The sequence below is a fragment of the Zonotrichia leucophrys genome, unplaced genomic scaffold (assembly GCF_028769735.1).
Source record: "Zonotrichia leucophrys gambelii isolate GWCS_2022_RI unplaced genomic scaffold, RI_Zleu_2.0 Scaffold_274_69131, whole genome shotgun sequence".
Classification (NCBI taxonomy): domain Eukaryota; kingdom Metazoa; phylum Chordata; class Aves; order Passeriformes; family Passerellidae; genus Zonotrichia; species Zonotrichia leucophrys.
Window position 1 is genome coordinate 1 of NW_026992479.1, and position 69,131 is coordinate 69,131.

Below are 69,131 nucleotides of genomic sequence, written 5' to 3' on the forward strand. Positions count from 1 at the left end.
TCCCAAAATTGGGAATTTTAAGATCCAAGCTCCCAATTTAGGACGGGAAGCGGGCCCGGCAGGGAGGAGCCGGGCGGGACTTAATAATGAATAATTAATTACTAATTAATTATTAATTACCTAATTAACCAGCGCTGCCTTCGGGGACCCCAATCGAAGGTTTTAGCCCCAAAATGGGGGGGTTTTGGTGAGATTTTTCCCTCACATTCCCGGTTTTTTTGAGGACAATGGGATCGGAGCCGCCTTTGTTCTCCGGCCGCGGCTCCGGGGTTTTCTTTTCCCGCCTTTTTTTTTTTTTAAGGTGAAATCCGGAATTTTTGGGACAAAACCCGCGAGGTTCTGAGGGAAAAATTCCAAAGATTTGAGGGGAAATCCCGGGATTTGGGGCGGGGCTGATGGGGAGGCCGGACTGGGGAGGTTGGCACGGCGGGAAAATCGAGATTTGCTGGGAAAATGAGAGAAAAGTGGATTTTTAAATGGGTTTTCTGAGGGGGAAAAGGACTCAAAAGCACCAAAAAAAAGGGATTTTGAGGGGGTTTCCACAGAGGATTTTTCCCGGTGGAATTTCGGCCCAAAGTCTGGAAAACAGGGGAATTTTGGGAATATATATTTTTTAAAATCCATTGAATATCAGCTATAAATAGATTTTTCTGAGGGGAAAAAGGGCTCAAAAGCAGCAAAAAAAAGAGATTTTGAGGTGGGTTTTGCATCCAGTGGATTTCCCCCATTTTTGGTTTTTTTTTTGGTTTTTTTTTTGGTGGAATTTATCCCCAAAATTCTGGAAAACTGGGAATTTTCCTTCCATAAAAATGAGATTAAACCCCAAAAAAACCCCCAAATTCCCATTTTTTTCCAGGATTTTTCAATTTTTTCCAAGATTTTCCTCACTCACCTGCTCTTCCCATGACGTGACCCCAATTTGGGTTTTTTTCCATGGATTTTGGGGCTGATTTTCTCATGTTTTTTGCAGGAAGCACGCCCTGAACTGCCACAGAATGAAGCCGGCCCTGTTCAGCGTCCTCTGTGAAATCAAGGAAAAAACAGGTCTGGATTTCTCCTTTTTATTCCCATTTTTGCCTCAAATCCCACTTTTTCTCCTCAATTTTCCCCCTATTCTACTTCAACCCGATTTTCCTTCACAGATTCTCCATTAAAAGTTTTATTAAAACATTTTTTATGTTGAAATTTGAGGTTTTGGAGGTGTTTTTAAGAGGAGAAAAATGAAATTCGGGGGTTGGTTTATGGGAAAATTCCAGGATTTGGGAGTTTTTTTTAGGAAATTCCCTTTTTTTTCTCTACCAATCCAGAAATTTCCAGATTTTTCCCAGAAAATGAGAAAAAAATCAGGAAACCCCATATTTTTCTTTCATTTCTCCACATTTCTTTCATTATTTCTCCCTCTCTCTCCACTTTAACTGAACAGTGACACCTGCACGAAATGAGAAAATCTCAAATTTTCTTGCTGAAATGACAAATGCCGTTAATGACAAATCCTCTTCCCCCCCGTTTCTTCCTCATTTTTCCTCCTTTTTCTTAATTTTTCCCAATTTTCCCTCATTTTTTGCCCTGTTTTCCCTCACTTTTCCCCTCACTTTTCCCCTCCATTTCCACTCATTTTCTTCCCCATTTTCTCCTCATTTTTTCCCCAATTTTCCCCCCCTTTCCCATCATTTTTCCCCAATTCCCCCTCATTTCCCCCCACTTTCCCCTTTCCCTCCCATTTCCCAATTTCCCCTCATTTTTGCCAATTTTCCCCTAATTTTCTTCCCCAATTTCCCCTCATTTTCTTCCCCATTTGCCCCTCATTTTTCTCCTTATTTTTCCCCATTCTTCCCTCATTTTTCCCCTCATTTTCCCCCATTTCCGCCTCACTTTTCCCCAATTTTCCCCTCATTTTTCCTCCTTTTTTCCCCTCATTTCCCCCCCTTTTCTTACCCATTTCCCCTCATTTTCCCCCTCATTTTCCCCAATTTTTCCCCTCATTTCCCCCATTTTCTTACCCATTTTCCCCTCGTTTTCCCCCTCATTTTTCCCCTCATTTTCTTCCCTGTTTTTCCCCTCGTTTTTCCCCATTTTTTCCCCATTTTCCCCTCATTTCCCCCCAATTTTCCCCCTCACGTTTCCCATTTTCCCCCCAATTTTTCCCCTCACATTTCCCATTTTCCCCAATTTCCCCTCACATTTTTCCCGCCCTTTTCCCCTCATTTTTTCCCCATTTTCCCCCTCATTTTCCCCCCAATTTTCCCCCTCACATTTCTCATTTTCCCCTCTTTTTTCCCCATTTTCCCCTCACGTTTCCCATTTCCCCCTCATTTTTTCCCCATTTCCGCCTCACTTTTCCCCAATTTTCCCCTCATTTTTCCCCATTTTCCCCTCACATTTCCCATTTTCCCCTCATTTTTCCCCATTTCCCCCTCACATTTCCCATTTCCCCTCATTTTGTCCCCAATTTTCCCCCTCATGTTTCTCATTTTTCCTCATTGTCCCCTCATTTTTTCCCCATTTTCCCCCTCACGTTTCCCATTTTCCCCTCATTTTTTCCCCATTTTCCCCTCATTTTTTCCCCATTTTCCCCCTCACGTTTCCCATTTCCCCTCATTTTTCCCCCAATTTTCCCCCTCACGTTTTTCCCGCTCTTTCCCCCTCATTTTGTCCCCAATTCCCCCTCACGTTTTTTCCCGCCCTTTCCCCCTCACGTTTCCCATTTTCCCCCCAATTTCCCCCTCACGTTTTTCCCGCCCTTTTCCCCTCACGTTCCCCATTTTCCCCTCACGTTTCCCCCAATTTTCCCCCTCACGTTTTTTCCTGCCCTTTCCCCCTCACGTTTCCCATTTCCCCTCATTTCCCCCCCAATTTTCCCCTCACGTTTCCCATTTTCCCCTCATGTTTCCCCCCAATTTCCCCCTCACGTTTTTTCCTGCCCTTTTCCCCTCATTTTCCCCCCAATTTTCCCCCTCACGTTTCCCATTTTCCCCCTCATTTTTTCCCCAATTTTCCCCCTCACGTTTTCCCATTTTCCCCTCACTTTTCCCCCAAATTTTCCCCTCATTTCCCCCCCTTTTCTTACCCATTTCCCCTCGTTTTCCCCCTCATTTTTCCTCATTTCCCCCTCGTTTTCCCCAATCTTCCCCTCCACATTTCCCATTTCCCCCTCATTTTCCCCCCAATTTTCCCCTCACGTTTTTCCCGCCCTTTTCCCCTCATTTTGTCCCCAATTTCCCCTCACGTTTTTCCCGCCCTTTTCCCCTCATGTTTCCCATTTCCCCTCACGTTTCCCCCAATTCCCCCCTCATGTTTTTCCCGCCCTTTTCCCCTCACGTTCCCCATTTCCCCTCATTTTCCCCCACATTTCCCCTCAGTTTTTCCCACCCTTTTCCCCTCACATTTCCCATTTTCCCCTCATTTTGTCCCCAATTTCCCCTCACGTTTTTCCCGCCCTTTTCCCCTCACGTTTCCCATTTTCCCCTCATTTTGTCCCCAATTTCCCCCTCATGTTTTTCCCCTCACGTTCCCCAATTTCCCCTCACGTTTCCCCCAATTTCCCCTCACGTTTTTCGCGCCCTTTCCCCTCAGCGCTGGCGGCGCGGGGCCCCCCGGAGGAGGAGCCGCCGGACGCGCAGCTGCTGCGCTTGGACAACATGCTGAGGGCTGAGGGCGTGGCCGCCGCTCCCCGCCACAAACCCCCCAAAACGGGACAGGAACCCCCCAAAACCGGACCAGAACCCCCCAAAATGGGACAAGAACCCCCCGAAATCCCCGAGGAGCCCGCAAAAATGGCAGAGGAGCACGGAAAATTGGGAGAAGGAGGCGGAAATGGGGGTGTGGAGCCCGGGGCGGAGCACTCGGATTACCGAGCCAAGCTGGCCCAGATCCGGCACATCTTCCACGCCGAGCTGGACAAGTACGAGCAGGTGATCCCAGAGGGGAAATTTGGGGTTTTTTGGGGGGATTTGGGGGAATTTTGGGTTTTTTAAAATTGGTTTTTGGTGGGGGGTTTGGGGAAGGGGAGGAGGGGGAGTGCGGGTTTTGGTGGGGTTTGGTGGAGGAGGATTAAGGCGGAAATTAAAGGGAAAATTAAATGGGATTATGAGGAAAATTAAAGGGAAAATCCACAGAAATTAAAGGAAAAGTCCAAAATAATTTAAGGAAAAAATGAAAGTGACTTTTGGGGGTTTTTTAGTTGGGTTTTGGCGGGGGGTTTGGGAAAGGGGAGGAGGGGGAGTGCGGAGTTTGGTGGTGGGGAGTTAAGGGAGATTAAAGGGGAAATTAAAGGGGAAATTAAATGGGATTAAGAGGGAAATTAAAGGGAAAAATGAATAAGGATTAAGGAAAAACCAAAGGGAATTTAAAAAAGTAAAGGGGATTAAGGGAAAAATTAAAGGGGATTAGAGGAAAAATTAAATGGGATTAAGAGGAAAAGCAAAGGGAACTGAAGGAAAAATTCAAGGTAATTAAAGAAAAAATTAAATGGGATTAAGGGAAAATCCCCCATTTTCTTCCCCATTTTCCCCCCAATCTCCCATTTTTTCCCCATTTCCCCCCCCTAAATTCCCCATTTTTTCCCTCTCATTTTCCCATTTTTTTCCTCCCAAATCCCCATTTCCCCCCTTTTTTCCCACTTTTCCCCATTTCCCCCATTTTTCCCCATTTCCCCCCATTTTTCCCACTCTTCCCTCCAAACCCCCATTTCCCACAAAATCCCCCATAAATTCCCTATATTTTTCCCATGTTCCCCCCCCAAATCCCCCATTTTTTCCTCATTTTTCCCCCTAAATCCCCCATTTCCCTCCTAAAATTCCCCATCTTCCCCTTAAATCCCCAAATTTTTCCCCATTTCCCACCCTTTTTTCCCACTTTTCCCTCCTTTTTTCCCCCTTTTTTCCCCATTTCCCCCCTTTTCCCCATTTCCCCCATTTTTTCCCCATTTTTGCCCCATTTTACCCCCTTTTTCCCATTTTGCCCCATTTCCCCCCTTTTTTCCCCCTTTTTCCCCCCCTTTTTTTGCCCTAAATCCCCATTTTCCCCATTTTCTTCCCCCATTTTTGCCCTAAATCTCATTTTTTCCCCATTTCCCCCCTTTTTCCCCATTTTTCCCCCATTTTTCCCTCCTTTTTTCCCCATTTTTTGCCCTAAATCCCCATTTTTCCCCATTTTCCCCCATTTTTGCCCTAAATCCCAATTTTTCCCCATTTTCCCCCCCTTTTCCCCATTTTCCCCCATTTTCCCCCTTTTTCCCCATTTTTGCCCCATTTCCCCCATTTTTCCCTCCTCTTTTCCCCATTTTTTCCCCATTTTTTGCCCTAAATCCCCATTTTCTTCCCCCATTTTTGCCCTAAATCTCAATTTTTTTCCCCATTTCCCCCCTTTTTTCCCCATTTTCCCCCTTTTTTCCCCATTTTTCCCTCCTTTTTTCCCCATTTTTTGCCCTAAATCCCCATTTCTCCCCATTTCCCCCCATTTTCCCCCATTTCTCCATTCTTCCCCATTTTTTGCCCTAAATCCCCATTTTCCCCCATTTTCTTCCCCCATTTTTGCCCAAAATCCCAATTTTTTCCCCATTTTCTTCCCCCATTTTTTCCCCATTTTTTGCCCTAAATCCCAATTTTTTCCCCATTTTCTTCCCCCATTTTCTTCCCCATTTTTGCCCAAAATCCCCATTTTTCCCCCCTTTTTCCCCCATTTTTTGCCCTAAATCCCATTTTCTTCCCCCATTTTTTGCCCTAAATCCCCATTTTTTCCCCTTTTTTCCCCATTTTTCCCCCCATTTCCCCAATTTTTTCCCATTTTTCCCCCCATTTTTCCCCATTTTTGCCCTAAATCCCCATTTTTGCCCCATTTCTCCCCATTTTTTGCCCTAAATCCCCATTTTTTCCCCCCATTTTCCCCCATTTTTTGCCCTAAATCCCATTTTCTTCCCCCATTTTTTGCCCTAAATCCCCATTTTTTTCCCCTTTTTTCCCCATTTTTCCCCCCAATTCCCCCAATTTTTTTCCCATTTTCCCCCCCATTTTTCCCCATTTTTTGCCCTAAATCCCCATTTTTTCCCCATTTTCCCCCCTTTTTCCCCATTTTTTGCCCTAAATCCCCATTTTTTCCCCATTTCCCCCCCTTTTTTCCCCATTTTTTGCCCTAAATCCCCATTTTTCCCCATTTTCTTCCCCCATTTTTCCCCATTTTTTGCCCTAAATCCCCATTTTTTCCCCATTTTTCCCCCCCTTTTTCCCCATTTTCCCCCCTAAATCCCCATTTTCCCCCCGTTTTGCACCCAAATCCCCATTTTCCCCCCATTTTTCCCCCCCCAAATCCCCATTTTTCACCATTTTCCCCCCCATTTTTCCCCCATAAATCCCCATTTCCCCCATTTTCCCCCCCATTTTGCATGCCAAATCCCCATTTTTCCCATTTTTTCCCCATTTTCCCCCCGTTTTGCTCCCCAAATCCCCATTTTTTCCACCATTTTGCTCCCCAAATCCCCATTTTTTCCCTAAATCCCCATTTTTTCCCCCATTTTCTTCCCCATTTTTTGCCCCAAATCCCATTTCCCCCCCATTTTTTGCCCTAAATCCCCATTTTTTCCCCTTTTTTCCCCATTTTTCCCCCCATTTCCCCCATTTTTTTCCCCCATTTTTTCCCCATTTTTGCCCTAACTCCCCGTTTTTTCCCCGTTCCCCGCAGGCGTGCAGCGAGTTCCGGGCGCACGTGCTGACGCTGCTGCGGGAGCAGAGCCGCACGCGGCCGATCGGGCCCCGCGAGATCGAGCGCATGCTGGGGGTGATCCAGGGCAAGTTCAGCTCCATCCAGCTGCAGCTCAAGCAGAGCACCTGCGAGGCCCTCATGGTGCTCAGGGCCAGGTTCCTCGATGCCAGGTGAGGGTTTGGGGGAAAAATGGGGAGTTTTGGTGAAAAAATGTGGATTTTTGGTGGGAAAACATTGATTTTTTGGGTGGATGTGAACCACGGCAAGCTTGGCTCAAGCAGAGCTCCTTCAAGGCCATGGTGATCCTCAGGGCCAGGTTCCTCGATGCCAGGTGAGGGTTTGGGGGAAAAAATGGGCAGTTTTGGTGAAAAAATGTGGATTTTTGGTGGAAAAACATTGATTTTTTGGGTGGATGTCATCCATGGCAAGCTCAGCTCAAGCAGAGCTCCTGCAAGGCCGTGGTGACATCCACGCAAAAACATTCAGATTTTTGACACCACATCTTTCCACCAATTGGGACAATTTTGGGGGAAAAATGTGGATTTTTTAGGTGGAAAAAATGTGGATTTTTGGTGAAAAATCTGGGTGGTTTTGTGTTGGTGTCAACCACGGCAAGCTCGGCTCAAGCAGAGCTGCTGCAAGGCCAAGGTGATCCTCAGGTCCAGGTTCCTCCATGCCAGGTGAGGGAATTTGGGGAAAAATTCCTCCAATTTTGGGGTTTTGGTGGAAAAATTTCAATGTTTGATGGGAAAATTTGGATATTTTTGGGTGGGTGTCATCCACGGCAAGTTCAGCTCCATCCAGCTGCAGCTCAAGCAGAGCTCCTGCGAGGCCCTCATGGTGCTCAGGGCCAGGTTCCTCCATGCCAGGTGGGACAATTTTGGGGCAAAAATGTGGATTTTTGGTGAAAAATCTGGTTGGTTTTGTGTTGGTGTCAACCATGGCAAGCTCAGCTCAAGCAGAGCTCCTGCAAGGCCAAGGTGATCCTCAGGGCCAGGTTCCTCCATGCCAGGTGAGGGAATTTGGGGGAAAATGGAGAGTTTTGGTGAAAAAATGGGGATTTTTGGTGGAAAAACATTGAATTTTTGGGTGGATGTCATCCATGGTAAGCTCGGCTCAAGCAGAGCTGCTGTGACACCACCGTGATCCTCAGGTCCAGGTTCCTCCAAACCAAATGAGCGATTTTTGGTGGAAAAATGTGGATTTTTTTGGTGAAAAAATGTGGATTTTTTTGTGGAAAAGATGTGGATTGTTGGTTAAAAAAATGTGGATTTTTGGTGGAAAATCTGGGTGGTTTTGTGTTGGTGTCAACCACGGCAAGCTCGGCTCAAGCAGAGCTGCTGCAAGGCCAAGGTGATCCTCAGGTTCCTCCATGCCAGGTGAGCAAATTTGGGAAAAATTCCTCCACTTTTGGGGTTTTGGGGGAAAAATTTCAATGTTTGATGGGAAAATGTGGAGATTTGATGGGAACATTTGGTTATTTTTGAGTGGGAGTGATCCAGGGCAAGTTCAGCTCCATCCAGCTGCAGCTCAAGCAGAGCACCTGCGAGGCCCTCATGGTGCTCAGGGCCAGGTTCCTCGATGCCAGGTGAGGGAAAAATGGGCAGTTTTGGTGAAAAAAATGTGGATTTTTGGTGAAAAATCTGGGTGGTTTTGTGTTGGTGTCATCCATGGCAAGCTCGGCTCAAGCAGAGCTCCTGTGACACCACCATGGTCCTCAGGTCCAGGTTCCTCCATGCCAGGTGAGGGAATTTGGGGAAAAAATGTGGATTTTTGGTGAAAAAAATGTGGAGTTTTGGTGAAAATCTGGGTGGTTTTGTGTTGGTGTCAACCACAGTAAGCTCAGCTCAAGCAGAGCTGCTGTGAGGCCCTCATGGTGCTCAGGGCCAGGTTCCTCGATGCCAGGTGAGGGAATCTGGGGAAAAATGGGCAGTTTTGGTGGAAAAATGGGGAGTTTTGGTGGAAAAATGTAGATATTTGGTGGGAAAATATTGATTTTTTGGGTGGATGTCATCCATGGCAAGCTCAGCTCAAGCAGAGCACCTGCGAGGCCCTCATGGTGCTCAGGGCCAGGTTCCTCGATGCCAGGTGAGGGTTTGGGGGGAAAAATGGGCAGTTTTGGTGGAAAAATGGGGAGTTTTGGTGAAAAAACATTGATTTTTTGGGTGGATGTCATCCATGGCAAGCTCGGCTCAAGCAGAGCTGCTGTGACACCACCGTGATCCTCAGGGCCAGGTTCCTCCAAACCAGGTGAGGGAATCTGGGGGAAAAAGGGGGAGTTTTGGTGAAAAAAATGTGGATTTTTGGTCGAAAAAAATGTGGATTTTTGGTGGAAAAACATTGATTTCTAGGGTGGATGTCAACCATGGCAAGCTCAGCTCAAGCAGAGCTCTTGCGAGGCCCTCATGGTGCTCAGGTCCAGGTTCCTGGATGCCAAGTGGGACAATTTTGGTGGAAAAATGTGGATTTTTGGTGAAAAAAATGTGGAGATTTGGTGGAAAAATGGGGAGTTTTGGTCAAAAATCTGAATGTTTTATGGTGGGCATCATCCACAGTAAGCTCAGCCCAAGCAGAGCTGCTGTGACACCACCGTGATCCTCAGGTCCAGGTTCCTCCATGCCAGGTGAGGGAATTTGGGGAAAAATTCCTCCAATTTTGGGGTTTTGGTGGAAAAATGTGGAGATTTGGTCAAAAATCTGAATGTTTTTGGGTGGATGTCATCCATGGCAAGTTCAGCTCCATCCAGCTGCAGCTCAAGCAGAGCTCCTGCAAGGCCAAGGTGATCCTCAGGTCCAGGTTCCTCCATGCCAGGTGAGGGAATTTGGGGAAAAAAATGTGGATTTTTGGTGAAAAAATATGTGGATTGTTGGTGGATTTTTGGTGAAAAAAATGTGGATTGTTGGTGGAAAAAATGTGGATTTTTGATGGAAAAAAAGTGGATTTTTGGTGGGAAAATTATGGATTTTTTTGTGGAAAAAATGTGGATTTTTGGTGAAAAAAATCTGGATTTTTGGGGAAAAAAATGTGGAGTTTTGGTGGAAAAAATGTGGAGTTTTGGTGAAAAAATCTATTTTGGTTAAAAATGTGGATTTTTGTGAAAATCTGGTGTTTGTGTTGGTGTCAACCACAGCAAGCTCGGCTCAAGCAGAGCTGCTGCAAGACCAAGGTGATCCTCAGGTTCCTCCATGCCAGGTGAGGAATCTGGGGAAAAATTCCTCCAATTTTGGGGTTTTAGTGAAGAATTTTGCAGATTTGGTGGAAAAATGTGGAGTTTTGGTGAAAAATGTGGAGATTTTTTGGTGGGCATCATCCATGGCAAGCTCAGCTCAAGCAGAGCTCCTGTGACACCACCGTGACCTCAGGTCCAGGTTCCTGCATGCCAGGTGGGACAATTTTGGGGAAAAATGTGGATTTTTTTGTGGAAAAAATCTGGAGTTTTGGGAAAAAATGTGGAGTTTTGGTGGAAAATCTGGGTGGTTTTGTGTTGTGTCATCCATGGCAAGCTCAGCTCAAGCAGAGCTGCTGCAGACCAAGTGATCCTCAGGCCAGGTTCCTGCATGCCAGTGGGACAATTTTGGTGGAAAAAATTTGGGGATTGTTGGTGAAAAAATGTTGAATTTTGGTGGAAAATCTGGTTGTGTTTTGTGTTGGTGTCATCCATGGCAAGCTCGGCTCAAGCAGAGCTGCTGTGAGGCCAAGGTGATCCTCAGGGCCAGGTTCCTCCATGCCAGGTGAGGGAATTTGGGGAAAAATTCCTTCAATGGTGGGGTTTTGGTGGGAAAATTTCAATGTTTGATGGGAAAATGTGGAGATTTGATGGGAACATTTGGATATTTTTGGGTGGGTGTCATCCAGGGCAAGTTCAGCTCCATCCAGCTGCAGCTCAAGCAGAGCACCTGCGAGGCCCTCATGGTGCTCAGGGCCAGGTTCCTCGATGCCAGGTGAGGGTTTTGGGGAAAAATGTGGATTTTTGGTGGAAAAATGTGGATTTTTGGTGAAAAATCTGGGTGGTTTTGTGTTGGTGTCATCCACGGCAAGCTCAGCTCAAGCAGAGCTGCTGCGAGCCCAAGGTGATCCTCAGGTTCCTCCATGCCAGGTGAGGGAATTTGGGGGGAAAATGGAGAGTTTTGGTGGAAAAAATGTGGATTTTTGGTGAAAAAACATTGATTTTTTGGGTGGATGTCATCCATGGCAAGCTCGGCTCAAGCAGAATCCTGCAAGGCCGTGGTGATCCTCAGGTCCAGGTTCCTCCATGCCAGGTGGGACAATTTTGGTGAAAAAATGTGGATTTTTTTGTGGAAAAGATGTGGATTTTTGGTGGAAAAGATGTGGATTGTTGGTTAAAAAAATGTGGATTTTTGGTGGAAAATCTGGTTGGTTTTGTGTTGGTGTCAACCACGGTAAGCTCAGCTCAAGCAGAGCTCCTGCGGGGCCCTCATGGTGCTCAGGGCCAGGTTCCTCGATGCCAGGTGAGCGTTTGGGGGGAAAAATGGGCAGTTTTGGTGAAAAAAACCTGGATTTTTGGTGAGAAAAAGTGGATTTTTTTGGTGGAAAAAATGTGGATTTTTGGTCGAAAAAATGTGGATTTTTGGTGAAAAAAATGTGGAGTTCTGATGGAAAAAATGTGGATTTTTGGTAAAAAAAAGTGGATTTTTTTGGTGAAAAATATGTGGACTTTTGGTGAAAAAAAAGTGGATTTTTGGTGAAAAAATATGTGGATTGTTGGTGGAGTTTTGGTGGAAAAAATGTGGAGTTTTGGTGAAAAAAGGTGGATTTTTGGTGGAAAAAATGTGGATTTTTGGTGAAAAAAAAGTGGATTTTTGGTGGAGTTTTGGTGGAAAAAATGTGGAGTTTTGGTGGAAAAACATTGATTTTTTGGGTGGATGTCATCCACGGCAAGCTCGGCTCAAGCAGAGCTGCTGTGACACCACCATGGTCCTCAGGTCCAGGTTCCTCCAAACCAAATGAGCGAATTTTGGGGGAAAAATGGGGAGTTTTGGTGAAAAAAATGTGGATTTTTGGTGAAAAAATGTGGATTTTTGGTGAAAATAATCTGGATTTTTGATGAAAACGCATTGAATTTTTGGGTGGATGTCATCCATGGTAAGCTCAGCTCAAGCAGAGCTCCTCCAAGAAGGCCATTGTGATCCTCAGGTCCAGGTTCCTCCATGCCAGGTGAGCAAATTTGGGGAAAAATTCCTCCAATTTTGGGGTTTTGGTGGGAAAATTTCAATATTTGATGGGAAAATGTGGAGATTTGATGGGAAAATTTGGATATTTTTGGGTGGGTGTCATCCAGGGCAAGTTCAGCTCCATCCAGCTGCAGCTCCAGCAGAGCTCTTGCGAGGCCCTCGTGGTGCTCAGGGCCAGGTTCCTCCATGCCAGGTGAGCGTTTTGGGGCAAAAATGTGGAGTTTTGGTGGAAAAAATGTGGAGTTTTGGTGGAAAAACATTGATTTTTTGGGTGGATGTCATCCATGGCAAGCTCGGCTCAAGCAGAGCTGCTGTGACACCACCGTGATCCTCAGGTCCAGGTTCCTCCATGCCAGGTGGGACAATTTTGGGGAAAAATGTGGAGTTTTTTGTGGGAAAAATGTGGATTGTTTGTGGGAAAAATGTGGATTTTTAGTGAAAAATCTGGTTGGTTTTGTGTTGGTGTCATCCATGGCAAGCTCGGCTCCAGCAGAGCTGCTGCAAGGCCGTGGTGATCCTCAGGTTCCTCCATGCCAGGTGAGGGAATCTGGGGGAAAAATGGGGAGTTTTGGTGAAAAAATGTAGATATTTGGTGGAAAAACATTGATTTTTTGGGTGGATGTGAACCACGGCAAGCTCGGCTCAAGCAGAGCTCCTGCAAGGCCATGGTGATCCTCAGGTCCAGGTTCCTGGATGCCAAGTGGGACAATTTTGGTGGAAAAATGTGGAGTTTTTTGTGGAAAAAATGTGGATTTTTGGTAAAAATAAGTAGCTTTTTGGTGGGAAAATAGTGGATTTTTGGTGGAAAAAATGTGGAGTTTTGGTGGGAAAATTATGGATTTTTTTGTGGAAAAAAGTGGATTTTTGGTGAAAAAAATGTGGATTTTTGGTGGAAAAAATGTGGAGTTTTGGTGGGGAAAAATGTGGATTTTTGGTGGAAAAAATGTGGATTTTTGATGGAGGAAAATGTGGATTTTTGGTGGAAAAAGTGGATTTTTGATGGGGAAAAAAGTGGATTTTTGGTGGAAAAAATGTGGATATTTGATGGAAAATGTGGATTTTTGATGGAAAAAATGTGGATATTTGATGGAAAATGTGGATTTTTGATGGGAAAATGTGGATTTTTGATGGGGGAAAATGTGGATTTTTGATGGAAAAAAAATGGATTTTTGATGGAAAAAAATGGATTTTTGGTGAAAATAATCTGGATTTTTGGTGGGAAAATGTGGATTTTTGATGGAAAAAATGTGGATTTTTGGTGGAAAAAATGTGGAGTTTTGGTGGGGAAAAATGTGGATTTTTGGTGGAAAAAATGTGGATTTTTGATGGGGGAAAATGTGGATTTTTGATGGAACAAAAATGGATTTTTGATGGGGAAAAATGTGGATATTTGATGGAAAAAATGTGGATATTTGATGGAAAATGTGGATTTTTGATGGAAAAATGTGGATTTTTGATGGAAAAAAATGGATTTTTGATGGAAAATGTGGATTTTTGGTGGAAAAAAATGTCGATTTTTGATGGGAAAATGTGGATTTTTGATGGGGGAAAATGTGGATTGTTGGTGGAAAAAATGTGGATTTTTGATGGAAAAAAAGTGGATTTTTGATGGGGAAAACTGTGGATTTTTGGTGAAAAAATATGAATATAAATGGATTTATTTCCCCAAGAAATGGATTTATTTCCCATTTTAACCCAGAATAATTTGATTTTTCCCCATTTTCAGGAGGAAACGGCGCAATTTCAGCAAGCAGCCACCGAGGTGCTGAATGAATATTTCTGAATGGATTTATTAATCAATTAACCCCCAATAAATGGATTTATTTCCCATTTAAACCCCCAATAAATGGATTTCTTTCCCAGAATAAATGCATTTATTCCCCATTTTTAGCCTCCAAAGCCCCATTTAATCCCAAAATAAATCGGGTTTTTTTCCCTTTTTAGCCTCCAAACCCCCATTTAACCCAGAATATTTTGATTTAACCCAGAATATTTTGATTTATTTTTAATTTTCAGGAGGAAACGGCGCAATTTCAGCCAGCAGGCCACCGAGGTGCTGAATGAATATTTCTGAATGGATTTATTAATCAATTAACCCCCAATAAATGGATTTATTTCCCCCAATAAATGGATTTATTTCCCATTTTAACCCAGAATAATTTGATTTTTAGGAGGAAACGGCGCAATTTCAGCAAGCAGGCCACCGAGGTGCTGAATGAATATTTCTGAATTGATTTATTAATCAATTAACCCCCAATAAATGGATTTATTTCCCACAATAAATGGATTTATTCCCCATTTTTAGCCTCCAAATCCCCATTTAATCCTAAAATAAATCGTTTTTTTTTTCCATTTTTAGCCTCCAAATCCCCATTTAACCCAGAATATTTTGATTTAACCCAGAATATTTTGATTTATTTTTAATTTTCAGGAGGAAACGGCGCAATTTCAGCAAGCAGCCACCGAGGTGCTGAATGAATATTTCTGAATTATTTCCCATTAAACACTCAATAAATGGATTTATTTCCCCAATAAATGGATTTATTTCCCATTTTAACCCAGAATAATTTGATTTTTCCCCATTTTCAGGAGGAAACGGCGCAATTTCAGCAAGCAGGCCACTGAGGTGCTGAATGAATATTTCTGAATTATTTCCCATTTTAACCCCCAATAAATGGATTTATTTCCCATTAAACACTCAATAAATGGATGTATTTCCCCCAATAAATGGATTTATTTCCCATTTTAACCCCCAATAAATGGATTTATTTCCCATTTTAACCCCCAATAAATGGATTTATTTCCCATTAAACACTCAATAAATGGATTTATTTCCCATTTTACCCCAGAATAATTTGATTTTCAGGAGGAAACGGCGCAATTTCAGCAAGCAGGCCACCGAGGTGCTGAATGAATATTTTTACTCTCACCTGAGCAATCCCTACCCCAGCGAGGAGGCCAAGGAGGAGCTGGCGCGCAGGGGCGGCATCAGCGTCTCCCAGGTGGGGGAAATTCCAGTTTAATCCAGAAAATCCCATTTTAACCCCAAAAATCCCATTGTAACCCTGAAAATCCTATTTATAACCCCGAAAAATCCCAAATATTGTTGGGAAAATCCTGTTTTAACCCCAAAAAAATCCCAGTTTAACCCGGAAAATCCCATTTTAAGCCCCAAAAATCCAATTTTAACCCAGAAAAATCCTATTTATAACCCTGAAAAATCCCAAATATTGCTGGGAAAATCCCATTTTAACCCCGAAAAACTCCCAAATATTGTAGGAAAAAATCCCATTTTAGCCCCGAAAAATCCCATTTTAACCCCGAAAAATCCCATAAATTGTTGGAAAAATCCCATTTTAACCCCCAAAACCCCAATCCTGTGGATCTCCCCCCATTTTTTGGTTTCTCCCCTGTTCCCAGGTGTCCAACTGGTTTGGGAACAAGCTCATCCCAAATATTGTAACAAAAATCCCATTTTACCCAGAAAAATCCCAAATATTGCCAGACAAACCCCATTTTAACCCAGAAAAATCTTATTTATAACCCCAAAAAATCCCAAATATTGTAGAAAAAAATCCCATTTTAACCCCCAAAAAAATCCCATTTTAACCCCAAAAAATCCCAAATATTGTAGAAAAATCCCATTTTAACCTAGAAAAATCCCATAAATTGTTGGGAAAATCCCATTTTAACCCCAGAAAAATCCTATTTAGAACCCCCAAAAATCCCAAATATTGTAGAAAAAAATCCCATTTTAACCCCGGAAAATCCCATAAATTGTTGGGAAAATCCCATTTTAACCCTGAAAAATCCCATTTTAACCCTGAAAAATCCTATTTAGAGCCCCAAAAAATCCCAAATATTGTAGAAAAAATCCCATTTTAACTCTGAAAAATCCCAAATATTGCCAGAAAAATCCCATTTTAACCCAGAAAATCCCATTTATAACCCCGGAAAATCCCAAATATTGCCAGAAAAATCCCATTTTAACCCCAAAAAACTCCCAAATATTGTAGAAAAAAACCCATTTTAACCCCAGAAAATCCCAAATATTGTTGGGAAAATCCCATTTTAACCCTGAAAAATCCCATTTTAACCCTGAAAAATCCCATTTTAACCCCCAAAAGTCCCATTTTAACCCCGAAAAATCCCATTTTAACCCCCAAAAATCCCATTTTAACCCCAAAAACCCCAGTATATTGGATCTCAGCCCATTTTCTGATTTTTCCCCATCCCAGGTGTCCAACTGGTTCGGGAACAAGCGCATCCCAAATATTGTAACAAAACTCTCATTTTAACCCTGAAAAATCCCAAATATTGTAGAAAAAAATCCCATTTTAACCCCCAAAAATCCCATTTGAACCCCAAAAAATCCCATTGTTAACCCCAAAAACCCCATTTTAACCCCAAAAAATCCCAAATTTTGAGGAAAAAATCCCATTTTAACCCCCAAACCCCAATCCTGTGGATCTCCCCCCATTTCCTGCATTTTTCCCCCCCAGGTGTCCAACTGGTTCGGGAACAAGCGCATCCCAAATATTGTAACAAAAATCCCATTTTAACCCTGAAAAATCCTATCTATAACCCCGAAAAATCCCATTTTAACCCCCAAAAATCCCAAATATTCTAGAAAAAAAAAACCCTTTTAACCTGGAAAAATCCCAAATATTGTAGAAAAAAAAATCCCATTTTAACCCCAAAAGCCACCATTTTAACTCTGAAAAAATCCCAAATATTGTAGAAAAAATCCCATTTTAACCCTGAAAAATCCCATAAATTGTTGGGAAAATCCCATTTTAACCCTGAAAAATCCCATTTTAACTCTGAAAAATCCCAAATATTGCCAGAAAAATCCCATTTTAACTGAGAAAAATCCCAAATATTGTAGAAAAAAATGCCATTTTAAGCCGGAAAAATCCCATTTTAACCCCCAAAATCCCCAAATATCGTTGGAAAAATCCCATAAATTGTTGGGAAAATCCCATGTTAACCCCAAAACCCCAATCCTGTTGATCTCCCCCCATTTCCTGCATTTCCCCACCCCAGGTGTCCAACTGGTTCGGGAACAAGCTCATCCCAAATATTGTAACAAAAATCCCATTTTAACCCTGAAAAATCCTATTTAGAACCCCAAAAAATCCCAAATATTGTTGGGAAAATCCCATTTTAACCCCGAAAAATCCCAAATTTTGCCAGAAAAATTCCCCATTTTAACTCAGAAAAATCCCAAATATTGTAGAAAAAATCCCAAATATTGTTGGGAAAATCCCCATTTTAACCCCGAAAAATCCCAAATATTCTAGAAAAAAAATCCCTTTTAACCTGGAAAAATCCCAAATATTGTAGAAAAAAATCCCATTTTAACCCCCAAAAATCCCATTTTAACCCCAAAAAATCCCAAATATTCTTGAAAATAAAAACCTTTTAACCTGGAAAAATCCCAAATATTGCCAGAAAAATCCCATTTTAAACCCAAAAAATCCCATATATTGTTGGGAAAATCCCATTTTAACCCCCAAAAATCCCGTTTTAACCCTGAAAAATCCCATTTTAACCCCCAATCCTGTGGCTCTCCCCCCATTTCCTGCATTTCCCGTTCCCAGGTGTCCAACTGGTTCGGGAACAAGCGCATCCGCTACAAGAAGAACATGGGCCGGTTCCAGGAGGAGGCCGAGGCCTACAGGGGCCGCCAGCGCCCCTCCCCCCCCCCGGCCTCAGGTGGGCGGGGCCACATCTTAATTAACACCCGGCTAATTAACGAGGGGCTGGGAGTGATGGGGGAGTTGTTATTCCTCTTTATTTTGGGTTACTTTGGTTAAGTTTTGATTTAATTTGCTTTATTTTTGGTTCATTTTGGCTCCCGGGGCTCCTCCCCCTGCTCAGGTGGGCGGGGCTAAATCTTAATTAATGCCAGGCTAATTAATGAGGGGCTGGGAGCGATGGGGGAGTTGTTATACCTCTTTAGTTTGGTTAATTTTTGATTTATTTTGATTTATTTTGGTTCATTTTGGCTCCCAGGGCTCCTCCCCCGGCTCAGGTGGGCGGGGCTAAATCTTAATTAACACCGGGCTAATTAATGAGGGGCTGGGAGCAATGGGGGAGTTGTTATTCCTCTTTAGTTTGGTTTTTTTTGATTTAATTTGGTTTATTTTTGGTTTATTTTGGCTCCCAGGGCTCCTCCCCTGCCTCAGGTGGGCGGGGCCAAACCCCAATTAACACCGGGCTAATTAATGAGGGGCTGGGAGCAATGTTGGACTTGTTATACCTCTTTAGTTTGGGTTATTTTGGTTTATTTTTGATTTATTTTGGTTCATTTTGGCTACTGGGACCCCTCCCCCTGCTCAGGTGGGCGGGGCCAAACCCCAATTAACACCGGGCTAATTAATGAGGGGCTGGGAGCAATGTTGGACTTGTTATACCTCTTTAGTTTGGTTTATTTTTGATTTATTTTGGTTTATTTTTGGTTCATTTTGGCTCCCAGGGCTCCTCCCCCTGCTCAGGTGGGCGGGGCCAAATCTTAATTAACACCAGGCTAATTAATGAGGGGCTGGGAGCAATGTTGGACTTGTTATACCTCTTTAGTTTGGTTCATTTTTGATTTATTTTGGTTCATTTTGGCTCCCAGGGCTCCTCCCCCGGCTCAGGTGGGCGGGGCTAATTCTTAATTAACACCGGGCTAATTAATGAGGGGCTGGGAGCATTGTGGGACTTGTTATACCTCTTTAGTTTGGGTTATTTTGGTTAATTTTTGATTTAATTTGCTTTATTTTTGGTTCATTTTGGCTACTGGGACTCCTGCCCTGGCTCAGGTGGGCGGGGCCAAACCCCAATTAACACCGGGCTAATTAATGAGGGGCTGGGAGTGATGGGGGCGTTGCTGTTCCTCTTTAGTTTGGGTTATTTTGCTTTAATTTGGATTTAATTTGGATTTAATTTGCTTTATTTTTGGTTCATTTTGGCTCCCGGGACCCCTCCCCCTGCTCAGGTGGGCGGGGCCAAATCTTAATTAACACCGGGCTAATTAATGAGGGGCTGGGAGCATTCTGGGATTTGGTTTTCCTTTTTATTTTGGATTAATTTGCTCTAATTCCATTTAATTCCATTGAATTCCTGTATTTTATTTCAGTTGATTTCCATTTTATTTCCTTTATCTCCTTTTAATGTGATTTTATTTCTATTTATTTCCTTTTTATTTCATTTCTTGTGCTTTTATTTCTGTTTATTTCCCTTTATTTGCAATTTTAGTTTCAGTTAATTCCATTTATTTCCCTTTATTTTCATTATATTTAATTTTATTTCCTTTAATTTAATTTCCATTTATTTCTATTTATTTTCTTTCATTTTCTTCCATTTTATTTCCTTTTATTCACTTTTTAGTTCCACTTATTTTTTCCTTTTCTATTGCCTTTTATCTACTTTTATGTCCATTATTTAATTTTATTTCAATTTATTTCCTTTCATCTACTTTTCTATCCATTTATTAATTTTCATTTCTATTTATTTCCTTTCGTTTATTTTCATTCCATTTTATTGAATTGATTTCTTATTTATATTTTTATTTTATTATTTCGTTTTTATTTTCATTTTTTCTTCCATTTTTAAATCCCTTTTATTTCCTTTTAATTCAATTTATTCCATTTTTTATCTCCCTTTTAATTCCATTTATTTCTTTTTTTTTATTCCCCTTTTAACTCCATTTATTCCCCTTTTAATCCCACCATTCTGGGCATTTATTCCATATGAAAATTCTTGATTTTAATTTCATTTCTTTTCTATTTTTTGTTGTTTTTTCAGCCTCCTCTGGGTCCTTTAAAATGACAAATTCTGGGGATTCTTTCCTGAACCTGAGTTCCTACCAGAGCCCTCCCAGCGTGCAGAACCAGGTGAGGAAATGGGGAAAAATTCAAATTTCTCACCTGAAAATGGGGGAAAAAAATCCGAATTTCTGCCCTGAAAATGGGGAAAAAATTGAAATTTCTGTCCTGGAAAATGGGGAAAAAATTCAAATTTCTGTCCTGGAAAATGGGGGAAAAAATCTGAATTTCTGTCCTGAAAATGGGAAAAAATTTACAAATTTCTGTCCTGGAAATGGGAAGAAAATCCAGATTTCTGTCCTGGATCCCAGGGGGAAAAATCCAAATTTCTGTCCTGAAAATGGGGAAGAAATCTGAATTTCTGCCCTAGAAATGGGAAAAAAATTGAAATTTCTGTCCTGGAAAATGGGGAAAAATTTACAAATTTCTGTCCTGAAAATGGGAAAAAAAAATCGAAATTTCTGTCCTGAAAATGGGGAACAAATCTGAATTTCTGCCCTGGAAATGGGAAAAAAATTGAAATTTCTGTCCTGAAAATGGGGAAAAATCAAAGTTTCTGTCCTGGAAAATGGGAAAATGTACGAATTTCTGCCCTGGAAAATGGGGGGAAAAATCCGAATTTCTGCCTGGGAAAATGGGGGGAAAAATCTGAATTTCTGCCCTGGAAAATGGGGGAAAAAAATTGAAATTTCTGTCCTGGAAAATGGGGAAAAATTTACAAATTTCTGTCCTGAAAATGGGGAACAAATCTGAATTTCTGCCCTGGAAATGGGAAAAAAATTGAAATTTCTGTCCTGGATCCCAGGGGGAAAATCCCAATTTCTGCCCTGAAAATGGGGAAAAAATTGAAATTTCTGTCCTGGAAAATGGGGGAAAAAATCCGAATTTCTGTCCTGGAAAATGGGGGGAAAAATCTGAATTTCTGCCCTGAAAATGGGGGAAAAAATCTGAATTTCTGCCCTGGAAAATGGGGGAAAAAATCCGAATTTCTGCCCTGAAAATGGGGAAAAAAAATTTAAATTTCTGTCCTGAACATAGGAAAAAAATTGAAATTTCTGCCTGGAAAATGGGGAAAAATTTACAAATTTCTGCCCTGAAAAATGGGGAAAAATAATGAAATTTCTGCCTGGAAAATGGGGGAAAATCCATATTTCTGTCCTGGATCCCAGGGGGAAAAATCCGAATTTCTGCCCGGGAAAATGGGGGGAAAATCTGAATTTCTGCCCTGAAAATGGGAAAAAAAATTGAAATTTCTGTCCTGGAAAATGGGGAAAAATTTACAAATTTCTGTCCTGGAAAATGGGGGAAAAATCCGAATTTCTGTCCTGGATCCCAGGGGGAAGAATCCGAATTTCTGCCCTGAAAATGGGGGAAAAAATCTGAATTTCTGCCCTGAAAATGGGGAAAAATTTACAAATTTCTGTCCTGAAAATGGGAAAAAAATTTGAAATTTCTGTCCTGGAAAATGGGGAAAAATTTACAAATTTCTGTCCTGAAAATGGGGGAAAAAATCTGAATTTCTGTCCTGGAAATGGGAAGAAAATCCAGATTTCTGTCCTGGATCCCAGGGAGAAGAATCCGAATTTCTGCCCTGAAAATGGGGGAAAAAATCTGAATTTCTGCCCTGAAAATGGGGAGAAATTTACAAATTTCTGTCCTGAAAATGGGAAAAAAGATTGAAATTTCTGTCCTGGAAAATGGGGGAAAATTTACAAATTTCTGCCCTGAAAAATGGGGAAAAATAATGAAATTTCTGCCTGGAAAATGGGGGAGAAAATCCAGATTTCTGTCCTGGATCCCAGGGGGAAAAATCCGAATTTCTGTCCTGAAAATGGGGGAAAAAATCAAAGTTTCTGCCCTGAAAATAGGAAAAAAATTGAAATTTCTGCCTGGAAAATGGGGAAAAATTTACAAATTTCTGTCCTGAAAATGGGGGAAAAAATCTGAATTTCTGTCCTGGAAATGGGAAGAAAATCCAGATTTCTGTCCTGGATCCCAGGGGGAAAAATCTGAATTTCTGTCCTGAAAATGGGAAAAAAAATTGAAATTTCTGCCCTGGAAAATGGGGAAAAAATCCGAATTTCTGTCCTGGAAAATGGGGGGAAAAAATCTGAATTTCTGTTCTGAAAATGGGAAGATAATCCAGATTTCTGTCCTGGATCCCAGGAGGAAAAAATCGGAATTTCTGCCCTGAAAATGGGAAAAAAAATCCAAATTTCTTCCTGGAAAATGGGGGAAAAATCTGAATTTCTGCCCTGGAAAATGGGGAAAAAATCTGAATTTCTGCCCGGGAAAATGGGGGGAAAATCTGAATTTCTGCCCTGAAAATGGGGAAAAAATTGAAATTTCTGTCCTGGAAAATGGGGGAAAAAATCCGAATTTCTGTCCTGGAAAATGGGGGGAAAAATCTGAATTTCTGCCCTGAAAATGGGGGAAAATCCGAATTTCTGTCCTGGATCCCAGGGGAAGAATCCGAATTTCTGTCCTGAAAATGGGGAAAAATCAAAGTTTCTGTCCTGGAAAATGGGGAAAATGTACGAATTTCTGTCCTGGAAAATGGGGGGAAAAAATCTGAATTTCTGCCCGGAAAATGGGAAAAAAATTGGCATTTCTGCCCGGAAAATTCCCATTAAAATTCCCATTATTAAACCCATAAATCCCCTATTCATATTTGAAAGTGCCACTAAAATTCTCAATATTAAACACACAAATTCCCACTAAAATTCTCATTATTAACTCCATATTTCCCCTATTTTCACTTGAAATTCCCACTAAAATTCTTATTTAAATTCCCATTAAAATTCGCATTATTAACTCCATATTTCCCCTATTTTCACTTGGTATTCCCACTAAAATTCTCATTAAAATTCCCTTAATTTTTTTCCAAAATTTTAATTCATTTTTTTAAACTTTTTTCCTCATTTTCAGCTGGATTTCAGGAATTTTTAATTCATTTTTTCCCTTTTTTTTCCATTTTCAGTTGGATTTCCTGCAGCAGCCAGGGAGGTTTGGGAGCCCTTTGTTCTCCTCCCAGCGCCTCGAGGTGAGATTGGATTTAATTCCCAAATATTCTCAATAAATTCCATTTTTAAATTTATTTTCATTTTTATTTTGGAATGCATTTTAATTTTTTTACTATTTTTATTTTTATTTTTTTATTTCCTCCAACATGGCCAGTGTTGGGATGGGGGAAAAAACTGGAAAATTGAATTTAATTATCAATTTAAAAATGTTTAAAGCTTTTAGCATATGGAATATTATTTTCTATTTATTGTATATTATAAGTGTAATATAGATAAACAATAAAATATATTTATATAAAAATTATTGTAGAAATTTTATGCGATATACATAAATTTATATATATTATAAAATATATAATTATGTAAATAAATATTGTATTATTTATTAACTTACACATTTATATATGTTATATATTTTAATTTACATTATAAATAATTATTATTGTTACTATTATTACACGTTAAAGGACACAAAATTAGATTTAAATGCATAAATTAAAAACATATTTGCTATTTTAAAATATATTTGACATAAATTAATATTCAACATGAAATAAAAGTATAAACGTATCTCATATATTTACATTTCTATGTAAAAATGATATATAAATTTACATTATTTATTAAATATATTAATGCATTAATTACTATAATATGGTGTATTATAATATATATTATATTACAATATAGAATATTAAAGGTACATTACATTTACATTAAATTACATAATTATTTACATAAATATAAAAATAAATATGTCTATAACTATATTATATAATTATATATACCATAAACTATAATTTGCAATTTGTTGTATTATGAATAATACTTTTCATATTTCTTATAAAATATTTTATATTTTATAAGGATTATTATATTATATTTACATTAAATTATAAACATACAAATAAAGGAAAAAATAAGATTTTTGGGGGGATATTTATTTCCTTTTTAAATCACCTTCACCTCCAAGCACACAATGCCCTATAATGTCATTTACAGGTGATTTCTTGATGATTTAATGGTAATTAATCTGAATTTATTACTTAATTAAATTAATTAATGACTTAAAATTATTTTATTTTATTGTGTATTTATCAACTTTATTTTTATTTATTTATTAATAACATTTTATTATTCCCATATAATATATTATTAACAATGTATTACACTTTATTTGTATTAATTGTTGTTATATAATATATATTTTATATTACATATTAGACATATTATATTATACCTAATATATATCATTATATATGTTATAATAAATATATATATTTTTATATTTTATTATATACATATATAGTGTATATAATATAATAATAAATAATATAATATAATATAATATAATATCATATCATATCATATCATATCATATCATATCATATAATATATTATATATTATATGTTATTATATTATATTATTTATTATTACATTATATTACATTATATTACATTATATTACATTATATTACATTACATTACATTACATTACATTATATTATATTATATTATATTATATTATATTATATTATGTTATGTTATGTTATATTATATTATATTATATTATATTATATTATATTATATTGATTCTATATTACAATATATAATATTGTATTATTGTCTATATATATTATATAAATATATAATATAATATATATATTATATTATATATATAATATATAGTTCATCTTCTACAGTAGATATTTTGCATTATAATTTAACATGACATGACTATAATACTATAAAATATGATATATTTTATTTATTTAATATTTATTTATATTTTTATTATTTCTAATTAGTCAATTAAATTATTAATTAATTAATGAATTAAATTTGCTGTCCCCTCAGGCCAATGGCTGCTGGCCGGACGCCGCCACCCCCTCGTCCCTCACCGACCCGGGCAGCGACGCCTCCAATTAAAGAATTTGGAATTCCAAGGACCTTTTTGAGAGGAGAGAGGTCAATTAACGCTAATTAATCACGGGCCGATAAAATGATTGACTTCTAATTAATGAATTAATTACCTCAGACCACGCCAATAGATTGTGATGGCAGCGACGCCTCTACCTCTCAGTTATTTATATAACTTCATTTCGCCTCAGAAAATGCCATTTTTTTAAGGAAAAACTTTGGATTTTACACAAAGGACCTGAAGAAGAAGGGAAAAAGAAAGTCTTGGCTTTTTTTTCTCCAGTTTTACAGCGGAAAAAATGGATTTATTTTCGTTTTTGTCTGGTTTTTTACACTGGGATTTCTGCTCTAGGTGAGTTAAACCCCTCCTGTTGTAATTGGATGTTCTCTGTATTGGAATTTTCTACAGGGAATTTCTGTAGGAAATTCTATAGAGAATTCTGCAGGAAGTTTTTATTGATTAATTGAGCGAATTAATGGAAAAGTTGCTTTACCAAACGTCTCGCCGAACGTCCATTGGTGTCATTCCAAGGGATTTCATATCGGGAAATTCCACGGCTTCACTTTTCCTGCTGAAAAAGTCCAAAAAATAAAATGAAAAACCCCAAATTTACCACAAAACAGCCGATCCACGGGATTTCCCCATGGGAATTCAAGGGGGTTTGTGCCACTCTGGTGCTGTTCTCAGAGTCCAACCCTTTCAGTTGAGATTTTATCAAAGAAAATAAAATTTCAAAGCCTTTTTTTTCCCTTTTTTTTCCCATTTTCTCATGTTTTTTTTCTTCTCTCAGGTTTGGGCTCTGTGGGCGCGATGTTTGTGAGGGGTGGGAAAATGGCGGGAAGATCATGAGGGGTGGGAAAGGTGTGAGGGGTGGGAAAATGGCGGGAAAGGTGTGAGGGGTGGGAAAATGGCGGAAAGAACGTGAGGGGTGGGAAAATAGTGGAAAGAGTGTGAGGGGTGGGAAAGCAGTGAGGGGTGGGAAAATGGTGGGAAGATCGTGAGGGGTGGGAAAAGGATGGAAAGATAATGAAGGGAGGGAAAATGGTGGGAAGGGTGTGAGGGGTGGGAAAATGGCGGGAAGATCGTGAAGGGAGGGAAAATGGCGGGAAGAACGTGAGGGGTGGGAAAAGGGCGGAAAGATCGCAAGGGATGGGAAAATGGCGGGAAGATCGTGAGGGGTGGGAAAATGGCGGAAAGAATGTGAGGGGTGGGAAAATAGTGGAAAGAGTGTGAGGGGTGGGAAAGGAGTGAGGGGTGGGAAAATGGTGGGAAGATCGTGAGAGGTGAGGAAAGGGTGGAAAGATCATGAAGGGAGGGAAAATGGCGGGAAGATCGTGAGGGGTGGGAAAATGGTGGAAAGATTGTGAAGGGAGGGAAAATGGCGGGAAGATCGTGAAGGGAGGGAAAATGGTGGAAAGGGTGTGAGTGGTGGGAAAATGGCGGGAAGATTGTGAGGGGTGGGAAAATGGTGGAAAGATTGTGAAGGGAGGGAAAATGGCGGGAAGGGCGTGAGGGGTGGGAAAATGGCAGGAAGAACGTGAGGGGTGGGAAAATAGTGGAAAGAGTGTGAGGGGTGGGAAAGGAGTGAGGGGGGGAAAATGGTGGGAAGATCGTGAGGGGTGGGAAAAGGGTGGAAAGATCATGAAGGGAGGGAAAATGGTGGGAAGGGTGTGAGGGGTGGGAAAATGGTGGAAAGATTGTGAAGGGAGGGAAAATGGCGGGAAGAACATGAGGAGTGGGAAAAGGGCGGAAAGATCGCAAGGGATGGGAAAATGGCGGGAAGATCGTGAGGGGTGGGAAAATGGCGGAAAGAATGTGAGGGGTGGGAAAATAGTGGAAAGAGTGTGAGGGGTGGGAAAGGAGTAAGGGGTGGGAAAATGGTGGGAAGATCGTGAGAGGTGAGGAAAGGGTGGAAAGATCGTGAAGGGAGGGAAAATGGGGGAAAGATCGTGAAGGAAGGGAAAATGGTGGGAAGGGTGTGAGGGGAGGGAAAATGGCGGGAACACCGTAAAGGGGTGGGAAAATGGTGGAAAGATTGTGAAGGGAGGGAAAATGGCAGGAAGGGCGTGAGGGGTGGGAAAAGGGTGGGAAGGGAGTGAGGGGTGGGAAAATGGCGGAAAGAACGTGAGGGGTGGGAAAATAGTGGAAAGAGTGTGAGGGGTGGGAAAGGAGTGAGGGGTGGGAAAATGGTGGGAAGAGCGTGAGGGGTGGGAAAATGGTGGAAAGATTGTGAAGGGAGGGAAAATGGCGGGAAGATCGTGAGGGGTGGGAAAATGGCGGAAAGAACGTGAGGGATGGGAAAATGGCGGGAAAGGTGTGAGGGGTGGGAAAATGGCGGAAAGAACGTGAGGGATGGGAAAATGGCAGAAAGAACGTGAGGGGTGGGAAAATGGTGGAAAGATTGTGAAGGGAGGGAAAATGGCGGGAAGGGCGTGAGGGGTGGGAAAATGGTGGAAAGATTGTGAAGGGAGGGAAAATGGCAGAAAGAGTGTGAGGAGTGGGAAAAGGGTGGGAAGGGAGTGAGGGGTGGGAAAATGGCGGGAAGAACGTGAGGGATGGGAAAAGGGTGGAAAGGGAGTGAGGGGTGGGAAAATGGCAGGAACACTGTGAGGGGGAGGAAAAGGGCAGGAAGGGAGTGAGGGGTGGGAAAAGGGTGGAAAGATCGTGAAGGGAGGGAAAAGGGTGGGAAGATCGTGAGGGGTGGGAAAATGGTGGGAAGGGTGTGAGGGGAGGGAAAATGGCGGGAACACCGTAAAGGGGTGGGAAAATGGTGGAAAGATTGTGAAGGGAGGGAAAATGGTGGGAAGGGTGTGAGGGGTGGGAAAATGGCAGAAAGAACGTGAGGGGTGGGAAAATGGCGGGAAGAACATGAGGAGTGGGAAAAGGGCAGAAAGAGCATGAGGGGTGGGAAAAGGGCAGGAAGATTGTGAGGGGTGGGAAATGGCAGGAACACTGTGAGGGGGAGGAAAAGGGCAGGAAGGGTGTGAGGGGTGGGAAAAGTGTAGGAATGCCATGATGGGAGGGAAGAGGGCAGGATGATCATGAGGGGCTGCAAAAGGGCAAGAATGGTGTGGGGGCAAAGTACAGGGTGATAGTTGAGACATGGTAGGAAGGGCATGAGGAGCGCAGAAGGCAGGAAGAAGATGAGGGGTGGAAGAAGGGAACAACGTGAAGGGCAGCTAAGGGCGAGAACATCATGAGGGAAAGAAGAAGGGGTAGGAAGGGGTGGTATGGAAACCCAGGGCACAGGGAATATTTCTCTGTCTGCTCTGGGGTGCCTTGACCCCCAAGGGGAGCACTGACTTTGACCCTCATTCATGGAAAGTTTCCTAGACTTCAAGATAGACTGGAATCCACAAAAGTGCGAAATAGATTATAGAGTAGTGTAGGTGGATCACTTGGTGAGAAATTTAGGTTCTGGGATTTTTAGTGTGTTGTGGATGGAAGCAAGATGGAGGGCACAGGGTGTCATCCTGGGTTTCTTCTTCATGCTTCTTCCTCCTTCTTCATGGGTTTGGGTGGCATTTTGTAATTGGGCGGAAAAGTCCCAGAAAAGCATTGCAGCTCTTTGGGATCAGTTATTGGGTTAAAAAGGAATTTAATCTAGGTGTCAGTTCTTAGTTGGATAGTTTAGTCTTAAAATACCTTGTAACAAGAGATTGTTGGCCATTGTGGTGGTTTGACCAGGAAGAAGTTTTGCCAGGCTCAAACCATGACAGCCATGGTGTGCCTTCTAATGAAAAGCTGCCCAACTCACAGTTGTGAGACTGTTTCACTGATAAGAAATAATAAACACTTGAGTTCCGACATGAATTACTGTCTCAAGTGCCTTCAATCCAGACCCAGAGAAACCGAGCAGGTGGGAACGCCGTGAGGAGCGAGAAAAGGACGGGAGACCGTGAGCGGTGGAAAAAGGGCGGGAATACCATGAGGGGTGGGAAAAGGGCGGGAAGATCGTGAGGGGCGGGAAGGGTGGAGCGGCCTCGGCGCCCGCTGTGAGGGCAGGCACCGCCCCGCGCCTGCGCCGTGATGGCGGCGAAGCCGGAGCGGGCTCCGCGCATGCGCAAGCGCTGAGGGCAAGCGAGCGGCGGGAAACCGCCATGGCGGAACCAGCGGCGGGAGCCGGCGGCTCCCCCGGCCCGGCCGCTGCCCCGTCCCCGCGGAGCTCGGCCGGGCCACGGGAGGATGAGGTGAGCACCGGAGGGGCCCGGCCCGGCCGGGGGAGCCGCGGGGTGGCCGCGGTTCCAGGCTGGTAACGGTTTTTCCCCTCAGCGATGCCCCGGCGGAGCCAACCCTGAGAGCGGAGGAGCCGCGGCAGGTAAGGGCAGGGAAAGAAATTTCTGTTCTGTCTGTATGAAGGGAGGAGCTGGTTTGGGTGATTTTGGGGCTTGGGAGTTGGATTTGGTGGAATTTTGGGCTTTCTCCAGCCTCGAAAATTCCAGGATTTTGGGGCAACTTTGGGATTTTAAGGCTCTGTTAGTCTCCCATAAAATCCCATAAGTGTTGGGTAAATTCCAGGATGTTCAGGAGCTGCTTCATCCCGAGAAATCCCAAAACCTTCAGGATTTGACTAAACTCTCGCTTAAAAATAACACCACAAAAGCCACTTTCAGCTCTCTAAAATCCTTGATAAAACCTTATTCTCTTATGGATCAAGAAATCCCGAGCGGGCAGCGCAGTCCGGGCATCACCAAGTCTCTTTTTTTCCCTTTTTTTTGTGCTAATTTCTGCTCTTTTCCCCTCAGACTCAGACTCGGCGGCGGACTCTGAGGGGATTTTAAAATCATTTCATTACTATAAAACTTTTAAAATTTTAAAAGCAAGTTTTTCACAATCATTTCTCCTCATGGTACCAAGAAACCCTGAGGGGACAGCACAGCCCGGGCATCACCGAGTCTCTTTTTGCTTTTATTTTTGCTGATTTCTCCTCTTTTCCCCTCAGACCCGGGCTCGGCAGCGGACTCTGAGGGGAGTTTAAAATCATTTCATTACTATAAAACTTTTAAAATTTCAAAAACGAGTGATTGACGTTTTTCACCCCCTCATGGATCAAGAAACCCTGAGGGGACAGCACAGCCCGGGCATCACCGAATCTCTTTTTCCCTCTTTTTTTGTGCTGATTTTTCCTCTTTTCCCCTCAGACCCGGGCTCGACAGCGGACTCTGAGGGGATTTTAAAATCATTTCATTACTTTGAAAAATTAAAAAATTTAAAAACGAGCGATTGACGTTTTTCACCCCCTCATGGTACCAAGAAACCCCCGAGCGGGCAGCGCAGCCCGGGCATCACCGAGTCTCTTTTTCCCTTTTTTTTTGCTGATTTCTCCTCTTTTTCCCTCATACTAGGTCCGGCTCGACAGCGACTCTGAGGGGATTTTAAAATCATTTCATTACTTTAAAAAATTTAAAAAGGAGCGATTGACGTTTTTCACCCCCTCATGGATCAAGAAACCCCCGAGCAGCCCGGGCATCACCGAATCTCTTTTTCCCCTTTTTTTGCTGATTTCTCCTCTTTTCCCCCTCAGACCCAGGCTCGACAGCGGACTCTGAGGGGATTTTAAAATCATTTCATTACTTTTAAAAATTTAAAAACGAGTGATTGACGTTTTTCACCCCCTCATGGATCAAGAAACCCTGAGGGGACAGCACAGCCGGGGCATCACCGAATCTCTTTTTCCTTTTTTTTGCTGATTTCTCCTCTTTTCCCCTCAGACCCGGGCTCGACAGCGGACTCTGAGGGGATTTTAAAATCATTTCATTACTTTTAAAAATTTAAAATTTCAAAAACGAGTGATTGACGTTTTTCACCCCCTCATGGATCAAGAAACCCTGAGGGGACAGCACAGCCCGGGCATCACCGAGTCTCTTTTTCCCTCTTTTTTTTCTGATTTCTCCTCTTTTTCCCCTCAGACCCGGGCTCGACAGCGGACTCTGAGGGGATTTTAAAATCATTTTATTACTATAAAACTTTTAAAATTTCAAAAACGAGTGATTGACGTTTTTCACCCCCTCGTGGATCAAGAAACCCCGAGCGGGCAGCGCAGCGCGGGCATCACCGAGTCTCTTTTTCCTTTTTTTTTTGCTGATTTCTCCTCTTTTCCCCTCAGACCTGGCCTCGGCAGCGGACTCTGAGGGATTTTAAAATCATTTTATTACTTTAAAATTTAAAATTTAAAAGCAAGTTTTTCACATCTTTCTCCTCATTGTAAAGAAACCCTCGAGGGGCAGCCAGCCCGGGCATCACCGAGTCTCTTTTTCCCTTTTTTTTCTGATTTCTCCTCTTTTCCCCTCAGACCTGGCTCGGCAGCGGACTCTGAGGGGATTTTAAAATCATTTCATTACTTTTAAAAATTTAAAAGTTTAAAAACAAGTGATTGACGTTTTTCACCCCCTCATGGATCAAGAAACCCTGAGGGGACAGCGCAGCCCGGGCATCACCGAGTCTCTTTTTCCTTTTTTTTTGCTGATTTCTCCTCTTTTCCCTGCATACCTGGTCTCGGCATCGGTCTCTGAGGGGATTTTAAAATCATTTTATTACTATAAAACTTTTAAAATTTCAAAAACGAGTGATTGACGTTTTTCACCCCCTCATGGATCAAGAAACCCTGAGGGGACAGCACAGCCCGGGCATCACCGAATCTCTTTTTCCCCTTTTTTTTTGCTGATTTCTCCTTTTTTCCCCTCAGACCCGGCTTCGGCATCGAACTCTGAGGGGATTTTAAAATCATTTCATTACTTTTAAAAATTTAAAAACGAGTGATTGACGTTTTTCACCCCCTCATGGATCAAGAAACCCTGAGGGGACAGCGCAGCCCGGGCATCACCGAGTCTCTTTTTCCCTTTTTTTTTTGCTGATTTCCGCTCTTTCCCCCCAGCCGCGGAGCCTGAGGGGATCTCAGGGCCTCCCAGCACCGAGGGCACGCCGGGCCCGTCCGGCAGGAAGCGAAGAGCCGCGTTCAGCCCCGGGCCCGAGCCGGGCCCGCTCCGCGCCTCCCCGGCCGCGGCCTCCCCTCAGCGCCGCCGCCGCTCCTGGCGCCGCTCCAGCCTCCAAGGGCGCCGCTCCCGCCGCCGCTCGCTGCCCCCCGTGCACCGCGAGGTCACCGGTGAGCCCTCATTAACCCCTCATTAACCCCTCATTAACCCCTCATTAATTACAACCCCCTCATGGCGGTGGGTGGTGTGTTCTGGCCGTGAGGGTTTTGCGGGTTCTGCCCTTTTTTCCCCCCCTCACTTTGGGCTCTTTTCTCGCGTTTTTCTCCACCAATGGGATTTTTTTTATTTTTTTTTTCCCCTCGCTTTCTTTTCCAATTTTTCTCCCTCAATTGGACTTTTCCTCTTCATTTTTCCCTAAATGGGAATTTTCCTCTTTATTTTCCCTTTGTTCCCCCTAAATGGGATTTCCCCCCTCTTTCTTTTCCTATATCCTCCCAATGTGACTTTTTTCCTTTTTCCATTTCTTAATGTCATTTTTTATTTCTCCCTAATGGGTTTTTCTTTTTCATTTCCCATTCCCTAAATGTATTTTTTTCATTTCTCATTTTCCCCTAAATGGGATTTTTCCTCTTTCATTTCCCATTTTCGCCCCTAAATGTGTTTTTTTTTCCTCTTTCTTTTCCCATTTCCCCCCTAAATGTCATTTTTTCATTTCTCATTTCTCCCCTAAATGGGATTTTTTTCCTTTTTCTTTCCCCATTTCCCCCCTAAATGGAATTTTCCCCCTCTTTCCTTTCCCAATTTTCCCCTTAAATGGATTTTTCCTCTTTCATTTTTCCTTTTTCATTCCCTAAATTGATTTTTTCCTCTTTTTTTCCTCTGTTTTCCCTAAATGTGATTTTTTTCCTCTTCTTCCATTTTCCCCTAAATGGATTTTTTTCCTTCTTTCTTTCCCCATTTCCCCTCAAATGGACTTTTCTTTCCCCTTATACTTTCCTCTTATATTTCCCTTTTCCCCCAAATGGGATTTTTCCTTTTTTTCCCTTTTTCCCTAAATGGATTTTCTCTTTTTCCCAATTTTCCCTAAATGTGATTTTTCTTTCTCTATTGTTCCCATTTTCCCTCTAAATGTGATTTTTTTTTCCTTCTTTCTTTTCCATTTTCCCTCAAAATTGGACTTTTCTTCATTTTCCCCTAAATGGGACTTTTCCTCTTATTTTCCTTTTCTTTCCCCCCTAAATGGATTTCTCCCCTCTTTCTTTCCCAATTTTCCCCTAAATGTATTTTTCCTCTTTATTTTCCCTTTTTTTCCCCTAAATGTGATTTTTTCCTCTTTCTTTTCCCATTTTCCCTCTAAATTGGAGTTTTTCCTCTTCATTTTCCCCCTAAATGGGACTTTTCCTTTTTCTTTCCCCATTTTCCCCCCTAAATGGGATTTCTCCCTCTTTTCTTTCCCAATTTTCCCCTAAATGTCATTTTTCCTCTTTATTTTCCCTTTTGTTTTCCCTAAATGTGATTTTTCCTCTTTATTTTCCCTTTTGTTTTCCCTAAATGTCATTTTTCCTCTTTATTTTCCCTAAATGTGATTTTTTTTCCTCTTTCTTTCCCCATTTTCCCTCTAAATGTGATTTTTTTTTTCCTTCTTTCTTTTTCCATTTTCCCTCAAAATTGGACTTTTCATTTTCCCCCTAAATGGGACTTTTCCTCTTTATTTTCCCTTTTTTTTCCCCCTAAATGGGATTTTTTTTCTTTTTTCTTTCCCCATTTCCCCCCCTAAATGGAATTTTCCCCCTCTTTCCTTTCCCAATTTTCCCCTTAAATGGGATTTTTCCTCTTTCATTTCCCTTTTTTCCCCCTAAATGTGTTTTTTTTCCTCTTTCTTTTCCCATTTTCCCTCTAAATTGGAGTTTTCCTCTTCATTTTCCCCCTAAATGGGACTTTTCCTTTTTCTTTCCCCATTTCCCCCCCTAAATGGGATTTCTTCCCTCTTTCTTTCCCAATTTTCCTTTTCCCTAAATGTGATTTTTTTTCCTCTTTCTTTCCCCATTTTCCCTCTAAATGTGATTTTTTTTTTCCTTCTTTCTTTTTCCATTTTCCCTCAAAATTGGACTTTTCATTTGCTCCCTGAATGGGACTTTTCCTTTTTATTTTCCCTTTTTTTTCCCCCCTAAATGTGATTTTTTTTCTTTTTCTTTCCCCATTTCCCCCCTAAATGGGATTTTCCCCCTCTTTCCTTTCCCAATTTTCCCCTTAAATGGGATTTTTCCTCTTTCATTTCCCATTTTTGCCCCTAAATGTGATTTTTTTTCCTCTTTCTTTTCCCATTTTCCCTCTAAATTGGAGTTTTCCTCTTCATTTTCCCCCTAAATGGGATTTTTCCTTTTTCTTTCCCCATTTCCCCCCCTAAATGGGATTTCTCCCCTCTTTCTTTCCCAATTTTCCCCCTAAATGGGATTTTTCCTCTTTATTTTCCCTTTTGTTTTCCCTAAATGTGATTTTTCCTCTTTATTTTCCCTTTTGTTTTCCCTAAATGTGATTTTTTCTCTTTATTTTTCCTTTTGTTTTCCCTAAATGTGATTTTTCCTCTTTATTTTCCCTTTTGTTTTCCCTAAATGTGATTTTTTTTCCTCTTTCTTTCCCCATTTTCCCTCTAAATGTGATTTTTTTTCCTTCTTTCTTTTTCCATTTTCCCTCAAAATTGGACTTTTCATTTTCTCCCTGAATGGGACTTTTCCTCTTTATTTTCCCTTTTTTCCCCCCTAAATGGGATTTTTTTCCTTTTTCTTTCCCCATTTTCCCCCCTAAATGGAATTTTCCCCCTTTCCTTTCCCAATTTTCCCCTTAAATTGGACTTTTCCTCTTTATTTTCCCTTTTTTCCCCCCCCTAAATGGGATTTTTTTCGTTTTTCTTTCCCCATTTCCCCCCTAAATGGGATTTTCCCCCTCTTTCCTTTCCCAATTTTCCCCTTAAATGTCATTTTTCCTCTTTATTTTCCCTTTTGTTTTCCCTAAATGTGATTTTTTTTCCTTCTTTCTTTTTCCATTTTCACCCCTAAATGTGATTTTTTTCCTCTTTCTTTTCCCATTTTCCCTCAAAATTGGACTTTTCCTCTTTCTTTTCCCTTTATTTCTCCCTAAATGGGATTTTTCCTCTTTATTTTCCAATTTTTCCCCCTAAATTTGATTTTTTCCCTCTTTCTTTCCCCATTTTCCCCCAAATGTGATTTTTTCCTATCTTTCCCCATTTTCCTCACTAAATCTGATTTTTTCCTTATTTTTTCCCCTAAATGTGATTTTTTTTCCTTTTTATTTTCCCATTTTCCCCCTAAAAACAACTTTTCCTTTTTCTTATTTTCCCCTTTCTTGATCCTTTAATGAAACTTTCCCCTCTCTTTTTCCCATTTCCCCTTTTTTCAATCTTTACATTTTAATTTATTATCTCAACTTAATTTCCCCATTTAAATGTGACTTTTTCCCTTTAATTTTTTCCCATTTTTAACCCTTAAATGGGATTTTTTTCCCTCTCCCCCCATTTTTTCTTTTCCTTTTTTCTTTCCATTTTCCCCCCTTCAATTTGATTTTTTCCTCATTTCCCCCCTCTCTATCCTTAAATGTGACTTTTCCTCTTCCTTTTCCCAATTTTCTCCATTCTTATCCCTTAAATTGGATTTTTTTCCTATTTTCCCCCCGTTCTTTACCATAAATTTGATTTTTTTTTCCCATTTTTGTGCCTTTTTCTCTCTATTTTTTCCCAATTTTCCTCCTTAAATTCAATTTTTCTTTTTCCTTTTCCCCATTTGTTGGGAATTTCACCATTTTTAACCCTTTTTATGCCAGAATTGAGCCAATCCATCAGCCTGGAGCTTCCTGAGGTTCAACGTCTCTCCCTCCTCCTCCTCTCCAGCTTCCAGGTAAATTCACCCAAAATCCTGAAATTCACCCAAAATCCTGAAATTTATCCAAAATTCTGAAATTTTGGGGCATTTCCAGGGATGGAGCAGCTCCTGAAAATCCCAAAATTCACAAAAATCCTGGAATTTACCCAAAAAAGTCCCCAAATTCACCCCAAATTCTCGAATTTTTTTGCTCATTCCAGGGATGGAACAGCTCCTCAACATCTTAAAATTCACAAAAATCCTGGAATTTTCCCAAAATTCTGGAATTTTTGGGCATTTCCAGGGATGGAGCAGCTCCTCAAAATCTTAAATTTGCCTAAAATCTTGAAATTTACCCAAAATTCTGGAATTTCCCCCTTTTTTTGTTGAATTTTTCCTTTTTTTTGTTGAATTTTTCCCATTTTCCCCCTTTGTTTTCCCATTTCTTGTTGAATAATTCCCATTTTTTCCTGAATAATTAATTCCCATTTCTTCCCATTTTTACTGGATATTTCCCATTTCCTGTTGAATAATTTCATTTTTCCCACTTTCCTATTTCTTGTTGAATATTTCCCTTTTTTCCCATTTTTTTTTTGCCTAATTCCCATTTTCATTGAATAATTCCCATTTTCCCCATTTTTTACTGCCCAATTCCCATTTTCCCCATTTTTTATTGGATTTTCCCCATTTTTTCTTGGATATTTCAAATTTCTCAGTGTCTAATTCCCATTTTTGGTTGGATTTTCCCCCTTTTTTTGTTGCCTAATTCCCATTTTTTCCTTGGATTTTTCCAATTTTTTGTTGGATTTTCCCCATTTTTAGTTTGATATTCCCCATTTTTGTGTTGAATATTTCCCTTTTTTCCCATTTTTTACTGCCCAATTCCCATTTTCCCATTTTTATTGGATTTTTCCCCATTTTTTCTCGGATATTTCAAATTTCTCAGTGTCTAATTCCCATTTTTTGTTGGATTTTTCCCCTTTTTTGTTGTCTAATTCCTATTTTTGGTTGGATTTTTCCCATTTCTTCTCCCTTTCCCCCCCATTTCTTGTTGAATAATTCCCATTTTTTCCTGAATATATTCCCATTTTTCCCCATTTTTCTGGATATTTCCATTTCCTGTTGAATAATTTCTTTTTCCCACTTTCCTATTTCTTGTTGAATATTTCCCTTTTTTCCCATTTTTTTTTTCCCTAATTCCCATTTTCATTGAATAATTCCCATTTTCCCCATTTTTTACTGCCCAATTCCCATTTTCCCCATTTTTTCTTGGATTTTCCTCATTTTTTCTTGGATATTTCAAATTTCTCAGTGTCTAATTCCCATTTTTGGTTGGATTTTCCCCTTTTTTTGTTGCCTAATTCCCATTTTTTCCTTGGATTTTTCCAATTTTTTGTTGGATTTTCCCCATTTTTAGTTTGATATTCCCCATTTTTTGTTGAATAATTCCCTTTTTCCCATTTTTTTTTGCCTAATTCCCATTTTTCATTGGATAATTCCCATTTTTCCCATTTTTTACTGCCCAATTCCCATTTTCATTGGATAATTCCCATTTTCCCCATTTTTTCTTGAATATTTCAAATTTCTCAGTGTCTAATTCCCATTTTTTGTTGCATTTTTCCCCTTTTTTGTTGCCTAATTCCCATTTTTGGTTGGATTTTTCCCATTTCTTCTCCCTTTTCCCCCCCTTTTTTTGTTGAATAATTTCCATTTTTCCCATTTTGGTTTGGATTTTCCCCATTTTTTCCCATTTTTGGTTTGATATTTCCCATTTTTTCTTGGATTTCCCCTGGTTTTGGTTGAATTTTTCTCCTTTTTTCCCATTTTTTCCCATTTCCCTCCATTTTTGGGTGAATAATTCCCATTTTTTCCCATTTTTTGGTTGGATTTTCCCCAGTTTTTTTCCCATTTTTTTGTTGCCTAATTCCCTTTTTTTCCTTGGATTTTTCCAATTTTTTGTTGGATTTTCCCCATTTTTAGTTTGATATTTCCCATTTTTTGTTGAATAATTCCCTTTTTTTGCCATTTTTTCCCATTTTCCCCATTTTTGTGGTGAATAATTCCCATTTTTCCTTGGATTTTTCCCATTTTTTCCCCATTTTTTCTTGGATTTTTCCCCATTTTTGTTGCCTAATTCCCATTTTTGGTTGCATTTTTCCCATTTTTGGTTGGATAATTCCCAATTTTTTTGTTGGATAATTCCCTTTTATTTTTTTTTATTTTCCCCATTTTTATTTGGATATTTCCCTTTTTTGGTTGAATATTTCCCATTTTCCCCCCATTTTTCCCATTTTTCATTACCTCATTCCCATTTTTCCCTTTTTCCCCATTTTTCCTTTTTTTTCCATTGTTTTGTTGAATAATTCCTATTTTTCCCCATTTTTGGTTGGATTTCCCCCATTTTTTCCCTTTTTTTCCTTGGATTTTTCGCATTTTTTGTTGGATTTTCCCCATTTTTCGTTGGAGAATTCCAATTTTTGTTGGATTTTCCCCTTTTTTGGTTGGATTTTCCCCATTTATCCCCATTTTTGGGTGAATAATTTCCATTTTTCCCCATTTTTTTCCCATTTTTGGGTGAATAATTTCCATTTTTTCCCATTTTTGGTTGGATTTTTCCCATTTTTCCCATTTATTTGTTGGATTTTCCCCATTTTTCCCCATTTTTGGGTGAATAATTTCCATTTTTTCCCATTTATTTGTTGGATTTTCCCATTTTTCCCCATTTTTGGGTGAATAATTTCCATTTTTTTTCCCATTTTTGGCTGGAATTTTCCCATTTTTTCCCATTTTTGGTTGGATTTTTCCCATTTTTGGTTGGAATTTTCCCATTTTTGGTTGGATTTTTCCCATTTTTGGGTGGATTTTTCCCATTTTTTCCCATTTTTGGTTGGATTTTCCCCATTTTTGGTTGGAATTTTCCCATTTTTTCCCATTTTTGGGTGAATAATTCCCATTTTTTTCCCATTTTTGGTTGGAATTTTCCCATTTTTCCCCTTTTCCCCTTTTTTGGCTGGAATTTTCCCATTTTTTCCCATTTTTGGCTGGATTTTTCCCATTTTTTCCCATTTTTCCCCATTTTTGGGTGAATAATTTCCATTTTTTCCCATTTTTCCCCATTTTTGGCTGGAATTTTCCCATTTTTTCCCATTTTTGGTTGGGATTTTCCCATTTTTCCCCATTTTTGGCTGGAATTTTCCCATTTTTCCCCATTTTTGGGTGAATAATTTCCATTTTTCCCATTTTTTTCCCATTTTTTCCCCATTTTTGGGTGAATAATTTCCATTTTTCCCATTTTTCCCATTTTCCCCAGTTCTGTGCCCGGAAGCTGCAGCAGGACCTGGAGGGATCCGAAGGATTCGACCCCGAACTTTTCTCTGCCCAAGGTTGGGATTGACCCCAAAACCCCCAAATTTTGGGGTTTTTTTTGGAAAAACCATCAAAATTAATCAATAAATAATTAATAATTAATTAACAAATACTTGATAATTCATTAATAATTAATTGGAGGAGGTCCGAGGCTCCTGAGGGGTTCCTGGGTCTTCCAAATTCCCAGAAAAATTTGAATTTTTAGCTCCAAAAAAATTGAATATGAGAAAAGAATGGAAGTAATTACAATTCATTTAAATTAATTTATAATTAATAATTAATTTTTTTGAGGTGATCAAAATTCCTGAGGGATTTCTGGGATTTTTCCCCCAAAAAATTTGGGAATTTGGGGGGAAAAAAATGCAAGAAAATGATGAGGAATGGCTGAAATACATTAAAAATAGGGAATTAATGGTAATTAATGATTAATTAATGATTAATAATTAATTTGGGAGTGATCTAAAAGGGTCCTGAGGGATTCCTGGGAGTTCCTGATTCCCCAAAAATTCCGGAATTTGGGTTAAAAAAAAGCCAGAAATGTGGGAAAAAATAAAATTAATTAATAATTAATTAATGATTAATTAATAATTAATCAATAATTAATTGGGGGAAGATCCAAAAAAGCTCCTGAGGGGTTTCTGGAGGTTCCTGATCCCCAAAAATTCAGGAATTTGGATTAAAAAAAGCCAGAAATGTGGGAAAAAATAAAATTATTTAATAATTAATTAATGATTAATTAATAATTAATTAGGGGAGAATTAAAAAAAGCTCCTGAGGGATTTCTGATTCCCCAAAAATTCAGGAATTTGGGTTAAAAAACAGCCAGAAATGTGGGGGAAAAATTAAAATTATTTAATAATTAATTAATGATTAATTAATAATTAATTAGGGGAGGATTAAAAAAAGCTCCTGAGGGATTTCTGATTCCCCAAAAATTCAGGAATTTGGGTTTAAAAAAAGCCAGAAATGTGGGGGGAAAAATCAAATTAATTAATAATTATTTAATAATGAATGGTGAATGAATTAATAATTAATCAATAATTAATCAATAATTAATTGGAGGGGATCAAAAAGTGTCCTGAGGGATTCCTGGGGGTTCCTGATTCCCAAAAAATTCAGGAATTTGGGTTAAAAAAAGCCAGAAATGTGGGAAAAAATAAAATTATTTAATAATTAATTAATGATTAATTAATAATTAATCAATAATTAATTGGGGGAAGATCCAAAAAAGCTCCTGAGGGGTTTCTGGAGGTTCCTGATTCCCCAAAAATTCAGGAATTTGGATTAAAAAAAGCCAGAAATGTGGGAAAAAATAAAATTATTTAATAATTAATTAATGATTGATTAATAATTAATTAGGGGAGGATTAAAAAAAGCTCCTGAGGGATTTCTGGAGATTCCTCATTCCCCAAAAATTCAGGAATTTGCATAAAAATAATCAGAAAAACGCCCCTAAATCCCTAAATTTGATTCAAATAATCAGCAATGAACGGGTAATTATTAATTAATTAATTGCAGGCTGGTTTTTAATGAATTTTTCCCATTTTCCCCAGTCCAGAAGGGCTCTGAGGAATTGCAGAGGCTCCTGCAGAGGCTGCTCCAGGATGGGACCCTCGGGAATTGCCTGGAACCAAACCCAGGGTGAGGATTTGGGGCAAAAAACCCCAAAATTGGGAAATTTCAGGATGAAAAAAAGGAAAAAAAAATTTAAAAAATTGGGAATTTTCAGGATGAGAAAGGGGAAAATCCATGGAAATCCCAAAGAAATTCAAAAATCGATGGAAATCCCAAAAAATCCCCAGAAATGGGGAAATTTCAGCATCAAAATTTAGGGGTTTTTACTGGATTTGCATCAAAAATTTGGAATTCTTTTTAATTTTCTCTGGGTTTGGCCCAAAATTGGGGAATTTTTGGGAATTTTCTCTGGGTTTGGCCCAAAATTTGGGAATTTTGTCTTGATTTACATCAAAAATTTGGAATTATTTTTAATTTTTAGTGGATTTGGCCCAAAATTGGGGAATTTTGTCTTGATTTACATCAAAAATTTGGAATTATTTTTAATTTTTAGTGGATTTGGCCCAAAATTGGGGAATTTTGGGGAATTTTCTCTGGATTTGGCCCAAAATTTGGGAATTTTGTCTTGATTTGCATCAAAAATTTGGAATTATTTTTAATTTTTACGGGATTTGGCCCAAAATTTGGGAATTTTTCTCAGAATTTACCCTGAAAATTTGGGATTTTTTTTCTGGATTTGCCTCCAAAATTTTGGAATTTTAATAAAAAAATTCCCATTATTTCCCCCAAAATTTGGGAATTTTTCTCAGAATTTACCCTGAAAATTTGGGAATTTTTTTCTGGATTTGCCTCTAAAATTTTGGAATTTTAATAAAAGAATTCTCATTATTTCCCCCAAAATTTGGGAATTTTCTTTGGATTTCCCTGAAATTTTGGGATTTTTTTTTTTCTGGATTTTCCTTGAAATTTTTGGGAATTTCCACTGGATTTGACCCAAAATTTGGGGATTTGGGGAATTTTGTCTTGATTTACATCAAAAATTTGGAATTATTTTAGATTTTCTCTGGATTTTCCCCAAACTTTTGGGAATTTTTGGGGAATTTTTGGGGAATTTTGGCTCCTTTCCCTCAGGGATTGCCTGGATCCGGCCCTGGAGGGATCGGTGGCGCAGGTGAAGCTGCTCATGGCCAGGTGGGGACACCTGGGGACACCTGGGGACATTTGGGGACATTCAGAGACACCTTGGGGACCTTTTGGGACACCTGGGGATACCTGGAAATCCTTTAGGGACATCTGGGGACATCTGGGGGACATTTGGGGACATTCAGAGACACCTTGGGGACATCTGGGGACATTTTGGGGACATTTGGGGACATTTGGGGACATTCAGAGACACCTTGGGGACATTTTGGGACTCCTGGGGACACCTGGGGACATTTGGGGACACCTGGGGATACCTGGGACACACCTGGGGACATTTGGGGACATTTTGGGGACATTCAGAGACACCTTGGGGACATCTGGGGACTCCTGGGGACACCTGGAAACCCTTTAGGGACACCTTGGGGACATCTGGAAATCCTTTAGGGACATCTGGGGACACCTGGAGTGGGTTGGGGACACCTTTGGGACATTTGGGACACACCTTGGGGACACTTTGAGGACATCTGGGGACACTTGGGGACAATTGGGGACACCTGAGACAGACCTGGGACACACCTGAGACATCTGGGGACACCTTGGTGACACCTGGGACATGCCTGGAGTGGGGAGGGGACACCTGGGACACACCTGGGGACATCTGGGACAAACTTGGGGACATCTGGGACACACCTGGGCACACCTTAGGGACACCTTGGGGACACCTGGTAGGACCTGGGGACACCTGGTGGGACCTTTGGGACACTTTGAGGACACCTGGGGACACTGGGGACACCCTGGGGACATTTGGGACACACCTGGAGCAGGGAGGGGACACCTGGGGACACCTTAGGGACAGTTGGAGACACCTGGTGGGACATTTGGGACACTTTGAGGACATCTGGGGACACCTGAGAGAGACCTGGGACACACCTGGGGACACTTTGGGGACACCTGGTGGGACTTGGGGACATCCTGGGGACACTTTGGGGACACCTGGGGACACTTGGGGACAATTGGGACACATCTGGGGATATCTGAGACAGACCTGGGACAAACTTGGGGACACTTTGGGGACACCTGGTAGGACCTGGGGACACCTGGAGTTGGGAGGGGACACACCTGGGGACACCTTGGGGACAGCTGGGGACATTTGGGACAAACCTGGGCACACCTTGGGGACACCTGGTAGGACCTGGGGACAAACCTGAGACACCTTGGGCAAACTTGGGGACACTTTGGGGACACCTGGTGGGACATTTGGGACACTTTGGGGACATCTGGGGACACTTGGGGACAAATCTGGGGACACCTGGGGACATTTGGGGACACCTGGTGGGACTTGGGGACATTGGGGACACCTCGGGGACATCTGGAAACCCTTTAGGGACATCTGGGGACAGTTGAGGACACACCTTGGGGACACCTGGAAACCCTTTAGGGACACCTGGGACACCTTAGGGATATCTTGGGGACATTTGGGACAAACCGGGGACACTTTGGGGACACCTGGTGGGACATTTGGGACACTTTGAGGACACCTGGGGACACTTGGGGGCAATTGGGGACATTCAGAGACACCTTGGGGACATTTTGGGACTCCTGGGGATACCTGGAAACCCTTTAGGGACACCTTGGGGACATTTGGGGACACCTTGGGGACATCTGGAAACCCTTTAGGGACATCTGGGGACACCTGGGACACCTTGGGGACACCTGGGGACATTTGGGACAAACCTGGGCACACCTTAGGGACATCTTGGGGACACCTGGTAGGACCTGGGGACAAACCTGAGACACCTGGGGCAAACTTGGGGACACTTTGGGGACACCTGGTGGGACATTTGGGACACTTTGGGGACACCTGGGGACACTTGGGGACAATTGGGGCACATGTGGGGACACCTGAGACAGACCTGGGACACACCTGGGGACACTGGGGACACCTGGGGACATTGGGGACACCTGGGACAAACTTAGGGACACTTTGGGGACACCTGGTAGGACCTGGGGACACCTGGAGTTGGGAGGGGACACACCTGGGGACACCTTGGGGACAGCTGGGGACACTTTGGGGACACCTGGTAGGACCTGGGGACACCTGGAGTGGGTTGGGGACACCTTTGGGACATTTGGGACACACCTTGGGGACACCTGGGACACCTTGGGGACATTGACACCTGGACTCCTTGGGACACCTGGGGGACATTGGGACAAACTGGGGACACTTTTGGGACACCTGTGGGGACATGTGGGACACTTGGGACATTGGGACACCTGGGGACACTTGGGACATTGGGACACATCTGGGGACACCTGGAGACCTGGGACACACCTTGGGGACATTGGGGACACCTGGGTTGGGACTTGGGGACACTTGGGGACACTTGGGGACTATCTGGAAACCTTTAGGGAACACCTGGGGACACTGGGGACACATTTGGGGACACCTGGGAAACTCTTGGGACATTGGGGACACCTTGGGGACATTGGTGTGGACACACCTGGGACACTTGGGGACACCTGGGACACCTTGAGGACACTGGGGACCTTGGGGACACTCTGGGGACACCTGGGGACACACCTGGGGACATTGGGGACACCTTGGGACACCTGGGACATGGGACACCTGGGGGATGGGGACACTGGGGACACCTGGGACACTTGGGGACACCTGGGATGGACATTTGGGACACCTGAGGACCTGGGGAACTGGGGGACACTTTGGGGACACTTGAGGACACCTGGGGACATTGGGGACACCCTGGGACAATGGACACACTGGGGACACTTGGGGACACCTGGGGACCTTAGGGACATTGGGACACCTGTGGGACACTTGGGACACTTGGGACACCTTGGGGACACCTGGGACACGACCTGGGACACACTGGGGACACTTTGGGGACACTGTGGGACCTGGGGACACTTGGGGACATCATGGGAATTGGGACACCTTGGGACACCATGGGACATATTGGGACACTTGGGGACAATGGGGACACTTGGGGACACTTGGGGACATTTGGGACACCTGGGCACACCTGGGAGGGACACCTGGGGACATTGGGGACAACACTTGGGGACACTTGGGACATCTGGGACACTTGGGGACATTGGGGACAACTGGGATCCTGGGAAACCTGGGACACACCTGGGGACATTGGGGACATTGGGGACACCTGGGGACATTAGGACATTTGGGACACTTTAGGGGACACCTTGGGGACACTATTGGGGGACACACTTGGGGACACCTTGGGGACACTTGGAAACCTAGGGACACCTTGGGGACATTTTGGGACACACCTGGGGACATCCCGGGGACACTTGGGGACACCTGGGGACAGTTGGGGACTTGGGCACACCTGGGCATGGAACACTTGGGACACCTGGGGAACACTTGGGACACCTGGGACATTTGGGACACACTTGAGGACACCTGGAACTGGGCACTGGGACACACTTGGGGACACTGTGGGACCTGGGGACACTTGGGAACCCTGGGACATTGGGAGACACACCTGGGGACACACCTGGGACATGACTATTGGGGACATCTGGGACAACACTGGGGACACCTTGGGACATGGACACACCTGGGACACTTGGGACACTTGGGGGACATTTAGGACACTGGGACACCTTGGGAACACTGGGGACACTGGGACAATTTGGACATTGGGACAACTTGGGCACACTGGGGCACACTTGGGGACATTGGGGACACACCTGGGGACATTTGGACACCGTGGAGACACTTGGGGACACTTGGGAACACTGGGACAAACTTGGGGACATTGGGACACACTGGAGACACTTGGGACACCTTGGGGAACTGGGCACACCTGGGACATTTGGGAATACCTGGGACACACCTGGGGACACACATTTGGGGACACCTGGGGGACATTGGACATTAGGGACACCTTGGGGACATTTGGGGACACTGGGGACATTTGGGACAACTTGGGACACCTGGGGATACTTGGGACACCTGGGGACAACTTGGGGACATTTGGGACACACCTGGGGACATTTGGGACACTTGGGGATACCTGGGGACATTTGGGATACTTGGGAACACCTGGGACACATTGGGGACGCTTGGGGATACCTGGGGACACCTGGGGACATTTGGGACAAACTTGGGGACATTTGGGAATACCTGGGACACACCTGGGGACACGCTTGGGGACATTTGGGACACTTGGGGACACCTTGGGGATACCGGCACCTTGGGGACATTTGGGAACCTGAACACTTGGGGACATTTTGGGACACACCTGGGGACATTTAGGGACACCTGGGGACATTGGGGACACCAGGGGACATCTGGACACTTAATTTGGGAATCTGGGACACACTGGGACATTTAGGATCCCTTTGGGACACCTGGGCACACTTGGGACACACTGGGACACATTGGGGACACCCGGGGGACATTTAGGACAGTTGGGGACATTTGGGAATACCTGGGACACACCTGGGGACACACTTGGGGACATTTGGGACACACCTGGGGACATTTAGGACACCTTGGGGACACCTGGGCACACCTGGGGACATTTGGGAATACTTGGGACACACCTGGGGACACACTTGGGGACATTTGGGGACACCCGGGGGACATTTAGGACACTTGGGGACACCTGGGAATACCTGGGCACACTTGGGGACATTTGGGGACATTTAGGATACCTGGGCACACCTGGAGACATTTGGGACAAACTTGGGACACACCTGGGGACACACTTGGGGACACCCGGGGGACATTTAGGACACCTTGGGGACACCTTGGGGATACCTGGGCACACTTGAGGACACCTGGGAATACTTGGGACACACCTGGGGACACGCTTGGGGACATTTAGGACATTTGGGGACACCCGGGGGACATTTGGGACACTTGGGGACATTTAGGACACTTGGGGACCCCCGTCCTGACGCTGTCGCTGTCGTGTCCCCTCGCAGCCTGCAGGGGGAGCTCCAGGCCTGGGATCGGCTCCTGCAGCAGCACCGGCAGCGCTCGGAGGAGGCCGCGCAGTGAGAACCCAACTTGATCCCAAAATTCCCCCTTTTAGCCCCAAAACCCCCCTTTGATCCCAAATTTCCCACCTCAAATCCCAAAATTCCCCCTTTTAGCTCCAAAATCCCCACATTTTTCCCAAAATACCCCCTTTTATCCCCAAAATTCCCACTTTGCTATTTTTTCCCATTTTGCCCCAAATCCCTGCTTTTTCCCATTTTTCCCTATTTTCCCTGTTTCCTCTTTTTCTCCCATTTTTATCCCCATTTTTCCCATTTTTATTCCCATTTTCCCAAAATCCCCATTTCCCCCCAAATCCCCAAATTTCCCTTGAAATTCCCATTTTTTCCCCCAAATCTCCGAATTTTTCACTCCTTTTCTCCCCAAAACTCCCCATTTTTCCCAAATCCCAATTTTACCCCAAATTTTTCCCGTAAAATCCCAATTTTTCCCCATTTACCCCCCCATTTTCCCCTCAAATCCTTCCCTAAAATCCCCAAATTCCTGGTTTTCTCTCATTTTCCCCAAAATCCTCATTTTTTCCCCCATTTCTCTCCCCAGGTCTCTGCAGCAGCTGCGCTCAGGCCCCGCCCCCCGTGCCCCTCCCCCCGCCGTCCCCTCCCCCTGTGTCCCCCCCCGGCCCGAGTTTGGTTCGGTCCTGGCCCGGCAGCGCCCGGCCCTGCAGCGCCTGCGGCTCCTGGTCAGCACTGGGGCAAACCAACACAATTTGGGGGGGGATTGGGGCAAAAACCGCAAATTTGGGGAATTTCCTAAAATTTTTGGGGGGTTTTGGGTTTTTGGGTTTTTTTTTGGAATTTTTGGGGTTTTTTTGGGGGAATTTTTGGGAATTTTTGGGGTTTTTTTTGGGAATTTTTGGGGTTTTTTGGAGAATTCTTGGTATTTTGGGGTTTTTTTGGGAATTTTTTGGGAATTTTTGGGTGTTTTTTTCTGCGCCTCCTGGTGAGGATTTGGGGCAAAAAACAACAAAATTCAGGGAATTTCCTACAATTTTGTGGGGAATTTTTGGGGGTTTTTTGGGTGTATTTTTCTGAACCTCCTGGTGAGAATTGGGGCAAAAACCCCAAATTTGGGGAATTTCCTACAATTTTATAGGGTTTGGGTTTTTGGGTTTTTTGGGTTTTTTGGGTTTTTTTGGATTTTGGAGAAAATTTTGGGGTATTTTTTGGGGTTTTTTAAGGGAATTTTTGGGGGTTTTTAGGGGGGAGTTGGGGATTTTTTTGGAAATTTTTGGGTGTTTTTTTCTGCGCCTCCTGGTGAGAATTGGGGCAAAAACCCCAAATTTGGGGAATTTCCTACAATTTTGTGGGGGTTTTGGGTTTTTTTGGGAATTTTTTTGGAATTTTTTGGGGGTTTTTGGGGAATTTTTGGGGTTTTTTTTGGGAATTTTTGGAGGTTTTTTGGGGTATTTTTTGGGATTTTTTAAGGGAATTTTTGGGGGTTTTTAGGGGGGAGTTGGGGATTTTTTGGGTGATTTTTTTCTGCGCCTCCTGGTGAGGATTTGGGGCGAAACCACCAAAATTGGGGATTTCCTACAATTTTATGGGTTTTTTGGGGGGTTTTTTTTGGGAGGATTTAGGGGGAGCTTTGGGGATTTTTTTAGAATTTTTTGGGTGTTTTTTTCTGCACCTCCTGGTGAGGATTGGGGCCAAAAAACCCAAAATTGGGAAATTTCCTACAATTTCGTGGGGGTTTTGGGGAGTTTTTTGGGGCCTTTTCTTTGGAAATTTCTGGAATTGTTTTGGGATTTTGGGAGGGAAGTTTTTTTTTTTTAAATTTCTGAGAGTTTTTTAGAATTTTTGGCGTTTTTTGTTTTTAATTTTTGGGGATTTTTTTAAATTTTGCGGGAATTTTGGGGGTTTTTTTTAATTTTTAGGGTATTTAGAAATTTTTTGGGGGGAAATTTTTTAGGGTTTTTTTTGGAAATTCTTTGTGGGGTTTTTTGTTTATTTTTAATTTTTGGGGGGTTTTTTGGATTTTTTTTGGGTTTTTAAGTTTGTGGGAATTTTTGGGGGGAAGTTTTTGGGGGGTTTTAGGGAATGTTTTGTCCTTTTGGGGGTTTTTTGAATTTTTTGCTCTTTTTGGAGTTTTTTGGGGAGGTTTTGGGGGTTTTTTCTAATTTTTTTTTAACTTTTTGGGATTTATTTTTTGGAGGTATTTTTGGGGGGAGTTGGGAATTTTTTGAGGTCTTTTTGGAATTTCTTGGGGGGTTTTTGGCTTTTTTGAGGAATTTTTCAGGGTTTATTGGAAATTTTTGGGTTTTTTAAAATTTTTTTGGGCTTTATTTCAATTTTTTGGGGGGTTTTTTGGAATTTTTGGGCGGGTTTTTTGGAAATTTTATTTTTGAGGATTTATTTGGAATTTTTGGGGGTTTTTTTCCAGGTGGACGAAGCCCAACAAGCCGGGAAAATGGTGCTGGAGTTCCACCAGCAGAGCAGGAACTTCCTCAGGGACCTCTCAGAGCAGCTGGGTGAGAAAAAAAACCCCAAAAATTCGCCCAAAATTGCCAAAAATCCTGGGAATTTTTGGCGGGAAAATTGGGAATTTTGGGGTTTTTTTGCAGCTTCCAGAGCGTTCCAGAGGCTGCAGGGATCCCCCGCACGGAAGTTGCTGCAGAAGAGGCCCCAAAAGGCGCTGCCCGAGGAGGGGGAATGAAAATAAAAAAGGAAAATCCCAAAATTTCGAATTTTTGCCTCAAAATGTTCCCGGGTTTTGGGATTTAAAGCGGTGCTTCCGGGTTTGGGGGAGAGCGGTGGTGATTGGTTGATGGGGGTGTCAATCAGAGGGATCAGCCAATCAAAGAGCGGAGGGGATGAGACCAGTCCTGAGGGTTTTTCCTTGTTTGGGCGGTGCTTTGTTCCGATTGGCCCGCATTTGCGTCAATCAAAGTGACAAGCCAATCGAAGTGCGGTTTCTGGGTTCTCTGTTTATTGGCCTGCCCGCCTGCCAATCAGGAGTCTGGCCCAATCACAGCGCTGAAGGGGTGGGACATTCCGGCTTCTTGAACAGCTCTTCAGCGTTTGGGCGGTGCTCGCTTCCGATTGGTCCGCTGCTGCGTCAATCAGTGCCATCAACCAATCGGAGCGCGGCTCGGTGTGGGGGCGGGAAATGTGGCGGTGGCGATGGGGACAGGGCTGCGTGTGTCCCCTCGGTGTCACCAAATGTCCCCAAAGGTCGCCCAGTGTCACCTCGGTGTCCCCAGCTGTCCCCCCCCAGTGTCTCCAAGTGTCTCCTCAGTGTGAGGGGCACTGTGGGGACACTGAGGGGACAGGAGGTGACAATGAGAGGACATTTGGTGGCAGGAGGTGGCCCAGAGATGACACTGAGGGGACATTTGGGGACAATGAAGGGACATTGAGGTGACACTGAGTGACATTTAGTGATCCAGGGGACGCTGAGGTGACATTTGGTGACATGTGGTGTCAGGAGGTGGCACAGAGGGGACAGTGAAGGGACACTGAGGTGACATTTGGTGACATGTGGTGTCAGGAGGTGGCACAGAGGGGACAGTGAAGGGACACTGAGGTGACATTGGTGACATTTGGTGGCCGGGTCTGGCCGGGGCCGATAGCGCCCGGCTCTTCCTGTGGGGCCCTGGGGACATCCGGGGGACACTGTGGGGACACTTTGGGGACAGTGCCACCTCCCTTGGGGACATCTGGGGTGACGGGGCAGGGCTTGGGGACGCTTTGGGGACAAGGGACAAGGGACAGGGGCTTGGGAACACTTTGGGGACACCCTGGGGACACTGTGGGGACAGGGACAGCCACGGCTTGGGGACACCCTGGGGACAGGGATATTGTGACACTGCCATAGGGACGCCTTGGTGACAGGGACACTCTGGAGACACCTTGGGGACATTGCAGCCGTGGGGACACCTTGGTGACAGGGACACTCTGGAGACCATTGTGGGGACACCCTGGGCTTGGGGACACCCTGGTGACAGTGGCACCCTTGGGGACACCTTGGTGACAGGGACACCCTGGCCACCCCCCAGTTGGGGACACTCTGGGCTTGGGGACACCACAGTGACAAGGACACGCTGGTGACAGGGGCACCCTTGGGGACACCTTGGGGACAGAGACACCCTGGGCTTGGGGACATCCCGGTGACAGTGACACCCTTGGGGACACTGCAGTGACAATGACAGCCTGGACACCGTCTTGGGGACACCCTGGTGACAGTGCCACCCTTGGTGACAGGGACACCCTGGCCATGGGGACACCCTGGTGACAGTCCCACCCTGACCTTGGGGACATTCTGGTGACAGTGACACCCCTGGGGACACCTTGGTGACAGTGACATCCTTGGGGACAGAGACACCCTGGGCTTGGGGACACCCTGGTGACAGTGACACCCTTGGTGACAGTGACACCCTTGGTGACAGGGACACCCCAGCCATGGGGACACCCTGGTGACAGTGACATCCTGGAGACCACCTTGGGGACACCCTGGTGACAGTGACATCCTTGGGGACACCTTGGTGACAGTGCCACCCCGGCCACCCCCCCCACTTGGGGACAGTGCCCTGGTGCCACCTCCATTGGGACGAGGGGGAGGGGACACTGAGGCCACCAAGGCCACCAAAGGGAGGGGACACCGAGGCCACATCCTGTCCCCCCCTTGTCCCCTGCGGGCGTTATCAGCGGGGACACTGGGGACACAGTTGGGGACATTGGGGACACTGGGGACACATTTGGGGACAGTGGGGACACGGTTGGGGACAATGTACGGGAACATGGAGACAGCGCTGGACACGGCCTGGGCAGCTGGGGAAGGTACGGCCACCGATGTCCCCAATGTCACCTCAGGGTCACCTCCCTGTCCTTGGTGTCACCTCGGTGTCACCTCCCTGTCCTGTCCCCAGTGCCACCTCCCATGTCCTTGATGTCACCTCCCTGTCCTGTCCCCAGTGCCACCTCCATGTGTCCCAGTGTCACCTCAATGTCTTTGGTGTCACCTCCCTGTCCCCAATGTCACCACCCTGTCCTGTCCCCAGTGTCACCTCAATGTCACCTCCCTGTCCTGTCCTTGGTGTCACTTCAGTGTCACCTTCCTGTTCTTGGTGTCACCTCCCCATCCCCAATGTCACCTCAGTGTCACCTCCTTGTCCCCTGTATCACCTCCATGTCCCCGATGTCACCTCAGTGTCACCTCCCTGTCCTCAGTGTCACCTCCCCTGTCCTGTCCCCAATGTCACCTCCCCATCCTCAGTGTCACCCTCCTGTCCTCGGTGTCACCTCAATGTCCCCAATGTCACATCCCCTGTCCTGTCCCCAATGTCACCTCAATGTCACCTCCCCTGTCCCCAATGTCACCTCTCTGTCCTGTCCTCAGTGTCACCTCCCCGTCATTGGTGTCACCTTGATGTCACCTCCATGTCCCCGATGTCCCCTCAGTGTCACCTCTCTGTCCCCAATGTCACCTCCCTGTCCTGTCCTCAGTGTCACCTCCCTGTGCCCAGTGTCACCTCAATGTCACCTCTCTGTCCCCAGTGTCACCACCCCGTCCTTGGTGTCACCTCAATGTCTTTGGTGTCACCTCCCTTGTCCTGTCCCCAGTGTCACCTCCCCTGTCCCCAGGGTGGGTGGTGGCACCTGGCAGCTGTCCCCAACCCCTGTGGGTGTCCCCAAGTGCCACCAGAGCTGCCCCCACCCCCTCCAGATGTCCCCAAACCTGTCCCCAACCCTTTTAGATGTCCCCAGCGATGTCCCCAAGTGCCACCAAACCTGTCCCCAACCCCTTTAGATGTCCCCAGGTGCCACCAGAGGTGTCCCCAACCCTTTTAAATGTCCCCCAACCCCTTTAGATGTCCCCAAGGATGTCCCCAACCCCTTCAGGTGCCCCCAGCACTGTCCCCAACCACTTTAGGTGTCCCCAAGGATGTCCCCAAGTGCCACCAGAGATGTCCCCAATCCCTTTAGATGTCCCCAAGGATGTCCCCAACCCCTTTAGGTGTCCCCAAGTGCCACCAGAGCTGTCCCCAACCCCTTCAGGTGCCCCCAGAACTGTCCCCAACCCCTTTATACGTTCCCACTGCTGTCCCCAAGTGCCACCAGCGTTGTCTCCAACCCCTTCTAGATGTCCCCAAACCTGTCCCAAACCACTCCAAATGTCCCCAAACTTGTCCCCAGCCCCTTTAGACCCCCCCAGTGCTGTCCCCAAGTGCCACCAGAACTGTCCCCAACCCCTTTAGATGTCCCCAGTGCTGTCCCCGAGTGCCACTAGAGTTGTCCCCAATCCCTTTAGATGTCCCCAACCCCTCCAAATGTCCCCAAACTTGTCCCCAACTCTTCCAGCTGTCCCCAAAGATGTCCTCAAGTGCCACCAGTGCTGTCCCCAACCCCTTTAGATGTCCCCAGGTGCCACCAGAGGTGTCCCCAACCCCTTTAGATGTCCCCAAACCTGTCCCCAACCCCTCCCACTGTCCCCAGGTGCCACCGGCGATGTCCCCAATCCTTTTAGATGTCCCCAAACCCTTTTAAATGTCCCTAAGGATGTCCCCAAATGCCACCAGCTCTGTCCCCAACCCCTTCAGATGTCCCCAGGTGCCATTGGTGATGTCCCCAACCCTTTTAGATGTCTCCAAATGCCACCAGCACTGTCCCCAACCCCTCCAAATGTCCCCAAAGATATCCCCAAGTGCCACCAATATTGATCCCAACCCCTCCAGATGTCCCCAAGGATGTCCCCAAGTGCCACCAAACCTGTCCCCAACCCTTTAGATGTCCCCAGTGCCACCACCATTGTCCCCAACCCTCCAGATGTCCCCAAACCTGTCCCCAACCCCTTTAGATGTCCCCAAACTTGTCCCAACCCATTTTAGATGTCCCCAAACTTGTCCCCAACCCCATTTAGATGTCCCCAGGTGCCACCAGAGGTGTCCCCAACCCCTCCAGATGTCCCCAACCCCTTTAGATGTCCCCAAACCTGTCCCCAACCCCTTCAGATGTCCCCAGGTGCCACCAGAGCTGTCCCCAACCCCTCCAGATGTCCCCAAACCTGTCCCCAACCCCATTTAGATGTCCCCAGGTGCCACCACCACTGTCCCCAACCCCTTTAGATGTCCCCAAACCTGTCCCCAAGCCCTTTAGTTGTCCCCAAGTGCCACCAAACCTGTCCCCAACCCCTTTAGGTGTCCCTAAACTTGTCCCCAACCCTTAGATGTCCCAGGTGCCACCAGAGGTGTCCCCAACCCCTAGATGTCCCCAAACCTGTCCCCAACCCCTTCAGATGTCCCCAGGTGCCACCAGAGCTGTCCCCAACCCCTCCAGATGTCCCCAAACCTGTCCCCAACCCCTTTAGATGTCCCCAACCCTGTCCCCAGATGTCCCCAGCGCTGTCCCCAGGTGCCACCCCCGACTGTCCCCTGTGTCCCCCCAGGCTGTCCCCATCCCCCCCCCGACGAGGACCCCTACGAGCCCCTGGACCCCTCCCCCCCCAAGGGGCGCCCCTCCCCCACCCCGGGGACATCAGTGACGTTGGGGACACCGAGGGTGACACCGAGGGTGGCCCTGGTGGCCCTGGTGGCCTTGGTGGCCCTGGCGGTGACGCTGCTGCTGCTGCTGGGGACACTCGGGGCGCGGCGCAGTGAGTGCGGGCTCGGGGATTTGGGGGAAATTTGGGGAATTTTGGGATTTTTTTTGGAATTTTTTGGGATTTTTTTTTAATTTTTTGGGGATTTTTTTTGGAATTTTTTGGGATTTTTGGGGGGTTTTTTTTGGGATTTATTTGGGAAATTTTTGGGAATTTTTTTTTCTTTTTTGGGCATTTTTTGGGGATTTTGGGGGGAATTTCTGGTGAATTTTGGGGGATTTTTATGGGATTTTGGAGGGGGGTTTATATTTTTTAGGGAAATTTTGGGGGATTTTTGAAGGATTTTTTGGGATTTTTAAAAGAAATTTTTTGGGAAATTTTGGTATTTTTGGGGATTTTGGGGGGGATTTTTTGGGGAATTCTTTAGAGAGTTCTTGGGGATTTTTTGGGATTTTTTTGCTGCTGCTGGGGACACTCGGGGCGCGGCGCAGTGAGTGCGGGGTTTGGGGGGATTTGGGGAAAATTTGGGGATTTTGGGGATTTTTTTGGAATTTTTTGGGATTTTTTGGGGGGATTTTTTGGGGATTTTTGAGTTTGGGGATTTTTTGGGATTTTTTTTGATTTTTTTTGGATTTTTTAGGGAACTATTGGCGATTTTGGGGTATGATTTTTGGATTTTTTGGGGGGGATTTTTGGGGAAATTTTGGGGATTTTTTTTTTAGTTTTTAAAACATTTTTCAAGGGTTTTTTAGGGATTTTTCAGGAATTTTGGGGCTTTTTTAGGATTTTTTGGGTTTTTTCTGTGCCTGGCGTGACACTTTGGCAGGCGCAGTGAGTGCGGGTCGGGATTTGGATAATTTGTGGGAATTTTAAGATTTTTTTATTGAATTTTTTGGGGATTTTTGGGGGGATTTTTTGGGATTTATTTGGGAATTTTTTTTTCTTTTTTGGGATTTTTTTGGATTTTTTGGCGGAATTTCTGGTGAACTTGGGGGGGCAGTTTAGTGGGATTTTGGGGTGGTTTATATTTTTTTAGGGAAATTTTGGGGGATCTTTTTAGAAAAGTTTTTGGATTTTTTTTTAATTTTTGGTAAATTTTAGTGGATTTTTGAAGGATTTTTTATATTTTTTGGTGAGTGCGGGGTTCGGGGGGATTTGGAGAAAATTTGGGGTTTTTTGGGATTTTTTTTATTTTTAAGTGAAATTTTGGGATTTTGGGGGAATTTTGGGGGGCATTTTGTTGAGATATTTTTATTTTGGGGGATTATTTTTGGAATTTTTAAGGGAAATGTTGGTAATTTTTTTGGAATTTTTGGGATGGTTTTTTTGGGATGGTTTTGGGGATTTGGGGGGATTTTTTGGCAGATTTGCGGGGCATTTTTAATGGAAATTTTGGGGTATTTTTGAGGAATTCTTTGAGGATTTTTTGAGAATTTTATAGGGAAATTTTGGGGATTTTAGCGGAATTTGGTGGGATTATTTTAGGATTTTTTTTTAATATTTTGGGGATTTTTGGGAGATTTTTCAGGGGGAATTTTGCTTTTTAGGGGATTTGGGGATTTTTGTGGGATTTGGGGGCAATTTGGGAAGATTTTGAGGTGGGGGGGGATTTTGGGGGGGAATTTTGGGGGATTTTTCCAGAGGTTTTGTGGTTTCGGGGTTGTTTTGGGAGGGATTTTGGGGCGTTTTGCGTCGTTTTTGGTGTTCTTTGGGGGGGATCTGGGGATTTGGGAATTTTTGGTTTGGGCAATGTCCATTGTCCTCGTGTCCTCAGTCTCTGACTGGAGGCGCCTGAGGCCGAAGGCGAGGAGCCGCACGACGGCAGGGGGTGTCACGTGACCTGTCACTTCATGGAGTCACCTACAGTGTACCTGTCTTGTCACCTGTCTTGTCTGGCCTGTACTGTTTTCACTGTCCCTGTCACTTTTTGTCACTGTCCTTTGTCAATTCCTTGTCTTGGCCTGTCATTCTTGTCCTTCCCTGCGAGTGTCACTGTCTTGCACTGGTACTGTCCAGTGTACTGTCTTGTCTCTGTCATGATCATGTCATGTGCACGTGTTGTCACTGTCCTATTTGTGCACTGTCCTTGGTCACTTTCCGTCAAGTCTTTTCACTTTCTGTCACCGTCACTGTCTGTATGTCCTTGTCACTGTACTTGTCATGTCTTGTCCTGTCTGTTACTGTCCGTTTCACGGTATGTCTTGTCACGTACTGTATTCTTGGTCACTGTCTTTGTCACTGGGCCTTGTATGTCATTCACTTCCGTGTCACTGTCTTTGTCCTGTCCTTGTACTGTCCTGCACTGTCATGTCACTGTCTGTCTTGCACGTCACTGTCTGTCACTGTCACCTGTCCCAGTGTCACCTGTCCTTTGTCACCTGTCCTTGTCACCTGTCCTTGTCACTGTCACCTGTCCCTGTGTCACCTGTCCCTGTCCCTGTGTCACCTGTTCTTTGTCACCTTCCAGTGCCACCTGTCCCTTGTCACCTCTCCCAGTGTCACCTCTCCATTGTCACCTGTGCATTGTCACCTGTCACCTGTCCTTGTCACTGTCACCTGTCCTTTGTCACCTGTTCTTGTCACTGTCACTGTCACCTGTCCTTGTCACCAATCCTTTGTCATCTCTTTTCCCTGTCACTTGTCACTGTCACCTGTCCTTGTCACTTGTACCTGTCACCTGTCCCAGTGTCCCCCGTCCTTTGTCACCTGTCCCTGTCCTCTCACAATGTCACCTGTCCCTGTCACCTGTCCCCTCCCAGTGTCACCTGTCACCTGTCCTTTGTCACCTGTCTCCTCCCACAGTGTCCCCAGGTGTCCCCCTGTCCCCAAGTCCCCTCCCGCCATTGTCCTCTCCCCGCTCTACACCGAGCCCTGTGGCCAATCCTGGTGGTCACTGAGCAGCTCCTGGTGGCCACCACCGTGTCCCCAACCCTCTGTGTCCCCTCAGTGTCCATCTCCTCCCTGCTCTACACTGAGCTCCATGACCAAATCCTGGTGGCCACCAACCAACTCCTGGTGACCATTGGTCATCTCCTGATGGCCACTGGTCATCTCCTGATGGCCACTGACCAAATCCTGGTGGCCACTGACCGAATCCTCATGGCCATCACCCAACTCCTGGTGGCCACCACCATGTCCCCAACTCCTGTTTTGTCCCTGTCCCCTCATTGTCCCCTCAGTGTCCATCTCCTCCCCTGTCAACACCAACTCCTGGTGACCACCGGTCATCTCCTGATGGCCACCACGTGTCCCCAACCCCTCTGTGTCCCCACAGTGTCCATCTCCTCCCTGCTCTACACTGAGCTCCATGACCAAATCCTGGTGGCCACCAACCAACTCCTGGTGATGACCAGTCATCTCCTGATGGCCACTGACCAAATCCTGGTGGCCATCACCCAACTCCTGGTGGCCACCACCATGTCCCCAACCCCCATTTTGTCCATGTCCCCTCAGTGTCCATCTCCTCCCCTGTCAACACCAACTCCTGGTGTCCACTGGCCAACTCCTGGTGACCATGGTCATCTCCTGATGGCCACCTCATGTCCCCTCAGCGTCCCCCTGGTTCCTGCTCTACAACCAGCACCACTCCGGCTGCGTGGTGGCCACTGCCCAGCTCCTGGTGGCCACCACCGTGTCCCCAACCCCTCCTGTGTCCCCTCAGTGTCCCCTCAGTGTCCATCTCCTCCCTGCTCTACACTGAGCACCATGACCAAATCCTGGTGGCCATCACTGTGTCCCCAACCCCTCCTGTGTTTCCTGTCCCCTCAGTGTCCCCTCAGTGTCCAGTTCTTCCTGCTCTACACTGAGCTCCATGACCAACTCCTGATGGCCACCGGGGAGCTCCTGGTGGCCATCACCCAACTCCTGGTGGCCACCACCATGTCCCCAGCCCCTGTTTTGTCCATGTCCCCTCATTGTCCCCTCATTGTCCCCTCACTGTCCCCTCACTGTCCCCTCACTGTCCCCTCATTGTCCCCTCAGTGTCCATCTCCTCTCCTGTCAACACCAACTCCTGGTGACCACCGGCCATCTCCCGGTGGCCACCACGTGTCCCCAAGGTCTCCCATGTCCCTGTCCCCTCATTGTCCCCCTGTCCTTGTGGTGTCCAACTCCTTCCTTCTCTACATTGTCCCCCCAGTGTCCCCTCAGTGTCCATCTCCTCCCCTGTCAACACCAACTCCTGGTGACCATGGTCATCTCCTGACAGCCCCCAATGTCCCCGCAGCGTCGCCCTGGTTCCTGCTCTACAACCAGAACCACTCTGGCTGCCTGGTGGCCACTGGGCAGCTCCTGGTGGCCACCACTGTGTCCCCAACTCCTCCTCTGTCCCCTCAGTGTCCCCTCAGTGTCCATCTCCTCCCCTGTCAACACCAACTCCTGGTGACCACCGGTCATCTCCTGGTGGCCACCACGTGTCCCCAGGGTCTCCCATGCCCCTGTCCCCTCGTTGTCCCCCTGTCCCCTCAGTGTCCGACTCCTTCCTTCTCTACATTGGCCACTACATGGTGGCCCCTGGACAGCTCTTGGTGGTCACCACCAGGTCCCCAAGCCCTGTTTTGTCCCTGTCCCCTCAGTGGGCCCCTCAGTGCCCATCTCCTCCCTGCTCTACACTGAGCTCCATGACCAAATCCTGATGGCCACTGACCGAATCCTCATGGCCATCACCCAACTCCTGGTGGCCACCACCATGTCCTCAACCCCTCCTGTGTCCCCTCAGTGTCCCCTCAGTGTCCATCTCCTCCCTGCTCTACACTGAGCTCCATGACCAACTCCTGGTGGCCACCGACCAACTCCTGGTGATGACCAGTCATCTCCTGATGGCCACTGACCAAATCCTGGTGGCCATCACCCAACTCCTGGTGGCCACCACCATGTCCCCAACCCCTGTTTTGTCCCTGTCCCCTCAGTGTCCCCTCAGTGTCCATCTCCTCCCCTGTCAACACCAACTCCTGGTGTCCACTGGCCAACTCCTGGTGACCATGGTCATCTCGTGGTGGCCACCACCATGTCCTCAACCCCTCCTGTGTCCCTGTCCCCTCATTGTCCCCCTGTCCTTGTGGTGTCCAACTCTTGGTTCTACATTGCCCAAATCCTGGTGGCCACTGGGGAGCTCCTTGTGGCCAAATCCTGGTGGCCACTGACCAACTCCTGGTGGCCATTGGTCATCTCCTGACGGCCCCCAATGTCCCCGCAGCGTCGCCCTGGTTCCTGCTCTACAACCAGCACCACTCCGGCTGCGTGGTGGCCACTGGGCAGCTCCTGGTGGTCACCACCATGTCCCCAACCCCTCCTGTGTCCCTGTCCCCTCATTGTCCCCTCAGTGTCCATCTCCTCCCTGCTCTACACTGAGCTCCATGACCAACTCCTGGTGGCCACCACTGTGTCCCAAACCCCTCCTGTGTCCCTGTCCCATCAGTGTCCCCTCAGTGTCCAGTTCTTCCTGCTCTACACCGAACCCTGTGACCAAATCCTGATGGCCACTGGGGAGCTCCTGGTGTCCACTGGCCAACTCCTGGTGACCACCGGTCATCTCCTGGTGACCATTGGTCATCTCCTGACAGCCCCCAATGTCCCCGCAGCGTCGCCCTGGTTCCTGCTCTACAACCAGCACCACTCCGGCTGCGTGGTGCCCTCGGGCCAGTGGCTCTCGCTGTCCCGCTGCGACCCCTCCTCTCCCTCGCAGCGCTTCCAGTGGCTGCCCGGGGGTCTCCTGCGCCACGCGGGCACCGGGCTGTGCGTGGGCACCACCCGCGATGTCCCCAAGCCCTCCTGTGTCCCCTCAGTGTCCCCTCAGTGTCCCCTCAGTGTCCTCAGTGTCCCCTCAGTGTCCCCTCAGTGTCCAGTTCTTCCTGCTCTACACCAAGCCCCAACTCCTGGTGGCCACCACCGTGTCCCCAACCCCTCAGTGTCCCCTCAGTGTCCATCTCCTCCCCTGTCAACACCAACTCCTGGTGACCACCGGTCATCTCCCAGTGGCCACCACGTGTCCCCAAGGTCTCCCATGTCCCTGTCCCCTCAGTGTCCGGCTTCTTCCTTCTCTACATTGGCCACTACATGGTGGCCACTGGGCAGCTCCTGGTGGCCACCACTGTGTCCCCAACTCCTCCTCTGTCCCCTCAGTGTCCCCTCAGTGTCCATCTCCTCCCCTGTCAACACCAAATCCTGGTGGCCACTGACCACTGACCAACTCCTGGTGGCCACCACTGTGTCCCCAACCCCTCCTGTGTTTCCTGTCCCATCAGTGTCCCCTCAGTGTCCAGTTCTTCCTGCTCTACACCGAACCCTGTGACCAAATCCTGATGGCCACTGGGGAGCTCCTGGTGGCCACTGGCCAACTCCTGGTGACCACTGGTCATCTCCTGGTGACCATCAGTCATCTCCTGGTGACCATTGGTCATCTCCTGACGGCCCCCAATGTCCCCACAGCGTCGCCCTGGTTCCTGCTCTACAACCAGCACCACTCCGGCTGCGTGGTGCCCTCGGGCCAGTGGCTCTCGCTGTCCCGCTGCGACCCCTCCTCTGCCTCGCAGCGCTTCCAGTGGCTGCCCGGGGGTCTCCTGCGCCACGCGGGCACCGGGCTGTGCGTGGGCGCCACCCGCGATGTCCCCAAGCCCTCCTGTGTCCCCTCAGTGTCCCCTCAGTGTCCCCTCAGTGTCCTCAGTGTCCCCTCAGTGTCCCCTCAGTGTCCTCAGTGTCCCCTCAGTGTCCCCTCAGTGTCCAGTTCTTCCTGCTCTACACCAAGCCCCAACTCCTGGTGGCCACGACCGTGTCCCAAACCCCTCATTGTCCCCTCAGTGTCCATCTCCTCCCCTGTCAACACCAACTCCTGGTGACCACCGGTCATCTCCTGGTGGCCACCACCATGTCCCCAACCCCTGTTTTGTCCCTGTCCCCTCATTGTCCCCTCAGTGTCCATCTCCTCCCCTGTCAACACCAACTCCTGGTGACCACTGGTCATCTCCTGGTGACCATGGTCATCTCCTGACGGCCCCCAATGTCCCCGCAGCGTCGCCCTGGTTCCTGCTCTACAACCAGCACCACTCCGGCTGCGTGGTGCCCTCGGGCCAGTGGCTCTCGCTGTCCCGCTGCGACCCCTCCTCTGCCTCGCAGCGCTTCCAGTGGCTGCCCGGGGGTCTCCTGCGCCACGCGGGCACCGGGCTGTGCGTGGGCGCCACCCGCGATGCCCCCGCGGCGCTGGTGGGGCTGCGGCCGTGCCAGGCGGGGTCGCGGCTGCAGCGCTGGGGCTGCGCCCGGGGGGCTCTGCTGGGCCTGGCCGGGACCGCGCTGAATTTCAACTTCGGCCACGAGCGGCAGCGCCGGGTGCTGCTCTACGGGGGCAGCGGCAACTGGAGCCGCTGGCTGGCGCACGGCTCCGAGCGCGACGTCTGCTCCAAGGCCTGTGAGTGAAATTCCCAAAATTTTCCCCAAGGTTTCTCAGGGTTTCCCAATTTTTTCCCAGTATTTTTCCCACTTTTCCCATTTTTCCCAATTTTTCCCCCAATTTTTTCCCAAATTTCTCCCAATTTTTTTCAAATTTTCCCCAGTTTTTTCCCCAATTTTCTCCCATTTTTCCCCAGTATTTTTCCCCAATTATTTTTCCCAATTTTTTTCAAATTTTCCCCAATTTTTTCCCAATTTTCCCAATTTTTCCCAGATTTCCCCCAATTTTTTCCCAAATTTCTCCCAATTTTTTTCAAATTTTCCCCAGTTTTTTCCCCAATTTTTCCCAAATTTCTCCCAATTTTTTTCAAATTTTCCCCAGTTTTTTCCCCAAATTTCTCCCATTTTTTTTCAAATTTTTCCCAGTTTTTTTCCCAATTTTCCCCGAATTTTTGGGAAATTTGGGATAAGGGCAACTGGAGCCGCTGGCTGGCGCACGGCTCCGAGCGCGACGTCTGCTCCAAGGCCTGTGAGTGACATTCCCGAAGTTTTCCCCAAGGTTTCCCAGGGTTTCCCAATTTTTTCCCATTTTTTTCCCATTTTTTCCCAGTATTTTTCCCACTTTTCCCAATTTTCCCAATTTTTCCCCCAATTTTTTCCCAAATTTCTCCCAATTTTTTTCAAATTTTTCCCAGTTTTTTCCCAATTTTTTCCCAGTATTTTTTGCCCACTTTTCCCAATTTTCCCAACTTTCCCCAAATTTCTCCCAAATTTTTTTAAATTTTCCCCAGTTTTTTCCCCAATTTTCTCCCACTTTTTTTCAAATTTTCCCCAGTTTTTTCCCCAATTTTCTCCCCAAATTTCTCCCAATTTTTTTCAAATTTTCCCCAGATTTTTTCCCAATTTTCCCCGAATTTTTGGGAAATTTGGGATAAAGGCAACTGGAGCCGCTGGCTGGCGCACGGCTCCGAGCGCGACGTCTGCTCCAAGGCCTGGGAGTGAAATTCCTGAAGTTTTCCCCAAGGTTTCCCAGGGTTTCCCAATTTTTTCCAATTTTTCCCCATTTTTTCCCACTTTTTTTCCCAATTTTTCCCACATTTCCCCCATTTTTTCCCACATTTCCCCAAATTTTTTCAAATTTTCCCAGTTTTTTCCTCAATTTTTCTCGAATTTCTCCCAATTTTTTTCAAATTTTCCCCAGTTTTTTCCCAATTTTTTCCCAAATTTCTCCCAATTTTTTCAAAATTTCCCCAATTTTTTCCCATTTTCCCCAAATTTCTCCCAAATTTTTCCCAGTTTTTTCCCAGTATTTTTCCCACTTTTCCCAATTTTCCCAATTTTTTTCAAAATTTCCCCAGATTTTTTCAAAATTTCCCCAGATTTTTTCCCAATTTTCCCCAATTTTCTCCCAATTTTTTCCCCAATTTTTTCCCATTTTTTCCCAGTATTTCCCCACTTTTCCCAATTTTCCTAATTTTCCCCAAATTTCTCCCAATTTTTTTCAAATTTTACTCCAGATTTTTCCCCAATTTTTTCCCAAATTTCTCCCAATTTTTTTCAAATTTCCCAGATTTTTTCCCAATTTTCCCCAAATTTCTCCCAATTTTTCCCAGTATTTTTTGCCCACTTTTCCCAACTTTTCCCAAATTTCTCCCAATTTTTTCAAATTTTCCCCAGATTTTTTCCCAATTTTCCCCAAATTTTTGGGAAATTTGGGAAAAGGGCAACTGGAGCCGCTGGCTGGCGCACGGCTCCGAGCGCGACGTCTGCTCCAAGGCCTGTGAGTGACATTCCCGAAGTTTTCCCCAAGGTTTCCCTTTTCCCATTTTTTCCCCAGTTGTTTCCCAATTTTTCTTTCCTTTTTCCCATTTTTTCCCAGTATTTTTTACCCACTTTTCCCAATTTTCCCAATTTTTCCCTCAATTTTTTTCCAAATTTTTCCAAATTTTTTCAAATTTTCCCAGTTTTTTCCCCAGTTTTCTCCCATTTTTTTCCCAGTATTTATTTTTCCCACTTTCCCAATTTTCCCATTTTTTCCCAAATTTCTCCCATTTTTTTTCAAATTTTCCCCAGATTTTTTCCCAATTTTCCCCGAATTTTTGGGAAATTTGGGATAAAGGCAACTGGAGCTGCTGGCTGGCGCACGGCTCCGAGCGCGACGTCTGCTCCAAGGCCTGTGAGTGAAATTTCCAACATTTTCCCCAAGCTTTCCCAGGTTTTCCCAATTTTTTCCCATTTTTTTCTCATTTTTTCCCAGTATTTTTTGCCCACTTTTCCCAATTTTCCCAATTTTTCTCACGTTTCCCTCATTTTTTCCCCAAATTTCTCCCAATTTTTTTCAAATTTTCCCCAGTTTTTTCCTCAATTTTTCCCAAATTTCTCCAAATTTTTTTCAAATTTTCCCCAGTTTTTTCCCCAATTTTTTCCCATTTTTCCCAGTATTTTTTCCAATTTTTTCCCAAATTTCTCCCAATTTTTTTCAAAATTTCTCCAGATTTTTTCCCAATTTTCCCCGAATTTTTGGGAAATTTGAAATAAAGGCAACTGGAGCCGCTGGCTGGCGCACGGCTCCGAGCGCGACGTCTGCTCCAAGGCCTGGGAGTGAAATTCCCAACATTTTCCCCAAGTTATCCCCAATTTTCCTGATTTTTTCCAGATTTTCCTAAAATTTTCCCCATTTTTTTCCAAATTTTCCCCCAATTTTTCTGCAATTTTCCCAAATTTTTAATATAATTTTCCACAATTTTCCCCACCATTTTCCCAAGTATTTTCCTAAGTTTTTCCAAGTTTTCAAAAATTTTCCCCAAGTTTCTCCAAATTTTCCCAGATTTCGCCCAAATTTTCTTAAGTAATTTCCCCAATTTTCTCCAATTTTGCCAAATTTCCCCAAATTTTCCCTATTTTTTCCTAAATTATTTTCTCAGATTATTTCCTCAAATTTTTCCCAGTTTTCCCAATTGTCCCCCAAATTTTCACCAAATTTTTTCCCAATTTTTTTGGAAAATTTGGGAAAAGTGCAACTGGAGCTGCTGAGTGGTGCACGCAATGTCTGCTCCAGGGCGTGTGAGTGAATTTTCCCAAATTTTCCCAGATTTTCCTATTTTTTCCCCAGTATTTTTCCCAGTATTTTTCCCCAATATTTTTCCCAGTATTTTCCCCAATTTTCCCAGAATTTTCCCCAAATATTTCCATTTTTTTTCAAATTTTCTCCGCAATTTCCTTCCCATTTTTCCTAAATTTCCCCACCATTTTCACAGATTTTCTCCAATTTTCTGCAATTTCCCCAAATTTTCCCCGCTTATCTCAAATACTTTTCCCAAAATTTTCAATTTTGTGCAAATTTTCCCAAATTATTTTCTCAAATTGTTTTCCCAAATGTTTCCCACTTTCCCAAAAATTTCCCCAGGTTTTTCCAAGTTTTCCCAAATTTTTGCAAATTTTCCCAAATTTTCTCCAGTTTTTCTGCATTTTTCCCAAATTTTCCCTATTTTTTTCCAACTTTTCCAGATTTCCCCAATTTTTCCCAAGTTTTCCCCAATTTCCCCAAAATATTTCCTCAAAGCATTTTCACAAATTTTCCCCATTTTTTTCCCAATATTTCCAAAGTTTTCTGCCATTTCCCCAAATTTTTGCAGATTTTTTCACAATTTTTTTCCCAATTTTCCCCAATTATTTTCCCAATATTTTTTCAAATTTTCCCCAAATTTTCTGCAATTTTTCCGGGTTTTTCCCATCCTGACCCAAAATCTTTGGGATTTCTCCCAATCCTGACCACAAATCTTTGGGATTTTCCCCAATCTCAACCCCAAATTTTTAGGATTTTCTCCATCCCCACCCCAAATATTTGGAATTTTTCCCAATCTTGACCCCAAATCTTTTGGCATTTTCCCCATTTTGACTCCAATTTTTTCCAGATTTTTCCCAGTATTTTTCCCAGTTTTCCCAAATTGTTTTCCCAGAATTTTCCCAATTTTTCCCCAGATTTAAAAAAAAAATTCCCCAGATTTTTCCCAAATTTCTGCAGATTTTTCACTATTTTTTCCCAATTTTCCCCAATATTTTTTCAAATTTTCCCCAAATTTTCTGCAATTTTTCCGAGTTTTCCCCATCCTGACTCCAATTTTTTCCCGATTTTCCCCATCCTGACCTGAAATTTTTGGATTTTCCCCATTTTGACCCCAATTTTTTCCAGATTTTCCCCATTTTTATCCCATTTTTCTTGGGATTTTCTCCATCCTGACCCCAAATTTTCGTTTTTTCCCCATTTTTATCCAAATTTTTTCCCGATTTTCCCCATTTTGACCTGAAATTTTTGGATTTTCCCCATTTTGACCCCAATTTTTTCCAGATTTTCCCCATTTTTATCCCAATTTTTTCCAGATTTTCCCCATTTTGACCCCAATTTTTTTGGATTTTCTCCATCCTGACCTGAAATTTTTGGATTTTCCCCATTTTGACCCCAATTTTTTCCAGATTTTCCCCATTTTTATCCCAATTTTTTCCAGATTTTCCCCATTTTTATCCCATTTTTTTGGGGATTTTCTCCATCCTGACCCCAAATTTTCATTTTTTCCCCATTTTTATCCAAATTTTTTCCAGATTTTCCCCATCCTGACCTGAAATTTTTGGATTTTCCCCATTTTGACCCCAATTTTTTTCCAGATTTTCCCCATTTTTATCCCAATTTTTTTCCAGATTTTCCCCATTTTTATCCCATTTTTTTTGGGGATTTTCCCCATTTTGACCCCAAATTTTCATTTTTCCCCCAGATTTCCTGCCCTGCTCTCAGGGCTGGGTGTTTTTCCGCCATTCCTGTTATTTCTTCTCCTCCTTCGCCGCCTCCTGGGACAATTCCAGAACTTTCTGTTGGGCCCTGGGCGCGCGCCTGCTCGAGGTCGACGACAGCGAGGAGAAGGTCAGGCCAAAAATCCCCAAAAATCCCAAAAATATCCCAAAAATATCCCAAATTTGCCATAAATCTCATAAATTTTGGAAAGATCAAAAGTCAAAAAAATCCCTAAAAAATCCCTAAAAAAATCCAAAAAAATCCCAAAATTATCCCAAATTTGCCATAAATCTCATAAATTTTGGAAAGATCAAAAATCAAAAAAATCCCTAAAAAAATCCCTAAAAAAATTTAAAAAAAATCCAAAAAAATATCCAAAATATTATCCCAAATTTGCCGTAAATCTCATTAATTCTGGGAAAATCAAAAATCAAAAAAATCCCGAAAAAAAATAAAAAAAAAACCTCATTAATCTCAAAAATCTCATTAATTCTGGGAATATCAAAAAATCCCCCCAAAAATCCCTAAAAATATTAAAAAAAAATCCAAAAAAATATCCCAAATTTGCCATAAATCTCATTAATTCTGGGAATATCAAAAATAAAAAAAAAATCCCAAAAATATCCCAAATTTCCTATAAATCTCATGAATTTTGGAAAGATCAAAAATCAAAAAAATCCCTTAAAAAAATCCAAAAAAATCCAAAAAAATTATCCCAAATTTGCCATAAATCTCGTTAATTCTGGGAATATCAAAAATCAAAGAAATCCCTAAAAAAATCCAAAAAATTATCCCCAATTTGCCAAAAATCTCATTAATTCTGGGAATATCAAAAATCAAAAAAATCCCTAAAAAAAATCCAAAAAAATTATCCCAAATTTGCCATAAATCTCATTAATTCAGGGAATATCAAAAATAAAAAAAAATCCCAAAAATATCCCAAATTTCCTATAAATCTCATGAATTTTGGAAAGATCAAAAATCAAAAAATCCCTTAAAAAAATCCAAAAAAATCCAAAAAATTATCCCAAATTTGCCATAAATCTCGTTAATTCTGGGGATATCAAAAATCAAAAGATCCCTAAAAACATCCCAAAAATATCCCAAATTTGGCATAAATCTCATTAATTCTGGGGACATCAGAAATCAAAAAAATCCCTAAAAAAAATCCCCAAAAAATCAAAAAAATTATCCCAAATTTGCAATAAATCTCATTAATTTGGGGAATATCAAAAATCCAAAAAATCCTCAAAAAATCCCAAAAAATTTCCCCCCAAAAAATCCCATATATCCCAAATTTCCCCCTAAATCCCATTAATTCTGGAAAGCTCAAAAATCCCACAAATTCCCCGAAATCCCCAAATCCCCACAAACCCTAAAATCCCAATACTGGTCCATACTGGTTTATACTGGTTTATCCCAGTCCATACCAGTCCATACTGGTTTATACTGGTCTGTACTGGTCCGTACTGGTTTATACTGGTCCACACTGGTCTTTACTGGTTTGTACTGGTTTATACTGGTCCATACTGGCCCATACTGGTTTATCCCAGTCCATACTGGTTTGTACTGGTTTGTACTGGTCCGTACTGGTCCATACTTGTTTACACCAGTCCATACTGGTTTATACTGGTCCATACTGGTCCGTACTGGTCCGTACTGGTCCATACCAGTCCATACTGGTCTATACTGGTTTATAATGATCCATACTGGTTTATACTGGTTTATTGCGGTCTATACTGGTCCATACTGGTCTGTACTGGTCTATATCAGTCCATACTGGTTTATATCAGTCCATACTGGTCCATACTGGTTTGTACTGGTTTATACTGGTCTATACTGGTCTATATCAGTCCGTACTGGTTTATACTGGTCCATACTGGTCCATACTGGTCCGTACTGGTCCATACTGGTCCATTCTGGTCCGTATGGTCCGTACTGGTCCATACTGGTCCATTCTGGTCCATACCGTCCATACTGGTCCATACCGGTCCCCTACTGGTTCCATATGGTCCATTTTGGTCCGTATGGGCCGTACTGGCCGTACCGCCATACCGGTCCATACGGTCCATACTGGTTTCCCTACGGTCCATACTGGTCGTACTGGTCTGTATGGTTTATCCCCGTATAAATGGTTTAACTGGCCATAGGCCCTACTGGATTTTATTGGTCCATAGGGTTTATATGGTTTGAATGATCCCTAGCTCCATTGGTCTGTACGGGGGTTTTTTTTTTCCATACCCCGGGCCCTACTGGTCCATACCGGGGCCCTATGGCCAAAACTGGTCCTACCCGGGCCCCTACCGGGCCATACCGGCCATATGGGGCCGTATGGTCCCCCCTGGTCCCTACTGGTCCATCCGGTCCTATGGTCCTACTGGTCCATAGGGGCCTACCGGTCCCCTCTGGCCATATGGTCCATACCGGGGCCAAACCGGTCCCTAGGGCCCTACTGGGCCTACTGGTCCACTGGTCCTAATGTCCATACGGGCCTACTGGTCCTCTGGGCCCTAGGGGGCCCTACGGTCCTACTGGTTTACACTGGTTTTTATGGTCCATACCCCTTTACTGGTCCGTACTGGGTCCCTACTGGTCCATTACCGGTCCTACTGGTTTCGGCCCCCGGTTTAGGCCCGCCCGGGCCCGTCCTGGCTCGGGACCCCAACAGCGACCGGGAGGGGGCCTGGACCCCGGGGGGGGCGGCACCGCCCTGGGCCCCGGCTCGGTTTGGGGGGTTTTTGGGATTTTGGGTATTTATGGGGTATTGGGGGGTTTTGGGATTTTTTGGGATTTTTGGGGTCATTTTTGGGGGATTTATGGGATTTTTGGGGGCCCTTTTTGGGGATTTTTAGGGGGCATTTATGGGTTTTGGGGGCTTTATGGGATTTTTGGGGCCATTTATGGGATT

The 69,131-nt window shown here is 44.3% G+C and overlaps 2 protein-coding genes across 2 annotated transcripts; both read left to right on the plus strand.

The window, feature by feature from the left end:
• The first annotated feature begins 973 nt into the window (after positions 1-973).
• Positions 974-25,375, plus strand: LOC135441389 (pre-B-cell leukemia transcription factor 3-like). Its single transcript, XM_064700936.1, has 8 exons — positions 974-1,044; positions 3,574-3,911; positions 6,676-6,866; positions 14,755-14,890; positions 17,492-17,606; positions 19,683-19,771; positions 22,683-22,745; positions 24,583-25,375. The coding sequence occupies exons 1-8, from the start codon at positions 996-998 to the stop codon at positions 24,652-24,654; spliced, it is 1,053 nt and encodes a 350-aa protein (XP_064557006.1). The 5' UTR covers positions 974-995; the 3' UTR covers positions 24,655-25,375.
• Positions 25,376-28,675: 3,300 nt separating this feature from the next.
• On the plus strand, positions 28,676-49,207 carry DSN1 (DSN1 component of MIS12 kinetochore complex). The gene is given in 12 exon segments (XM_064700937.1): positions 28,676-28,715; positions 28,718-28,836; positions 28,919-28,964; positions 31,521-31,748; positions 35,416-35,489; positions 38,764-38,836; positions 40,373-40,460; positions 41,466-41,525; positions 46,449-46,520; positions 47,065-47,203; positions 48,904-48,991; positions 49,085-49,207. Coding segments are annotated over 12 exon segments (1,119 nt in total). The 3' UTR covers positions 49,177-49,207.
• Positions 49,208-69,131: the final 19,924 nt, after the last annotated feature.

Coding starts and splice junctions, on each gene's coding strand:
- LOC135441389 (XM_064700936.1), top strand. CDS start 996: ATGAAGCCGGCCCTGTTCAGCGTCCTCTGTGAAATCAAGGAAAAAACA. Junction 3,912..6,675: donor AGCTGGACAAGTACGAGCAG/GTGATCCCAGAG, acceptor CGTTCCCCGCAG/GCGTGCAGCGAGTTCCGGGC. Junction 17,607..19,682: donor CTCCCCCCCCCCGGCCTCAG/GTGGGCGGGGCC, acceptor TTGTTTTTTCAG/CCTCCTCTGGGTCCTTTAAA.